The following is a 71777-nucleotide window of genomic DNA, read 5'->3' on the forward strand; positions in this document are numbered from 1 at the left end:
CTACATCTGATATAACTTTTCACATTGATTTAATGTCACTAATATTTTTATTTGAAGTTACTATCTGAGAACCACTGCGGAGCTATGCGTTCTGAGTCAGAACTGTGCATAAAGCTGGTCTGTGCTTGGCTTTGTTTCGTAACTTACCCCTTTCTTCATATGCTGTTTGGCTGACTCACTTCATACTCACCACGTAACGCTCTTGAAATGGGTTTTCTTCATCTTTACTTTAGTGCACATGTATCCCTTTAGATTATTAAGGGCCATCTCCTCAACATTGTGCTGCTGGTGACCAGTTGGCAGAACAGATTTTCACAGTTAAATGTGCAAAAAAAAAAAAAAAGAATTTTAAAAAAGATAGTTCTGAAAATATATGAGATGGGATACAAACACAGATGAATAATGTGCCCCAAGAAATAGGGAGAAGCAGTGCAGGAGACATGTCAGTCTGATGGTCGTGGTCAGTGAGCACATCAGCACAAACTGCTCAGATTTTCTCAATTGGTTTATTATTTATTATTGCATTCTGATTTATTTTCTTTCACGTATATTGTCCTGAAATATTAATGTGTTTTGCTTAATAGTTCATAACATCCTGTTCTTAATATTTTATAAAAGACTTTGAATCCTGTTATGAAAAAGAAAATTTCATGGACCGTGTCTGTAATACATTTAACACATTTCAGTGAATGGGAGAGTAAAGAGTGACGACCAACAAGAGATTTTAGTAGACCCTTCCGCAGACCCTAATGGCACTAGCAGCCAGTTCTGCCTTCCAGCTCTGGCAGCATGAAAACTCTCTGTGCCAACACACATTGGGCAGGGAGCTTTTGGAGATTAGTCCCTTTCATTTGGTAATTTTAAACTTGCTTCTCACTTAAACATTTACATCACTTCAGTAACATAAAGGGACCTTAGAATAGGAGTAAACTGCAGCCCTCTTAAATTTGCCCCCACTGTGACCTCCCTCACCCATATGCCATAAGAGTGGTGGAAAGGGCTTTTGTGTACTGAGGATCTTTTAAGTAGTCCCCATCGCACCAACTGAGGAGCTGTTACTTAGAAGCTTATAAAATATACATCTATATAATGTAAAACTAGAAACTTTGCTGAGACCAGTCAGACCAAAAGCTGATGTTCCTTTTGGTGGCAATGGCCACATTTTTTAAGCAGTAGATACTTTTCCCCCAGTACTGAACAGCTACTGATTGTCTTGTGTTATTTACTGTAGTTGCATAATGCTTTTAGAAATGTATTCTCACGTAATATTTTGTTCTATATTATATAACTGTGTTTGTACTTCCAAGTAATTATCCCATCATCTTTTAATTCCACCGAGTTCCTAACTTCTGGTATGTTGTGGTTATGAGAACTGTGCATGGCACACGCAAACAAAGTGGATTTTTTTGTTTGAGGTTTAAAGAGAATGAATTTATTTAAACATGGTCCTTTCTAATGGAATAGGGCACCTTCTAACAGCATTGTCAGCGAGTAAGAAGGAGCTACCAGTTATTTTCTTCACACTACTTTTTACACACCTCTGATGCACTTCTCATTCCATATAAATGGCTACAGACCATAAGGATTTGTAAGAAGTCTCTTCGTGTTGCTATTTTCCATACTTAAGTCTCTTCAACTTTTGCTGTATCTTATTTAACAGTAGTCTTAACTGAATGATTTTTAACCTTTGTTGGTATAACCAACATCCATTACAGTGATAGAAAATGTTTTTATTTACTTACATATTCTATTCTGTTTAAAAACAGACACAGCTTTAAATGTAGACAATATTAAAAATTAAAAGTAGAAGAAATGTAGTGTCTACAGATCTAGCAGTCTTATTCAATATTGAACTCAGTAAACTGTAGGAAATCAAGGTGTTTCATATACCTGGTAATGTGGCTGTCTCTGATGGAGCAATATATGCAATACATGCCCAGTTCCCACAGCATTAATGCTCAGTGCTCTCATTTCAGTATCTATTGATCTTTACTTGGTTTCACATGTATGAGAACAGATGATCAACTCTCACATTTTAGAGCTCAAGTCCATAACTGTAAGTAGAAATTCACAAGTTTCTTTTTCAGCAAAAATGAAGAAGTACACAGTTACGCAAAAAGATATTTGACATTATGGACAGGGAGTAAGAAGGTAATTTTGTAGTGGAAGCAAAGGACTGGAAGTCAAGGTATCTGAGTGGTACAAGTTGCTATTTTATATCAGATTTGTATTTATGTAAAATCAGATTTAAGCCCCAAGCTTAAATGTTGCCTTTTTTGTTTGTTTGCTTGTGTTTAAGGTTATATTTGAATACTTAGATCCTTTCTCTTAAAAGAATTGAACATGCACAGGGATGTTGCTTTTGTACTGTAAAAGAGTTAGCAATGAAATAAATAACTGAAGTCAACCATATTCTTACTTCTCATTCCTAATTTTTTTTTCTCAAAACAGAAGGAGAATTTTGGGAGACAACCAAACTCTGGCATTTTTTAATGTCTTCTGGTTAACCAGATACATAATAGTACATACGATTTAAAATAAGGCCATATGGCACAGAAGTGTCATCCTCTGTAGGAAACAACTAAGTAGTTTTAGTTCTGGTATATGCACAAGACATGGCATCTGATAACCTTACCTATCCTCCTTTTTACTCAGATAACGAGATATTAAAAATAATGTCAATTTTATTGCTAGCATCAGAAGTATGTTTTGCTAGTGTGCCTTTTAAGACAGTTCACCCCCGAGAGGAGTTGTAGCAGAATGCTTAGTTAACAGAAAATGTTTCTGCATGACAGCAAAGCAGGATTTCAGACTGACAGAAGCGGCACAGGATGCTGTAAGAAGCCAAGACCTGGGAGCAGCCCTCTAGGTCTGAACTAGGGGTTATAAAGTCAGTGAGAGGCTTTGTGTCTCCTTTGTGCTGGGACTGGAACTGTGGAGGGAAGAGGCCAACAATTCAAAATAATAGCACACTGTGTCTTCAAACTCAGGCTGATGCCATGATTCATCTTAATGAATTTCCCAAGAATTATTGGAAATTATTTTATTACACGCATAAATCCAGTATCAGTCAGAAAAATAAATACATGCAGTGTGTTACTGGGGGAATGTTTACTGTAGCATTTGTGCTGTGATGCTAGAGGACATAGGAACAGATAAGTGAAAAACACATCTTGGAGTTACGTTTCCACAAACTAGATTACATATTATTGATCAGGCTAGCAGTAGATTAAATCCCTTGCTTTTTTTGAGAGCCCTATTTTTTTAACTAAGTTGCAGAGAAAGATTATTTTTCCACAATTTAAATAGCATTTTGTAAGGTTGTTGGGAAATGGAGATGGCAAGTAGGTAGATTAACATTTGTGTTCTGCAGAAGACCGAAGTCCCAGTTTCTGAACAGTCTCCAGTGAACACTGGATTTGAAGCTCTCAGCAAAACCAGTATGGCCACAACACAGACTGGAGGCAGTCAGCTGGGCTGGAGCACAGAACTGGGAGGGAGGGAAACCTGTCTAGGCTGTGTCCCAAAATTATCATCCTATGGATCATGGCAAGTGTCAGGTGAAGATATCTGTCTAAAACAATAGCAGAAGAGGGGTATTCTGATGTGAGATGTGCAGATGGGATGGCTGAGCCTGGGATGGGGTGGCAGGGCTTTGTGGTTCTGGTGGATGTGATTCTCATAGAGCTCTCTATTCTGGGAGGTGATGATACGGAATTGCTGCTGGAGTCCTTAGCAAGGAGAGGGGAATGTAGAAGAGGTGTTTTCACAAATGGTGTGATGTAGTTTATTCACTGCTTTCTGTTCTTACTGCTGCTCCCAGGTACAAGCAAGAAAAAACGCAGTTAATGCAACTGGAGCAGTTAGGTAAAGGCTGATCTGACAGAGCAGCTCCTACTGAGATCACAACATCCTTGAAACAGAAACTTCTGATTTTGTAATTTCTACCACCGCAGGAATGAGCTCAGCTAAGAAGCATAATTACAAATAATCTAATAATTTGAGAAAATTGATAATCTAAGATCCCCAGTTCTCATACAGATTTCTAAGACTGCTGAATGCTGTTGGTGAAGCAAGAGAGGCTGCTTAATCTGTCAGTCCACACAGCTGAAACTTGGGACAAGGCAGTATATTAAGGACACTGCCACTGCTTTGTCTCTGTGTCTCGAGATGAAAGTAAACTAAAAGAGAAATAGTGAATGTAACCAGTGTTCTTTGTATTCTTGATAGGATTGGTATGATGAAAGCTCACTTTCACATTCAAAGATAATTCCTGTATTTAATGCAAGCAGAGACAATTTATTTCATAACATTGATCTGTTAGAAATGAAGTTTTGAAAGAAAAGCAAAATGAGAGGCTACATGAAACTGTATCTTGTGATTACTTGTGTTGGAGTCTTCAGCATTTTGAACTCAATGCAGATTTACAGTTGAATTCCAATTGGAAATTGGTATTGATTGATCGTGTTGCTCATTTAACATTCCAGCATGCTGCAACAATAATGCAACAGACTGTGATAGAATGGGACGTGATCTAACAGGACATGACCGGTGGGATGAGAGCATAGCTCTGGGTCTGCTAGTAGTGCTGTGCAGTAGTTCAGGTTGGCATCTTATGTGCTTTGATTGTTCATTTCATTTCACTGTCATCCTACTGAGTTGAACACTTTAAAAGACACAGTGTTTTTCCATCTGTAAGTCATGGAAAGACAGATGGATACAGAGAAACTCCACCTACAGCACCTTGACTGAATGCCATTGCCCACTTAGCGGTAGAAAAATCCCTTCTGGAGAATTAAAATGCCCCTAAATATCTTTCATTGTGAAAGGCTCTTTAGTACAGGAAGTTACTGATCTCTTAAAATTGAAATATTTGTGATTTGTCTTTTCTTAATGAGCCCAAGTAAAACCAACTGCTTCTTATCAACAGAGCTGCTATATTATAAACACCACTTCTGTTACACCGAAGTTAATCCCCAGTCATGTTAGGAGAAACTCATCCTTATTAAAGTAACATTAAGAGTTTCTTTTATCGATCTGCTCCTTTCACTTAATGATAGGAACTTACTGATGTTTTAATAATAACCTTGCAAGCTTTATCTCATTTTACTTCAATGTGAGTTACAGAAAGATGCTATGGAAACTAACTTAGCATAAACATTTTGCAGATGTCTTTAAAGGTTAGGGGAAAAAAAAGATTTAGTTGCACTGCATGTTAACAAAGATGGCTGAAAAACTACAAGATAAAAGAGAGCTTGGAGTAGGAACATCAAAGAATTGTTAATGACAAGAAATACCATTAGGGTTAGCATCCCCTTTGTTTCAGCCCCCTCACACCTGCAGTGTGTTGCAGATTCTGCCTTTGTTGGCACATCTGAATTACTTCCATTAGCATTTATAGAAAAGTGGCTGCAAAACAACAGAAATGTACCCTGGGTTTTCACTGTTTCTCCAAGAAGTCTGATATTAGGTTCTCTGTGGGTTTCCTTCAAGGTACAGTATCTTATTGTAAAGGAGACCATAGACCCAGGATTCCGTTGATTGCAAATGAGCGAGGTTGAAAGGAGAGGATCGCTTTTGTTGCTGCTCGAGAACTAATATAAGCAACTACAAGAAGCGCACATAAGAAGCTCAGACATTAGCAATAGCAAAATCAGAGCGTGAAATTCAGATTAGCCCTCCACAGGCTGTGAGAGGGAGGGGGTATTGGAAGACTTGGCATGGCTAAAGGTGTAACCTGTTTCATTTGGCCCCTGAAAATTTTTAACAGATGGTGGGACCAGCTGTCTTTTTCAGCCATTTAATAAACTCTTCGGTGGTAACAGTTTGGGAAGTGGGGGGTTTTGAGTCTTAGGCCAGAGGAAAAAATAAAGAAATCTGTCCCAATTGTCTTTGCCAAATAGCGAAGTCTGGAAACATTATGAAAAGTTAAAGTGAAAAATCTAATTGATGATACTGTCCTGATTATACGTTTCAGCAGCAGAGGAAAAAAGGACTATCAGTGCCCAAGTGGAACAGTGCTCAAAAAAACGCCTATTATGTTGTTATCTTTATCTGTCACTTTAATTTCAGCTCTTGCAAAGGAGGCACATAATGAGAAATTTAAAATGAGCTGTATGATGAGAAACTGTCTTACTTTTTGAGACATGATACTACGTCAATGTCTTGTATAAAAACCAAACCCAAATATATGCTGTGGATAAGATCAAGTTCACACAGTGAACTTATTCTAACTTGCGTAGCACAGTGATATATAATGAAAATAAACTGCCAGTATAGAAGCATATGATGTTTGGGCTCTAGTAACCTTAGTGGTATGTGAGGGTTTGCTTATTCTGAGTTTACCCAAAAAAAAAAAAAAAAAAAAAAAAAAGCATTAGAATCCGCTTTCTTCAGTTAAATTATTTTCTAAAAAATTAACATTTCCGACACAACACTTAAATGGCAACTCTCAATTATAGGAGATGTTTTATTTAAAAAGCATGTCTAGTGTCTTTGAACAGAACAGTTCTTTTTGCACATTTACATGCTACCCAGCTGAGCAGCCAACCCTTCCATTTGACAAGGGCTTTGTTCTGCCTACAGGCCTATTATAAGCCCTAGATTGTTTGCCCTTAATAAATTGCAACAATAAGACAGAAACCTCTTTCAAGTTAACAGAAATAAAACATGTTGCCTACATTGCAAAGCATATGAAGTTCAGTAATGACAACAGAAACATATCTACTAAATCTCATTTACTTTGCACCCACATCACCGCGGTTAAGATAGCCCAGAAAGGTTAGCATCTTTCCATACACTGAACAAAATGTTAAAGAAAACAACAGTTGGACAAAACAGCTCTAGCTACTGTTTCGGGCATTTTGCTTTCTCCTTCATGATATAAGATCATACTGGATGCTATGCAGAGAGGCTACTGGGAGCTAAACCTGAAAATAAATGTGAAAGTGATTCAGTGTAGCACAGAAGAAAATGTTTTTAACTAAAATGAAATGTGCTTTTATATTAGGGAGAGAGAGAAAAAAAAAAAGAGTGGCAATTACTCAAATTAAAGAATTTATACTACTCTCCAGTGTGTTGGTGTTTGTCAGCTCCTGTGTGCCTGTTGGGCTGTCCCCTCAATCACAAAGCCCTACCAATTTTGCTTTTATAGCAACTAATGGACATTCTTCTGTGGCACAAGTGTTGGTTGGGAGCTTGTGATCTTAAACAAAATCGCTGAGCCCTGTTTATGGGGCCCCGTTTGTAGCATTCAGCTGCCAGCTGTGTTGTTTGTGTTTGCTATAAGCTGTTAGAAATGGCCACCTTTGTTGAGCTTAGATCTTTGGCGTATTTTCTTCACTTTAGCTAGAAATTCCCAATGATTTTTACAGTGTATCTGCAAATTATGAAGAAAATAGGAGGCAGTGTGCAACAAGAACAGACACCTTGAAATCCGTTTGCAACAGAAAAATTAAAGAAGGTGAGCTTACTTGTCAATAGATCACTAGTAATGGAAATAATTTAAAAGAGCTGACTCTGTTAGAAACTTGTTAGTAACTCGACGCAGTGTTTTCAGAAATAAATTCCAGTCACTGGTTCATTTATAGTTTACATTTTTTAAATGCTTTCTTTTAATTTGCAGATGGAAGTCCTGAGGATATAAATATTTCTTTGCTTTGATAATAAGAAAAGGACACTTGGTACTGGGAAGTGATGCTGGCAGTTGAAAGTACAGCAATACAAACTTTCAAAGGAAATGTAGTGTTTATAACACGTATTGATTCCTTTGCTTTAAAGGCTACTTTTTATTCTTTTAAGGAGTTTTTGACCCATAGATGACACTGTTGAGGACTGTTTCTTGGGAACGTTTGGTATTTGAAATACCTCTGCTTTTCCTCTCTTAAGCCACAGCATGCAGGAAACGCCACAATCACCCTGCTCTGGCAGGAAGAAGGAACTTAAGATGAAGGTGGCCGTGGATTTTTCCTCTCCTGTCTTCTTTTGTGTCACAAAGAATTAGAGGCAATTCTTCATTGTCTCTGCCATGGTGCAGTGAAAAGGTGCCAGCTTCGCCGCTTCTCCCAACTGCTGCACAGACCCAAAGAGAGCACGTCATTTGTTATTTCTGAGAGGGCAGAGCCGTTGTGTCTTACCCTGCTGCTTCCAACAGGGTTCATCTCCATTGTATCCAAATCCGGATGGCACTTGGGTGAAGAATTTTAAGGGATGGACATGAGAGATTTTTGATGAAGGGGGAAAAAAATGGACTTAGGAACAACAAAGTAGAAAAATACAATGTGAGAGGTTTAGAAGAAAAGTGAGGAAACCACCTGAGAGAAGGAGGGGGGAAAAAAAAAAAGGAGAGAATCATTAGTTTTAAGGAAGAGGCAACCCTGAGTGAATTTTAAGTTTTTAAGATGATCCCTATTATGGGCTATGATGAAGCCTCAAATCTTTTTGGAGAGCCTCTGGAGATGCATGTAATATTGTAGTAGAAAGCCGCTTGGAGATGCTTTGGAAGCTTCTTGAGGAGACAAGTGGTATAGTTACTGTGAATCCAAATAACTGCTTTTAGAATGCAAAGGTACAAATGGAATGGTAATTGGAGTTCCATAACTAAAGACAAATAAAATATATCAGATCTAAAACTCCTAGATGTTCTAAACACTCGCTTTTCAACAATAGAAAATCACCATGGTATTAAAATTCAGTATCCTGGGATCTGATTCCGTTTCTGAAATCACAGAATATCTTCACTTTTTGATGATGCAAAGTAAAACTTTTTTTTTTTTCCTCTGGGCCTGCGACATTGCAAGGAATCAGATTTTAAAGACAGTAAAACTAGTATATTTTATATTTTATAAACCTACAGTAAGGTTTAGAAATAATCTTTCCTGTCATAAATCACTTTGAGTTTACAGAAAATGCCAACATGAGAAGAACAGAAAGAAACATCCCTGGGATTTGATTTTCAAAAAGAGCAATTGTTCGGTACGCTACAAACTTTGTAGTTGGGACTCCAGAGAGATGGCCCACTGGTAGGTGATAAAAATCTTAGACAGGTGAGAAATATGCTGTTTGTGAGCCTTCCTATGCAGAGGTTTGTTTTTTGAGAATGTTGATGTCTAAAAAACTTATTTTCATATTTTCTGGGGCTTCACTGTGTCACAAGAAATTCTTTTCTTCTTCAGACAAATTGCATAGAAGATGATGTATCTTTATATCTATACCATACATTTATGTTGTCACCTCCAAATTAAACTGATCAAGGAATATCAGATAAATACCAAGAGAACAAAATACATCACTGATTTTTCAAGCTCCAGCCTGTAAAAACATGATTCACCCAACTATCTGAATATTGCTTATTCTTTTTTTCTCCAGACATAAAGATCTCAGATGGTTATAGCCCAATTACAATTAAACACATAACCTGTCTGCTTAGCTAGGCTGAATCTGGGTGCTTTCATTAAAATCACAGTGTTTGTGGTTTTGGTAAAATACTTAATCAGCAGCTGGAAAATCACGTTTAACAATAGCTCACATACAATCTAATGGGCAGCATGACAAATTTGTTCTTAGTGCCCTAGGAGTCTTCATTGAGCATTCTATATATCATGCATAGCTGAAGATAACAGCAACACAACCTGGACTGAAAGTTAAGACATGCAGGAAGGCCACTGAACAAGGTACAGGCAGAAAACATTTTCTGTGTCCTAAATTGTTCTGAATGGCCAAGAATAGAAAGCACCACAAACAGTCCAGACTTCCATGATGCAAGCATGCATGTTATGTTATACCTGCCTGTAGGACTGGGAGCCAGCCAAATGCCAATCAGCAAGGAGCTGGAATTAATGTTTTCCCCAGTAGGGGAAAACACCCAGTATCCCCCAGTCAGACTGACACGGAAATACGGTTGTCTGGTGGTCTCTTAGGAATTAGCAAGTACCTGAATTTTTCTGCTCAGTACACTCAGTGTTAGAATTACAGAGGCACACTATGCCCACCTAAAGGACATTTTGCCTTTATAAAGCAAAGGTGTGAGGCTCAATTCTTCAGTTTCCATCTGCTCTACTGTCCACTAGGCTGGGTAGAAATATTTGTGGTGGGCATGTTGGCTTATCATTGCGCTTGCACAGGCCGCATGCTTGTTATCTTCTCTCCTCAGCAGCTTCCTACAGAAAGATTGTTATCTGCTCATAATTCAAAGCTGCTGAGAGGATACAAGAGTCAAGAGAGACTGACTTGAAATTGGGGGTGAGGGCTGAGGAAAAAAGGGCAATGAGATGGAATGTTCTAACAATGTGGTCCCAAGTTAGATGCCTCTTCAGTAGTGTTAGGATGTGATGTGGGGGTTAAGATGTGTTGTCTCCTGTGGTTTCCTTTGGTAAGAGTGAAATAATAACACACTACTTCTTTATAGAAGAGGTGTGAAGATAAATGCTTTAAGACCATGTGCTCAGCACTGCAGTGACAAGTACAACAGATTGACTGCAGCTCCTCCCAAAACACACACCTCACAGTTTGACAGCAGTTCTACTCAGGCCTGTCTCAAGGCTTTGCTCACTGATCCAGTTCCCATGTTTCCCCAGCTCCACAGCTGCTCCTGTCATTCAGACAAATCTCCTAAATTGGGCCTGTTGCTTTGATACCCCCCTCTGTGCCCACGGCACTGAACCCTACTCCTGAGTGACATTCCCTGTCCCTTGTAGGTTGGCTGGTGTATGTAGAGATGGCAAAAGGTGGTCTGTGAAAACTATCTGGACTGCTTGCTGGGAACAAGAAGAACAAGAAAGTGGAAATAAAGTTTCCACCCTTTGAATAGATAGGTAGATGTAAGAATATGCCTGTGTAGAGACTTCTGAGTGAAATGTTATTTTAGCCAAAAAAGAACACCCTACAGAGATGAAAACGGCTTCAATCAATCATTTAGAGCAAACTGAGCTGCTCCATTCAGTTTGGTATTCTCATTACCCGTGACCCCAGCACCAGCATGTATGCAGCCATGCCCACTCCTAGTTCTCCTGGCAGATCTCAGCACTAGTACAGTGTGAGCTCTCAGGTTGCTTTTCTGCCTCACCACAAGTGACAGCCTTTTGCCTCTGTCTCCCTTGTGAAATGCTGTCTTGCACAGGAAAAGGAGATCAAACACATCCACCCTGTAACATACAAACAGAGCCAGGATCTGGCAAGTGAGGGGCTGCCGGAATATCAGCAGAGAGAAGATTCTGCTGCAGCCTAACAAGAAGGTCCTGGCCCCAGGCTGCTCCCTCCTGGCTTGTTGCATCTGAGCAGCGGTGCTGCTCCACTCTGTGCAGCTGCTTCCCATATCCTACATCCCTCTGCTACTGCTTTCTGGTTTTTGATGCTTAACTTCAAGCGGTACAAGTAGCCTGTAAAGAACAGTGGAGCATACACCAAAGGAAAGAGCAAAGGTGACTGAATTGCACTGTTTGTAGGTAAGAATGAGCAAATACTGATCAACTGAGGTGCCTCTGACTGGCAGAGCAATAGCAAACAGAGGAAGTGGTTTGTTTTAATAGACAATGTGATCAAAATCTCTGTGAGGGCCGTAAAATAGAGAGCAGCCACTGAAGTGATGACCATTGAGGCATATGGTATCTAAATTAACAGGGAGCGTAGCATCTCCCAGGAGGAGGTCATCAGGGTATCGCGAGGCTGGGGCAGAAGGCTCCTTTTGTCTCTTCCTACATTAAATTCCTGAGATAAGGTAACACCATACTCATATGGAAAACCAGATAAAACTGGAAACGCAATGGGTTTTTTTGAGTCTTTGACGCCAAGTTTAATGGATAAGGCTGTGCACATTGCTGGAACTCTTGTTATCCTTTCTGGGGAGGGTGGGAAGAACTACCTCTAATCCCTCTGTGTGATTTCTAAATCTTGATTTAAGAGGGATTTTGATTACCCTGTTCTCTTATAAACACTGTTTAACTTCTAGAATGCAAATGATCTTTTCCTTAATTTAGAGCCAAGTAAATGAGAACAGGCAGGAGAAATTCATAAATCAACTGATAACTATATCTCATTAAAGAGAATCATTGGCACTATGGAACAGCTTCTTTCTGAATCACTGCATGTGCCAAGTATTCTTAGCGTGAAAAATGTAGCAAAGCATGAGGCTGCCTCAGTTCTTATGGGCAGCAACTCCACTCACTGCTGTATGAATTCTGCTGTGGCACAACTCTGTAGTTGAGTGTATCACTACAGATACTTGGTTGTTTTGTTTGTTTGTTTGTTTGTTTGTTTCTCCAGCCTTTCTTATTTTAAGATGAAAAATGTGGGAAAATGGTCCCTTTTGGTTGCCTGTGGCCTCCTGAGAAGCGATTAGTGATGCTCAATAACAGATTTCTTCTGAATCCCATTATTTGGGTTTGGATCTCATATGACAGAGCTGTGCCATTTGGACACTGGAGTCCCAGCACTGCAGCATCATAATCTCTTTCTCTCTCACATTTCCCAGCATTAAGAACTGGCTATTTTAGACTAAGGGATAGGTAATTTAGATTAAGAATGCATTTCCATTTTATTGCATTATCTGTCCTTAACCACAGTGCTTTCTCTCTTTCGTATATTATACGTGATACTCTCTGCTCGGTAAAGCTAGAGTATGGGGCTTCCTGCACGTAGGATGATAAACAGGGATGTGAGATTTACTGAGGGAGAGAAGCCTGATAGAGTACCCTATTCTGCTTGCCCTCCATCTCACATGTTCTAGAAGAGTGAGGAATATGCTGCTAGTTGTTGGGCTGGAGCTGGAGCCATGGCCATGCTGGTGGCCCTGCCTCTGAGACGAATGCCCTTTTTCCTCTCCTTGTCCTGTGTTCTCAAAACAGCTGGCCAAGCAGTGCAGCCCTGGGTGAAAAGGGCTTACTGAAGAGTGATGTGAAATGTGACTCATGGCCAGTTTAGGATGATGGTTTGGCTTGGCATGACCAGCTAGTGGGACATGTCTCAGCTGGCACTCTCTGGTCACTGCTGCTTCACTCTGGGGTCCTGAGCTCAGGGCAGAGCTGGGATGGTTTGGTGAAGAGTTTCATGAGCAACAGCCTGGTAACGTCTGAGAGGAAGGCAAGGGGTTCCTCTTTCTAAACCCGGTGCTGCTGTGTGTGTGGCCACAGATGTTGTCTTGGAAAGATGGGATGGAAATTGGCCCTGCTGCATAGAATATAGCAAGAACATATTTGTGTTTGTATAGCAGGGTAGAAAGCGTAAGACAACTGCCATATACATTTGGAATCATTTTGCTGATACTAATTTATTTCTATGTAAATTTTTGTTTGAATAGTTTGCATCATTTATGCAGTTACCTGCACCAGTGAGGCATCAAGGTTTGAAGTAAGATAGAAGCAAACCATGCACCACATTTCTGAGAAGACCTTTTTGTCCATCCTCCAGGGCTGCTTTTGTATATTTTTCTGCCCAACTAAGGTGAGAGTTCTTTCATCTTCATAGCCAAAGCTTTTCCCAGATCTCCTTGGTACCCCAGGCCCACGTCAGCAACTGTGTGATGGGCCAGTGCCACCCAGAGCCAGAGCTCACCCAGTGCCTGCAGTGCTGGGGCCCCAGCAGATGCCAGCAGCCAGGCCAAGACCTGCTGGCTGCTGGCTGTGTGCCAGCTGTGCTGGGGCTTGCTGCCTGCTGGGAGCACACCACTGCCGTGAGGACCACTTCTGGCAGTGCTGGGAGTACTTTGAGGTTTGGTTTTTCCGCTGGATTCATCTCAAAAGCTCTCCCCATGTTGGTGAGCACTCACCCACGTGGTGTCAGTAGGCACAAGCACTGCCTGCTTTTCACTAACATGTATGCATTGCTGGAATAAGCTACCTTACAAGTTTAGAGTGTCTAGGGAGGGTCTCGAGGCTGTTTCCCTTGGCAGCACCTCCTTCCCAACACACCGTCATTCCCACTCGGCTTTTTTTTCCCACCTTTTATTTCTCCTCAGAGAGTCTGTTCAGAGCACTCGCACTTGGTGAGAAAAAGTATGGGTTTGTGGGGCACTCCTCTTCAGCAGCAGTCTTTGAAGAATTCGTTGTTTCAGAAGTGACTCCTGAAATGCTGAAAAACACTGCTCTTAGAAAATGTATTTTTGGCACCTAACTGTTGTGCAATGACATTACGAGCTCATGGAGTAACAGGTGAACTTTTGCAGTGCTGGATCAATCCACTGAGCCAGGGCAGTGTGGCAGCCGTGCCATCACCCCAAGCGTGGGCTGAGCAGGGCTCTTCTGCGCAGAGACAGGCAGTACAATGAATTACGAGACCCGGTTTTGAAACAGTTCGCTGCTGGGCCTCCCGCCCGCCACGGCCGTCTTGTCGCAGCGCTCCCGCCGTGCCAGTGGCCCCCGGGCGTTACGCGGCTGCTGCGGGCAGGATGTGACACAGGGTCGGGTTCTGCTTCTCCCCGGTACTCCGCGCGGAGCCGTGGGAGAGGACTCGGCGCTTTAATCCCTTCAAAAGACAGCGGCCTAATTCAGCTCTACGACTCTTGGAAGTCTTTGAACGGACGGCGATTGTTTCCACGGGAAAGGCAGATAAGGATCTCTGTGCCAGCGTTTAAAGGGCCTGCGGCGGCGGTGTGAATGCAATCGCACCCGACGGCCGCGGGGAGGATCGAGTTACCCGGACTGACGGCTTCGCAGGGCCGCTGCCCGGCGCTGCCCCGGCCCCGGGGGGGGTGCGGAGGGGCTCGGAGCTCCGCCCGCCCGCAGCCCGGGGCCGCCCGCAGCCAAAGGCGCTGCCGGGAGGGACTCTGCCTCCGTTTAAGGGAGCGCGGCGGTGGCGGTCGGCGCCCGCTGGGTGAGAGGAAACTTTTCCGCGCCTCTCCTCTGCCGTCTGCCGCTGCCTGCTTGCCCGTGCTCTTGCGGCTCCGGGCCCTCCTTCCCGGGCCCCGCCCGGCCCTCACCCGAAGTTCCCCAAAGGCTGCGAGCGGGGAACGCTCGGAGCTCGGTTGGGGCATCCCCCGAGGGCGGGAGGCTGCGGGGGGAAGTTCCGCAGCCCGGACCTGGTAGACCCGCTCAGGTGGAGAGGCCGCACTGCGGTGTGATCTCGGGGGCGGCCGGAGGTAGATCTCGGGCGATAACAAAGCCACATTGTCACCTCGGGGCTGCGCCGCAACCCCTTAATTGCGGGGAAAAAAAAAAAAAAAAAAAAAAAAAAAAAAAAAAAAAAAAACAAAAAAAAAAAAAAAAAAAACAGGAAAAAAAAAAAAAAAGAAAACCAGAAAAAAGCCCAACACGAGGAGGGAGGGGGGATCCGGTGTCTCGCGCATCCCGCGAGAGGGTCTCCAGGCGGTACGGGGTCCTTTGATCAAGAAAATCCAATTATTTGTGTATATACATTTCCCACATAGTGATTACTTCATTAATTGTCCCGCCTTTATCTCCTCCCTTCCCATCCCCCCTAATAATCAGTTCTTTTATCCCGACCAACAAACACACCATAGGAGCTTTGTGGATTCAAAGGATTTGCTTTCGCTTCTGAAAGAGCCGCTATTCTTTGATGATTGGGTAGCGGCAAACTTCAAAGCCATAAATCTTCCTTCTGACTGGCTGGCGGCCCAGCAAAGTCCTTATCAAATTCTTGGAGGTGATCCCGGCGCAGGCAGACGGGCCGCGGAGATCGGCGGCGCGGGGCGGGCCGGGCGCGGAGGCGAGGCCGGAGGGCAGCGCGGCGCGGCGCAGCGCAGCGCAGCGCAGCGCAGGCGACCCGGCAGTCCCGCGGAGTATCCATGCCCCGACGGGGCGCCTCTCTCCGGGCGCAGTAGCCATGGCCGCGGTCGCCGTTCTCCGCAACGACTCGCTTCAGGCTTTCCTCCAGGTCAGTGCCAGCGCCCGAGGCACCTCCGCGCGGGCTGACGGGCGGGCGCCGGACGGGGCTCCTCGCCGAGACTTGGGCCGGGGCCGCCCGCCGGGAAGGGCTGCTCCAGGCGGGGCGCGGGCCGTACCGGGCGGGGCGAGGATGCCGCTCTAAGGAAGTTTCTCGGCGGCGCGGCGCGGGGCGCGGCGGGGGCTCTCCGGGACGGACGGGCGGGCGCGGAAAGTTTCGGTAGGGCGGGCGGCGGCGAGTAACGCGCTGTGCTTCCCTCCCCGCGCCCCGACCGCCGCCGCAGGACCGCACCCCCAGCGCCTCCCCGGACGTGGCCAAGCACTCGCCGCTGGCCCTGCTGGCCGCCACCTGCAGCCGCATCGGACAGCCGGGCGCCGCGCCCGCCGATTTCCTGCCGGTGCCCTACGAGCCGACGCTCGGATCTCCCTCCAGGATCTTCCACCCTTGGGGCGGCGAGATGCCCGCGCACTCCCCGGGGGGGCTGCCGCCGCCGCACCCCAGCCTGGGGCTGACCCCGCAGAAGAGCCACCTGCAGCCGTCCTTTGGGGGGGGGGCACGAGCTGCCCCTCACGCCTCCCGCCGACCCCTCCTACCCCTACGAGTTCTCCCCCGTCAAGATGCTGCCCTCCTCCATGGCCGCGCTGCCGTCTGCCTGCCCCCCCGCCTACGTCCCGTACGCCGCCCAGGCCGCGCTGCCGCCCGGCTACTCCAACCTGCTGCCGCCCGCGCAGCCCTGCCGCCAGCTCTCTCCCAACCCGCCGCCCGAGGACCTGCCCTGGTGGAGCATCCCGCAAGCCGCCGCCCCTCCCGGCTGCGCCCACCGCTTCCCCGCCGCCGCCGCCGCGCTGCCGCGGGGCCTGGTGCTGGGCCACTCGGACTTCGCGCAGTACCAGACACAGATCGCCGCCCTGCTGCAGACCAAGTCTCCCCTGGCGGCCACGGCCAGGAGGTGCCGCCGCTGCCGCTGCCCCAACTGCCAGGCGGCCGCGGGCAGCGCGCCGGAGGCGGAGCCGGGCAAGAAGAAGCAGCACGTCTGCCACATCCCGGGCTGCGGCAAGGTGTACGGCAAGACCTCGCACCTGAAGGCGCACCTGCGCTGGCACACGGGCGAGCGGCCCTTCGTCTGCAACTGGCTCTTCTGCGGGAAGAGCTTCACCCGCTCCGACGAGCTGCAGCGGCACCTGCGGACTCACACGGGCGAGAAGCGCTTCGTCTGCCCCGAGTGCGGGAAGCGCTTCATGCGCAGCGACCACCTGGCCAAGCACGTCAAGACGCACCAGAACAAGAAGCTGAAGGCGGCGGCCGACGCCGTCAAGCGGGAGGATTGCCGCGACCTGTGACCGCCGCGGGCGCCCGGCGGGGCGGCTCCGGGACTCGCACCGCGCACGGCGAGCGGGAGCCCGGCCGGGGGAGCCCGGGGCTGCGGGGAAGGACGTTCGCAGGGCCCCGCGGCCGCTGCCCCGGGATGGGCGCCGCTCCTAAGGCCGTCGGGGCGGAAGCGGGGCAGCCCGCGGCCGCGCTCGGCGCTTTCAGGGGAAAAGACTGACGTTCCGTGTACAGGTTATTTAACGGCTCTGTTTAATACAAATGTTTCCTCCCTCGTCCCGGCTCCGCGCGGGGCCTCAGCATGTTTCTGTACAGCGACCCGCGATTGCAGCGTGAAAATAAATACGTTAACACTGGGGTCAGTAGGGAGGTCCCGCCGAGTCGGCGTCCTTTGATCGCCCCAGGCCCCTGCCCCGCCCCGGGGCCGCCGCCTCCCACCCACCGGGGAGCGCCGGGCGGGCGGGGCGGTGGGGGCTGCTCGCGGTGGGCGCCTTCCGCAGTCCCGGCCTCTCCCAGTCCGCGGCGGCCCCTCGGGCTCTGTTCAGTTAACGACGGTTGGACCGCGAGCGCGGAAGGGGACCGCGCCGTCCGGTCCGGACCTCAGCACCGGGCGGGAACGGCCGTCGGAGGAGCGCGGGCCGCGTCGCTCAGCCCCTGCCTGGCTGTGGCTGAGGCGCGACACGGCGCACCTGTCTGCAGAGCGCAGGATGTGAGGGCACAAGGCTCGCTTTCCTCCCGGCGTTCGCCCCAAACTGTGTTTCAAGTTAATTTTTGTGGGCAGCCACAGCCTTTGGGGCCTCCTGTGTGCCGTCAGGCATCGTGTGAGTTCAGGCATAAAACTGTGAGAAAATATGAGGCTTTTTACTGTAGCAAGTTCTCTACTTTTGTAACTGAAAATGGTGTGAAACAAACCAAGAGGATCCTACTTCATGTTGCTTTTTAAGATAGCAACTGTGTTATTTCATCCCCAGGCCAGCTGTGCTCCCTGCATGCCCACAGACCGGAGCTCACAGTGCCCGGCTGCAGAGCTGCGTCTGCACAGTAGCAGGCTGGGCAGCGCTGGTGGTGACGGGGCGCGCAGGACAAGTGTGTCTGTGGGGGTGCTGGGACTGGGAGGGAGATGTGCTCTCAGGGAACAATGAGATGAGACGATACCACTAGAACACTCACCTCTGAAATAATGAGAAGTTAATTGATAGTTTCTATGGTACAGCTATTTGACAATATCACAGTGGTAATCATTCTGAATTCATTTCTGTCACCATGTTGTTAGGGTCAAATTATTTAATTAAGACCTGATTTGTTATGTTCTTTACTACTGCAGAACCTTCTATGACCTGTCCTGCCACAGCAAACCCTGTGAGAAACACTTCTGGGTTGCTGGTTGGCATTCAGTGCCCAGCATTTGGTCCCCAGAAGCATGCTGGGGGATAGTGAGGTGCCTTTGGTATTATGGAGTGAGTGACGGCAGGGGAGGCAGTGACAGATGGGCCCGGTTCAGGAGTCCTTACTCCTGAAAGTCATTGAGACAACAGCACATCCCGTTTACAACTGTCTCTTAAATATGTCATCAGGAAAAAAACATAATGCTCCTGCTTTTCAGAATGTTTCCTGGCACGCAGAGACAGCCTCCTTCATTGCTTTGAGATTTAGTTACAGAAGGAATGTAATGTTGCAGAATTCAAGGCTGCTGTAGAAAAGGGCCTCTTTCAGTAAGTAGTCTTTCAGTTCTGTACACAGATCAGATGTGCCTCAAACGGACAGTAATGGGAGAGCTTCTGTTTGTAGCTGGGGAGGAGTAGTGGTATCCCAGAGTGCAAAAGATCTTCTTACAGGATGGGATAATGGCTCAAAGGCGGCCATGGTATAGCAGCCTTTCTCTGCTACACTAAGCACCCAGACCAAGGCAAAGTATTAATGTAAGGTGGAGCAGCGTGTTGGCTGCCTTCTGGCACAAGTTTAGCCTGAATAGGGAATGGGGAGCAGCACTGGGACAGCAGATAAAATAGCCTGAAAATCACATCTAAGCTGGGCCATTATGGAAACCTGTTCTCCAGTGAGATGAGGAGCTGAGGTACGCCTACCCAGCGATCTGTGCTGACAGGTCTGGCCAGAATCTCTGGGGCTCTAACTCACTCCTCACAACAGGACTGGTACCAACGCACCGACACTTCCACTGCTCGCTCGGTTGCTGCAGGCTCACACTTCAGGCATTAAGCAGGAAATTACCACCTGGGCAGTGCCAGCATCATGCTTGGAGGTGGGAGAGGTGCTTGATTTTCTGTATAGACATGTTGTATTAATATTGTACCCTCGTACCTTGTATAGTGTCCACATGATAGATATATTTACAGCATGAGATTGCATAGGTTGAAAATGTGTACAACCAAAACAAGTTCAGTGCCTGTTAGAAGAGATGCATTTCATTGAAAATCTATGATGTCAAATGCTAATTCAAATCTTAATCTCCAAGTTAAAAAAAAAAAAAAAAAGATAAAAAAAACAGCAACAACAAACATATACTAAAATCCCACAAAATTATGGAAAAGTAGAAAAGTAGGCATCCATGGCACAAGGTAAGTGAAAGTAGCAGTTTGAATTTAATGAAATGTTATGTCAGTACAGCTTTTAAACTGTTCATTGGAGACAGAGGGCAAATCTGCCAGAGCTGTTTCATATTCGTCTCTAAATAGCTAAATCATATGATCACTTTTCAATTGAAATCGTTCAACTTTTATAGTAATATGGCATTTAAATCTACATGACCTTTCTGATGTGTGGATAGAGCATTACAAAAATATATTGCTTACATCTCAGGAATGTATTTCTAGTTGGCAAATTGCACTCTATAATAAAATTAACTTTTAATTTTGCATTCACAAAATACGTTTTACACTTTTAGCTGTTTCCAATCAACTAGAACAGCTGTTCATTTTATCAAATTAAATGATTAATATTCTTCTTTATCACACAGTTTGAGTACATATGCTGCTCAAGGTCAATTCAGTCCTGAATTTTAAATCTTAATGTCATTGGTAGAATAGACACATCAAATAAACTAATTCATCTCAGAGTTAATTGAAATTAATTAAACTTTACTCAAAAAAAGAAGCTGTAATACAACTTAAGAACTTAAGATTGGGCACGTTTGCTGTGTTAAGAAGTGGCCTTTGTACTCTGCTTTTAAGCTGACAATATTAACAGAACTTTGCTCTCCAACCATTATTTTTTAATATATTGTTGTCCGGTTGTTTTTAATTAAGGGCAAAATCACATGAGCCTAATCTGGGGCTTCATCTCAACCAAGTTGCCATGTTGGTTTGAATCAAACTGTCACCTGAGTGGGGGCTGCAGAATTCACCTTCCGGTCCGCACTGACTGGATCCTCACTGCAATAGTGCAACAAGAGTATAAAACTGTATTTCATGGAACAAGATAAAAATAGAGGAGTTCCTCAACTACTACTGTGGGATAATAAACATAGCTGTCAAGGGTCTTCTTTCTAGGTACATCAGAAGATGAAAGAAAATGTGTTGTTCATAAGGTAAGTGAAAAGGACAGAACGTGGGGTCAGAGTGATGCTTTTGTTTCAGGAAAGGTAAAGGGTTTTCTTTTAAATATTTTGGTGCTAAAATGTGCTTTTATAATATCAGAAAACCATCAGCTCTGGCTGAAATGGTAATCCTTGCTCCACTGATTACATACTGAGAAATCCGCTTTAGTAAGAAATGGGAAATTTTGCTTGAAATCAGTATGAGAACGTAGGCCAGTGGGGCTAAGATACCTTAGGCAATTTTTAACATTGTTCTGGGTAGATCCTGTCTCATAAGTGCCCCTATTTCTGTGTCTGGACACCACACCACACAGCTCCATTTATTTCTTATTGTAAGTTTCTGTCTCCACTCACTGTTGCTATGATGCGTTTGTATATTTCTGCTGGATCCCAAAGTCACGTGCTAGCGTTTCTTTCAACCTACAGTGTGAGACATGCTCTCCCTAGAAACTCACAGCGGGATCCTTCTTTTCATACTAAATCATAGGTGTATTTTTATCTTTTTTTTTTTTTTTAAACGTTAAATTATTTGCAGATTTTGAGAGATTGTATGAAGTTTTACAGTAACTACAATGTAACTTTCAGTTTGTAAATTTGCACTTATCTCTAAAATTAATAGTAAATACTGAAGAAGCAGGGGATATAAAATGAAGATGTTGAGACTTTCATATCAGACAAAATGTACGTGTTGCTACTGCTCAGTGATATTGCAAGTGCGTTGGTAGACATCTCAAGTTGCTTGGTGGGGTAAATCCCTCTCTCTGTTCAGGTGGTTACAGGACATTTTTAGGCACTTCTTAATCAGCCTTGTTACATTTTGTAGATCTTGTCAGCCTATCCCAGCACTGAGTGGGGATAACCATAAGAATAATGCCGAGTTTGTTATCAGATCTTACCACTTTCAGTTTCTCTGATTATTTCCTACGTCTTATGAGATTCTTTTGAATTCCCTGATAGAGATGTGTGCCCCACCAGTCTGGTATGTGATGGAGTCACTTCGTAGATTTTCCTCGCAAGCTTATTAAAAATACTTACACAAAAGAATCACCTTACAGGTACCTTCAGTAGCCTTGCATGTAAGCTGCACGGAGGACCAGGAGGTGTCAGACAATCAGCCAGGCTCCCAGTCCTCAGGTAAGTGTCACAGGTGTCAGAAGGATCCAAAGCCCTGCACTGGTGGGCTGAATGGTTTTGATCACAGCAAATCACTAGCAGAGTTGTGTATAATTCAGAAGGTTCTTTTTAAAAAGATTATTGCTTTTCTTTCTTGTTAATATTCTCTCCCATCTGATTTCAAGTCATACAGGGTGTGTTCATTTATGGGTAACAAAAACTGAGTTCTGTCCTTGTTACTGTGACAATTCAGAGGGAGATTATGGATAGTGAAATCTGGCCTTTGACCTGGAGGTCACTGTTTTTGATTCTCACCTCTTAATTTTGTTGTGGAAGACATTCACTGAAGCACACATTGAATCCCAGCACATCCCTGACCCAGCTGGCTGTCACACCTCTGCTCAGTCCTGCCGGTCACAGCAGCCCAGCCAACTGTTTGGGCCCCATGTGCTCACTGTGCACACAGGTATGTGGTAAGGATCCAACTTCCCTGCAGATCGCTGTGCAGGGAATCCCATGCTGCCGAGCACTGGAGTTGGTGGCCAGGTGCTCCAAATATTCAGTGAGTTTGTACTGATGCATGACCTGAGTCAGCACTCACAAACAGTCCAAGCACACCCTTTGGTGGTGCAGAGGCCTTGTACAGTGTTGCAGAGATTAAGATTTCTCCATCAGAGGCAGTAAAGCTCAAACTTCCTTTGACATAATTGAACTGCCAAAGAAATCATAATAATCTGTTTTATGATAGCTGTTCCCATTCAGCTCTGTCTAAAGTAGGAGCAGTTTACCTGTGTGACAATATATGCTAAAAGCCATAGTGTGCATCACTAGAGCAACCCTTCTCCTTTACCTTTTCTTCCCCTCGTCTAGACTAAAAGAGAAGCTGTGCCAGCAGCAGTGCTGCCTTGCCTGTACAGCTGCATCTACAGTCTTCTGCAGATGTCACAGCCACAGAATCATGAAAAAACACATTATATGTATTTTGTTGTGTTTTTTCCCCATCCATGATTGGCATAATAGTGCATGCAGCATCATGTGGCCAAACCCTGGCCTGCTCCATCCTCAAGTGTGCACAGATTCATTACCATCTGGATTTAGTTGTTCTCTCTAGCCTAATAAAATACACAGTCTGTCTGAAGGTAGGAACTTCCCTACCCTCCACCTAGCTCACCTCAATCCCCCTTCTCTAGGGCAGCACTTGCTGCTTTTGCCCATACTGAGCCCATACTGAGCAAGTAACTCACTTTAGGCAATATCATAATTTGTCCTTCCTGCTAACCTGTCCCATAACAAACAGCAAACTTTCTTAACATTAGAAATATATTGTTGCCAGGGAATCACAGTATATAGCCATGATAGTGACAGAGATGTCCTAAGTGAGCATGATGTGACCACAGCATTTAGTATGGAAGGAAGGACGGACCACGAGGAGAAAGATAATATTCAAATATGCTAAACTGAGATAATATTCATAAGTTAAATATTTCCACTTACAAATATCTACATCACCAACTTCATCAGAAGCAACAGTGTGTGCCTATGATTTTGTGCTTTCAGAGGGTAGATTCCTATTATCTGAATGTCCCTGTCCTTGTAGCAGTACTGGGCTGTTTAAAAAAATACCAGTATTAACCTCTCCCCTACTCAAAGACATTTTTCATTTTCCTTTTTAACATGAGCCAGCCATCAGAGAGCACACTTGCAAAACAGGCTCTAATTACAAAGCTGGCTAAAAGAAATTTTATTAGACCAGAGCCCATATCTTCACTTGGGGTCATATCCCACATGCTTCATTCAGGATCAGATGGTGTGCCTGTGATCTCCACATGCAGATCTCTCGTCTGTATAGAAAGGAGATATCAGTCACGCTGCCACATTCTCCCTTGTTTTAGACAGCTCTCCATAAGTCTAAGATGCACATGAAAAATGCACATGGTTCCCTCATCAAAGATTATCCAGGAAAGATAACAAAGTGAGAATGTCAGGTATTCTCAGCTACTGCACGTTAATCCCAAAGGAGTGTGCAAATGGCTTCCTTTTTCCCACTTGCATCAAAATTATTTGCCTTCCAGAATGACCAGGAGCAGCAGTAGTGCTTTGCTTTTGCTGATCCCTGCAAAGAGCAGTCAAATGCATGACAGCTGCTTACTGAGCATGTTACAAAACATTGCATGTTCACTTCTGCAGCCAAATGTAGGAGGTACATTCTTTCCAGCGTTACACGATCCTGCAGTAGTGTGGCTCCGCTGGCTTCATCTTGTTCATTTTCTCTGAAAGAACTGAAAGAAATAATTTTAAGCAGGCAAAGATTATACTTTTTTATTTTCCAAAATATTAACCAAATCTTCTTATATGCCTACATGAGACCCCAGGCTATGTCTGAGCTTCTTAATAAAATGCTTGAATAAATTGTGTGACAGAATTGGCAAGCTGCTTACAAAGTGCAAGCATCTAGTGTGCGTTCAGTGCTAAAACAGTTAAATTAGAGAAAAGGAACAGAACTGTGAGCAATCTTGTTAAGGGAAGTAGGTTCTCTGCAATACTGTTTAAAACTGGCCAGAGCCACCAGCTAATCCATGTAAACACTGGATCTGAAACTGCTACATCTGTGCCATCTTGAATATACAAAAGGTGACAGAACAAGGAGGTGGATTTTTTAAATTTTTTTTTTAAACAGGGCCTTACAAAAATCTTAGCTGAAAGAAGAAAGAAGAGCTTCATGGATCTGAAGGTCATTTAATCTATTCATCAGGAGGGTGAACGGAAGACAAAGCAGCTGGGGAGCCTTTCTATTGCTTGAGCTGCATCTTGTACTGCATGCTGAGTCAGGTGAGGGAAATAGGAAAAACCCTTTTTCTTATGCTCACGAATATCAACATTAAGAAAGAGTCCCATTTCCTTCCTTAGCTCCCTGAATACAGAGAAGAGACACAAGATCCAAGACTTTTTGGAAATGTTTAGTTGACTCACTCCCCGCAGCTTCTTCACACATCTCACAAGAGTTTGTAGCACAGCCCCCAGCCCCTCTATATGGTGTTGCTGCCTTCAGCTGCTGCACTGCCTTTGCAGGATTGTGCTCTCCTCTGCCCTGCTAAAAAATCTTTGTGTGCAAGTACATTATTTCAAAACACTTTGCATAAAAGAAGAAGAAAATTTCATAAGCTAAGCACAATAATTGCAGTGTGTTGAAATGTGGAAGTCACTTCGTAGTTTTGCTATTCAATTATTTTTCTCATTGGAACTATAGTATTAATCATCTATAGAAATGCTAAATATTAAACAGCCAGTAAAACAGAATAGCATGTTACATTAAAATCATTCTTTATAAAGTGCTTAAGTACATTAGAACTCATTTCCCTTTTTATTACATGCATTAATTCCTGCTAGACTTAAAACAGGTGTAAGATATCAGCTGTAACACTCAGATTTGGATTCTGATCTACTCATTAGAACCTCTGCCACTCTGTGTGTTCAAGAAAGAGGAAGGAGGAGGACAAGTTTGGGCCTGTTCTAATAAGCTGCAGCAATTAGATGGTTTGAATACTCAAAATGATGTATTAGAATTATGTAATTATTTGGTTTGTTCGGTTGCTTTTTAATACACTTGAGAACCAGCTCCTAATTAAGATACACACACTATCAAAGATGCAAAACTTAGATGTTGATAAAAACAATTAGAATGATGATGCAGGCTTAGATTCCCTGTGGTTTTTATACAGATCACTGAGACAGAGCTGGGTATGGGCACACAGAGTTTCCCTTCTCTGCACAAGTTCCTACAGTGACATGAGCCACCCTGGAGCAGGTGAGATGCTCTGGGCATGGTTGTTTTCTCAAAAAAATCCCTTAGCTGGCTGGGCGCTCTGGCAAAAGGGGCTTTAATTTTCAAGGGATTTGCTGCAGTTACCCACTGTCACTGGGTGAGGGACTGCATTTCCGAAAGCACGGCTCCTTCTGGAGAGCAATAGTCTGGGGATGCAGCGCACCTCCTCTGGCCTCCATGGCCAAGCTAGTAAATCGCATCACAGTCCGTGCTATTTTCTACCTATGGAGCATATGCCAATTATGTGTTAATTATTTGTTCTTTCAATGTAAAAAAAAATTTCCATCCTGTTTAAAATGTAAAGAGGAAAGCACAGCATACAGCGAAGCACATTTTATGAAACAGAATAAGATAAATGATCCAACAAAGATTTCCTCCAATTATAGGCATGCCTCACCCCTTTAAAACTAATAGACTATGTAATGCACCATCCTTAATATGTCCTGAATGTATTGCTCTTGATCTCAAAAGCAGTAAGAGCAGTCTCTCTCTCATGAAATCTCACTACAGAAATGACTGAATTCCTACCATCTCAATGCCACATGAAAAACCCTAATCAAAGCAACCAAACCTCTTGACTTGCTGCTGATTCCACAGCACTTTTTTATGGAGTGGTATCACTTTTATCTATCATCATTTATTCAGAAAGGTAAATCAAAAGGATAAAATAGTCTCATCTGATTTTTTGCCTGCAGGAGCTGTCCTTCTCTTTGGTTAAGCCGTGAAGTTTTACACAGTCAGGAGCAAACTAAGTGGCCATCCTACTCTCTGTTCTGCTTTTCTGTGTATAAAAGTTTCCTATACACCAGTTACAATCCAGTATCAGAATTTTGAAAAAGAAAAGATTTGTCTGTATCAGATAGGCTGACAAAAAGAAGCACTTATTTTTCAAAAGATACAACACTTCTTTTAAATTGCCAATCAACACCAATCGTCTATTAATCCTAACCTAGTACTGTGAATGTAACACTAAGGCTTGTTAGTGTGAGATGCATCTAGGGCTACAGTAATGATCTCTAATACCAAGGATTTTAAGATTCTGAGTTCCAAAAATCCTAATGTGTAAAATCACACTCTTCTCACATTTTTGCACAATCCAATATACTTTCATTTAAAATAAGTCATTAGGAAATCACTTTAAACTAAACTGCCATAAGCAACAGCTCAGCTGAAGAGGTTCACAGAAAGGAACTAAGCCCTAAGACCCACCCAAAGACAGGTGGCACATTGACTTCACAGCTAATCCCCATTAGCTTTTGTGGCCTGTGGCAACGGAGCAGTACAATTAAGCTCCTAGTGGTTAGGTTCTTATTAACCACTCCACCACTAGGATACAACTTTTGAGTCTCCTAAGCAGGACTCTGACCCATACCCCTAGGGGCAGGGTATTTTACCCACTCCACAGAATCCTCTCAGGTATTATTACTAATGCTATCCTAGTAGTACTTGTTTAAGATAGTTTAAGTCATGCCGGTTTTGTTTTTTTTTGGGGGGGGGGAGAGGGAAGGAAAGGGAAGGAAAGGGAAGGAAAGGACTATAGAAGTGCAGGTTCCTTTGGCAGCCAGGAACTGTGGTGCTTCAAATGGTTTTCTCAGGGAAAATGGTGAACGTAATGGAGGTACGTTGGTATCATGAGCTAGACCAAAGCCTGTTGGATCTAGGAGTCCACTTAGCAGCAACAGATGCTTAAAAAAAGAGGATTAAAAGCAAGGCATATAAAAAGCATTCATTCCTCTTGGCATAGCTACTCTGCTCTGGGGAACTGTGTGTGCTTCAGGAGCTTCCTGAGCTGGAATTGGATGGAGCTTGTTGTGTTTAATAGTCGTGGGCATGCTGATCCTTCATGGATTTGTCTCATCCTGTTATGAATGCCCTTATGCTTTTTGGGTTCACAGCAAATTTTTGGTAGTTATTTATATAATAACTTTAGTAGTATATGCCCTCTTGGACAGGTTTGTATCTATTTCAGTTCTTACTGGGTGCCCCTTAACACTGGGGAAGAGTGCACAATGATGCTTTCCCCCTTCTCCAGGCCCTTTGCAGCTGCATGAGCTTACCACATGTCTCCAGAAACAGCAGCTCCCCTTCAACCCCACAGCCTGCCCTATGGCTCCTTGTCTGGTGCTGCCACGGAGCATCAGGCTCAACCAGCCTCTCAGCCCAGCAGCAGACCCTCACACACCCCAGCACCTCTGTGGTGTCACCACAGCCCATCGCGTGGCACGCACGGTAAGAAGCTTTGTTGCTGTTACTAGGAAACTTTGGAGTTAAAGTAGTTAATTATATGGGTTTACAGCTTTCAGAACCTTTTTATATGCTTGTATAACATGAAGGGTGATTTAATTTAAAAGGATAAAATGTGATTTGACAGGCAGATAGTCCTGACTTTTATCTTGTCCCTTTATTACAACACACAAAAAGATGAGAATGGCTGAGATGTTAATGTTGGACAGAGACAGCCCTTCTGATACTTCATTTCTCTCAGTATAGCGTTCCTAGCACATTTTTATGATTCCATTTATATATACACACATCCAGTGCAATGTGTAAGAAATGGTGAGCTTCCTGTGCACTTCAGTTGAAGGGTTTCTGTCACAAGAAACGTATCTCAGCATTCAGAATCTGGAATCAGCTACTGGAAACAGCTAAACCAATTGCTGCTCTCTTATCTCAGTCCCCCCTTCTGCCTGAGCAGCTCATTCCTGCTTGTGAGCTGCTACAGACTCGCAGGCCTTGGAGAGCTGAGGAAGCCTGGGTGGTGTGAGGTGCAGAGCAGGGAAGCAGGTAGAAAGCAGGGCTAGCATGCAGTGGGTGCTGCTGCCAGCCTGCCAACTCTGGGCTTGGACACTGAAGAAGTGTTCAACTTCACAACACCAGGCTGGGCGCTTGCTCATGCTGCTGGAGGTGCCTGTTGCAGGGGAGGTTTTGTAGCGCGTGGAGCAACCCACAGGCAGAGGGACAGACATCACACTGTGCTCCGCACAGCACAGTGACGTTTCTCATCTGTTGTCAGAAGATTAAGTAGGAACGCATCTGGGATGTTAGTGAGATAGTCTGAGTTTCAGCCGCTTCCTCAAATGGTAGTTCTGGTATTCATTCCTACCTGTCTGTTTTCCTGCCTGACACTTTATTCCACTGAATGATGCATACTGTTGAAGAAATTTGCTTCTCTGGACCTCCTCCTGCTCCTAATTAAGCCAATGGAAAAACTTTCCTCTGACTTTTAAAGGAGCAGGGTCTGGTCCTTCCCTGAAATTCCAACATGAAACACTGCACTTCCCTGACAGCTGTATGCCTTCTGTGAGGGAAGGCCAGAGCCCAGCAGCTAAAATATGGCTTGCTTGGGCCGCTTCAAAATGAGAGAGCGATCAGGCAAAGCACTTACAAATGCCAGTGTTGGGAAGGAGAACAGAAAGACATGAGGCTGCTGCTTTCAGGGATGCACAGCTACCGCATGTTGAGGGATTCTGCTTTCCTTACTGTGTTTCTGTTCTGTTTGCTACAGGGAAATTTATATATCCTTTATACTGGCTAAATAATGCCTTTATTTTTGATCCAGCTAAGCTACAGATAGTTTTGATGAATATTAATATGATTTTTTGGCCTGTGGGTACTGTCACAGGATCTTTCAGCCTAATGTTAAAGGAAACCAGTTGGTTTTATTCATAGGTGCCTTCATATGACTCAAATAGATGGTGTAGTGGATATGCTCACCCAAGCTTCTTTAAAGATATTTTGGTTTGTTGGTGTTTTCCAGTTCTTCACATACCAGAACTGTATTTTCTTATGAGATATCTGTGACTACAGGTAATATTCTAGGCTTTTTTTTTTTAAGTAAATCTTTCTAATTTCCAAGTCTTTTCTTAAAAGAGGGGCATGTGTATTTGCTGTTAAAATAATTGTAAGAACGTAAGTGGCATATTTTACTGTCTATGATTTTTGTTTGAATTTTCAGGTTTTGTTTTCAGTTAAATATTAATCTATCTTGTCTTTAATGTGGCCAGACAGACCCTGATAAAAACGAATTATGGCATTGTATCACAGATCTGTCTCTGGACTTCACTGTGTAGGTAGCATAGTGACATGTCCACTTTCTGAAAAATGGCTCTGACAGGAGTTCCCTACTTGAGATATCTATCAGCAGAATGTGTGTGTTCCCTCCTGTCTCCTAAATGAAAAATGAAATCTTTTCAACACCTATTTCCAACAACTCTTTTCCCTATTAAATGTATAAACATAAAAAATATATTTCAGACAGATTATTTTTCACTAAATTTTTGTGTAAAACTATGCAGCTGTGTATTACATGCATATTTTAAACTTTTATTTAATATAAAATAAGCATCTGAGTTTGTTTCCATTCATTGATCCTAACAATACAAAACAGTTTCTTTGAGAGACAGGGGCAACATGACTCTTGCCTTGAATATCTTTTGGACTAACTTTTTTCCTAAATGTAATGTTAATGAATGAGCTGAACAAAACAGTGTTAATTTTCTGAAAGAAGGGAGAGCAGGAATGAAATAGCATTATAATTTTTAAGAAGTTGCTGTGTAGAATCAGCATGAATTTATACACTCAGAACTGTGCAATGCCATCATAGTCAGTTGTGTTTCCCATCCTTGGTATGTAGAAACTTGTGTATATGTTCACACAAACATATATACTTGTAGCTTATTCTGAAAGCTTTTAAGGGATGGTGTTTTAGTCTGCGACTGCTGGTGTGCTAGTTCTGTTTTTGACTGCCTTTATAATAGTTTTTCAGAGTTCTCATATAGTTGTTAATCATCTCAAAGACAAGTCTGGTTTTAAATAGGTGGGATCTTTAGCAATCTAATACTAACTTCGTTGTGATAACTAATTCAAAATGAAAAAGTACAATCTGCAAAACCAAATCTGCTGCATGTAAAGATAATGCTAAAAGTGCAGTACTTGGTATTTACAACAGCTTATTCTAGAGACATCTGCAATGGACAAGGAAAGAAAACAAAAGCACATCTCAATGCCTAAAGTCATTGCAAAGCCTTTTTTGTACGAAGACCATAAGAAGAAATCAGATACACCAATCTGGGAATGTCCAGTGGTGGATGAAGGGGATATTTTAATGTCCACTAAAACCACCATTTATTTGTATTTTTCCTCTGTTATTGTGTTAATAAATTATTTAAATTAGTTTTTCATATAGAAGTATGCAGCAATACATAATATTTGAAGTAAAAATGTACCTGCTCTTTTTTTTTTTTTTTTTTAAATTTATGCCTAAAACCCAGAGCATAAAATGAACTCTTTTATTTGTTTACTGCGATTGGCAGGGACATTACTCCATGACAAGGTTACGTTGACCTGTCATTTCATGCATCAGCAGTTCTTGTATTGCACTGATTTGATCAAGTCTAGTGGATAAAAGAGGAGCAATCCACCCAGTGGACCAAATTAGAATTATAATAAAAAGTGCACATTCTGAAGGGCAGAGCAGGTTAAGTAGGGTTGCGCTTGGCATCAGTGTTGTGATATGTCAAAATTTAAGCTTTTTTTTTTTTTTTTTTTTGCGTGTGTGTGAATTTCTAAGCTTTACATTCAAATGTTACATTTTAATTTTATGGAGTTACGTAATTGATGCTGTTGTTGGAGTTGAGGAAAAATTTGGGTTTATTTGTAGCTACTGGAGGTGTTACTTAGGTTAAGTATTTGTGAAAGTGCAATCAATCTTTTTCATTTCAAACTCATGATAATTTCTGGGAGTTTCTCTGCTGTACATCTCCAGACTGCACAATGGCCCCACTGTCCACTCATCGACCATCATCCAGCCTGATACATTGCACATTTTTAAAATCACTTTACATTTGTTCTGTATTGCCATATTGTGATGATCCACTGATGCTACGTAATCAGCCTGTGCTGGTGGTTTGCTAATGCTGGAAAATCAAGGCCACCAGAAACAATAATTACAAATTCTAGCACCTCATAAATGTTAGAGAGCATAGCAGCGGCATTCATGTGGTTTGCTTCCTAAGAAATCCACAGAGAAACCCGTTTAAGCACACGTTTAAGTCTCAGCAATCTCATGAGGACACAGCATGTGCTGCGGTTGTGTGCTTAATGGGGTGGGGTGAGAGCACATGCATCACTGTGCAGAGGAGTTCTGCTGAAGGGGCAGGGGGCAAGCCCACCTCCAGAGCTTGGAGGGGGCACCAGGAGACCCTGGATGGCTTCCTTTGTGTCGTTTTGTTTGCTTAGTTGTTGTTTTGTTTTGTTTTTCTGAGTTAGGCACTGATATCAATAAATCAGTAGCTGTCACTGGGTAAAACGCGTGGAGCCAATATATAAAATTTAAAAAAAAAAAAAAAGAACAGCAATAATTTGTTTTGATGTTGTATATCTATTTGGACAAATTCTGGCAGTTTTGTGTTAAATATATTTACGCTGGATTTTTTTTGTTTGTTTGCCTGCTTGCTTTAATTTCCTATTTGGCACAATTGTTTAAAAACAACAGAGATCAATAGCATGAACAGCTGCTTACTCCAGGACTGAAATACACACCACCCTTCCGGCAATAGATTTGTTTCTTTTCTCATTTAGATATTCTTTTGAATGATGAGCTAAACTATACTGCTCTCAATATCCACAAAGATAATGAAATAATGCCAAAGGTTTCGTTTGTGTCTTTCTCTGCATTTGTATTGAAATTACAGATTTTTTTCTGTTGCCTAAGGAATTGAGTAATACTAAATGATAAGTGGAAAATTAGCACTTTTTAGAATCACTGTTTGAGTCTGTAAACAGGCAAAATTTTTAAATCACCTTTCTGCAGGCCAGAAGATACATTATTGGTTATATTTATCTTTTAACATAGCATTTCTTTTAATATGGTCATTACTTAACCAGGAAAATCTAAGTGAGCGTGGGGCTGAGTGTTTTGGTAGTGCACATGTGAAATGCAACTTGAAAACAGATCACCATCCATCTTCACGTTAAGGAAGTCCTAGAATTGAGAAAAAAATTTGCATCAGGTGAACCCAACGTGAAGCTGCTGCTCTGTGCTGGCTTTTCAGAAGTGGCTGCTGAATCAGTTCAAGCAGTGCTGGAATAAGAAGTCTTGGGTTTTGCAGCTGATCTATTACATGCATTTTTAAGCAATTAGAACTCTCTAATGTAATCGTTTGTCACCCAATTAATTTTGAGAGACTGGGAATACGTAGATGAACTTTTTAAATCTGTCCTTCACTTGGCACTGCTGTTATTAAGATCAAATAAATAAAAAATATGACTATTGTGTAAGCTGTATATAGAAACCTCAGCATTTTCATGTTCTGTGAATTGTTGTTTTTTATGTTTTTTAGTATTAATCCTTTTGATAAGCATGGATAGATAAGTGTAGAGACCTTTAACTGGAGATAATTCTCATCTGAGTGTTCATGTGTGCTATTCAGGAGCAGCAAACACTTCTGGCTTTATGGAGTGGGCACCAGGGCACAGAAATTCAGAGGTAGTTATTAAACCCCTTTTAAATAAATGTATTTCTGCCATCTCCCTATTCCATTGTACTTGTAATTTAAAGTTACTGGTTTGAACTTGTATTTACCTGGTATTCATCTTTCTCTTCAAATTTTGTAGCTGTAGCACCAATATTGACATTTGAATTTGCTATCTTGCTTTACTTCTTGGAGAACTCTTTTTAACACTATGTAAGTACAGTGTGATTGGATCACACTGAAGGTGATTTGTTGGTAATGCTAATTTATTTTTAAGACCTCCAGTGAGAAATTGCCCCAAATGGTTCAAAAAGTAGAAATAAGCATTCCATATGTTTTAACATAGTTTCTGCATGTACACACTGAGCACTTTCAGTTACTTGAGTGTTTTCAGTGTCAATCTCAAAGAACCACTGAAAAGGAAGGGCAAATATCTGTGTGCTGGAAGTTCAAGGGTGGCAGTGGAACTGCTGAGAGGTGCAGGGCCAACAAATGATTTCCACTGCTGCCACCATTTACTGTGTGCTGAGAACAGAAGCTGTTGGACCCAGAGAGGTGCTTGCTATGTAGAGAGAGCATAGCTTTCTTTGTATAAATGTGTGTGCACGGATATCAAGTGAAAAATAAGCGCACAAAAGAATTTTTTTTCTTGGGTCTGGAGTTCAGTTCATAACCTTTTTGGCCATGATGCAGCCCCAGGCCAAAAATCCTCTTAAATCCTCTGAACTGTTGAAGCAGTCCAGCACTTCGGATGGTTGATCAGCAGCAGGTCAGTCAGCAGGAGGTGACTGATAGTGTTGCTGAGCAAGAAATCTTGGCACAGTGGCTGCTGCAGCTCTCTTCCCCAGTTCCTGCCCAGAGCTTTGAGTTGCAGGTTTAGCAGGAAGAGAAGGGGATTAGTCATTTTCTGTCCTGGCATGACTTCCTGTTACAGAGTATATTTGCCGAAGAGCCTGGTGGTGCAGATGAGGTGGCTGCAATCTGCCATTGCACAAGGTGAGCACAGGCGGAAGGGAGAACAGCAGCATTGCGGGCAGTCAGTGAAAATGGGCTGAGTTTTGTCTGTTGGACATGTCTACAGAAATAAATGCCCTAAAATTTGGAGTTATTATTTGTCAGCAAACCTACCTTTGATCTGAGCTGCCTTGGAATTGATTGCAAATCGAAAATTCATTGTTCATCATATTCCTTGTAAAGCTTGGATGGTAGGAAAAGGCCTGTTAAAATGAGGTAAAAATTATTTTGCTGTGTAGGAAGCAGGAAGGTAGCAAGCAACATTCTTTCAGGTAAAAATTTTTAATTAGATTGGTTTCGCTTACTTCACGGTTTCTGTGTGCATATGGTATGTAAAACAATGCTCAAGTTTTTTTGCCTCTTACCGGTATGGGGTTTCTCTCAGATTTAACTTTATGACTGAATTTTCCATTTGTTCTTATAATTACATTAATTTATGATCTTATTGGTCTTGTATGCCATTTGTCTGCTTCCATTTTAATGCTAGAATTAAAGTTTCATCTGAAATTACCAATGCCATTGACTGAGAAATCATTTTTTTTTTCATTGTAATCCCTTAACCAAAATGTCAGTGCTACTCAGCAGCACTGGCTGCAACAGTAGGCTTGACATTCTTCAAGTTATGAATATCCAGTTTTGATTTGTGCATATGTACAATTTTTCATTGCTACAATTGCTCTTTTATGAACCACAAATGACAGCCTTATTGCCACTTTTCTGTTTGCCTGTGTCGTCATAGGCATGTTGGTAATGTATTTATGCTGTCAAATTTCAGTTCTGATCTGTGAACAAGAAAACACCAGAGCCAAGCAGCTTCTTCCTCTTCTTGAAATACAGTTGTTGATGAGTAAGTTTGAGAATCATAGCTGCAGTATTTTATTATAGAGACATTTTTGCCTTTAATGATTAAACATGGTGAATTATTGTACTAATAGGAACCTGATTTTATGTTTTAAAAGTCAGTAGTTAAGAATATATTTATATTAAATCTGCGTAGTTTGTATAATAAATAGGCTGCCTTGGGCTAAAAAATAATTTAAAAAAAAACTGTAGTAAACATTTTCTAGTTGTTGATGTTTAATCACAAGTATTAATTTCACAGTACATTAAAGGAGTGGGGGGTAGAGGGCGGAAAAGGCAAATCTTGTGAATTTAGAAACTCAGAACAGGTGAAATGGGCCAGATGAGCTCCTATTATCTCTGTCAGTATGATGCCAGCTAACTTGGTCCAAAGCATTAAGACCATAAAGTAATCTGAATCACCTTACACTGAAGTGGAAGAGGAACACTTGAAAATACACTTCGCATTTCAGCAGGAAACTTCCAGCAGAGAATGTAACAATTAGTAGAGGAACTCAGTAGATTCACAAAGAGACATCTGATTATGCCTTATTACCTGTGATCAAGGCAATTGAATTATGTCAAAGTGTTTGCCATATTTGTCATGGAATGAATATTAGGCTGAAAGATTTTAAGCTCAAAGAGGTCCCTCAGAATTCTTTAACATACTACAGTGAAGGGGAAATAATTACTTTAAGACATCTTTGGATAATCCCAAACCTGGTTTATGTGTGTATTTCATTCCTTCTGTGCTAAGTTTAGCTTAAAGAATTTATTAATTATCAGGACTTCTTAGTCCTGTTAGGATATACAGACATACGTTAGGATATACGGACACCTGGAGCAGTGTAAAGAGGGAGGAATCTTTTCCCATTCCCTTGCTATTATGTAGCTACAGGAAACAGAAACAATAAAGAAGCTGAAACAGTGGCCTAATTCATCTGAGCATCTGCCCATAAACGAGTGATATTCTGGTGACCAGCTGTGCTGGCTTTAGAGCTTTGTTAGGCCGATTCCAAGTGCAAAGTGGTCACATCACATCCACATCTCAGGATACAAGCAACCTTCATAGTTTTAACTCTGCTGCCTACCATACAATCATTGCAGAGCTCTCTTCACTCACTAGAAAGGATTAATTGGTATTTAATGATTTGATTGAAAATAGGTTAAATTAACTGCCTTACTTGTTTTCTTTAAACTTCTTTGATGTAAAATGTAGTGCAGCAAAGAATGATTTTATATATTTTTATGGCAGAAGGATCACAGAAATTTGCCATTGGCAACAATGAAGATGAAGAAAAAGGTCATGGAAGCAGCAACATCAAGACTACTAACAGTCCAAATAGCAGTGATGAAGTAGGTGAAGAAAGTTAAGATTCTGAGGAAAATTTGTCAGGAAATTCTATGGTTTTCCAGTCAATGATTTTGATCCTCCAACAGATACATTACAATATATTGTTTAGTGTTTTTCTTCTAAATTTCAATGATTTTTACTATCATTAATATCAAGCCCTAGGATTTCTATAGTCATATTACTTTCAAACTTATGCCTGTAAAAGCTGCTTTGTTCTCTACCTTGTGGATGCATTCATACTTGGTACATAGAAGTAGTTGGAGGTCCGCTGCATTAGACTTGAATGGGGGGAAAGTAAGTCTTTCAGTATGATGATGGGGATCCTGCTACTGTTTTCAGTGACAGAAATGCCACCTAAAAATGAAAACACAACTTGCTGAAAAATGTTGTGGTTTTATGGATTTGACCTGAACAAAACAGCTGTTAAGAGTACTTCAACTGAAAAATTTTATCCAACTCTTTGTCTTGTTCAGATTTGGAGATAAACATATAACAATGTATAAATGTCAGTTGTAAAACTGATCAGAAATTGTACATGACTGATAAGATTGTGGCTTTTGCCAGTTTTGTATTAATTATTGTTAACAGTTGTAAAAGTTACGGACTGAGATAGCATGCACTACAGCAGAGATGATAGATGTGACTGCTATGTACAATTCATGCTCAACTGAGGAAGTTGAATTCACATTCCTAGCAGCTTTGGTCTGTGTAAAGAAATTACAAGATTGAATTTCTTGAGTAAATTTACCACCAATAATTCAACTATTTCTCTGGCTACAGATAGGCTGTAGAAGGAACAGAAGTTTGGTTTGCAGAAGTAGATAAGGGATAAGTATGTCAGCTGCTTTGCAGAGAAAAGTGGGATAGGGTACTTTTCTCACTTAAATTGAAAGGAAATAATCAAGCTTTTTGAGGCAGTGATTTCTGAATTACTAGTTTTTGTGTCTGCATCACTCATCTCCTCTTGCTTTTTTTTTTTTTTTTAATTTAGAGATTTTTTGTAAAATAGAACCATTTGCTTAAGTTCTATATGAATTCATATCCATGCTTTTAAAATCTGGAGACTGTTCCTCCTACTTTATAGATATGCTCATTTTTCTTGGGCTGGCATTAAGACTTTTAAATGATTCAGATATGCTCTTGAGCAGCAAATGCCCTTTTTAGTTGAGTATCTCAATAATAGATCGGATGTATAAACTCAAGATGGTTTACATTTTGTGCTAATATCTTCTGCCATTTTTAATGCAGGCATCTATGTGGGATGTCTGCCATATGTATTACCTCAAATCAGTTGGTGTCCATATGGTGAAGTCTAAGTGAACCATGTTACAGTGCTGAAAGAAACAGACAATAAGCCAAGTGTTTTTTGAAAGTCTGAATTGACTGGCATGCCTATTAAAAGGTATTCATTTAGCTGCACAGATAGAGCAATTCTTCTGCTTTTATGTGATTAAAAAATACTCTGATTTCAGCCATGCTGCTGCAGTTTGAGGCTCCTCACCAACTGTTACTGTATTTACAGCTTATTTTTAAAAATAGTAAGAATTGTGTTGTATGAAATCCTAAGTTATGTTGGGAGGGAGAATTGGACTGAGTGTAATCACGTTCAGTAAAGTCAACTAATGAAAACCAAATATGGCTAACATGCAGTTCTGGGATAGGCTGAAGAGAATATACAGTAACCATATTTTATTAAACACATGAACACATTAAGGTTTACTATTGCTTTTCTTTAAGAAATTCTAAGACCTAATATGGATGTCTGAAACTGTATAGCAGCCATTTGATGCTATAATTTTGAGGGGGTTATTTCCTTTCACCTCAGAGTAAGAAAAGCCTCTATTTGCCGACAGTGAGTCGAAGTGTTGCCAAATGATGCTTTGTGTGCTCTTTTCTTATGAGAATCAAATTATCAAATAATAAAGAAATGGTCTAAGTTTATAGCTCTTGCAGAAATAATTGGTTAATATTCATTCAATTAGATGTGCTTGTATGCAGACTTCTTTTTTTTTAATTGTCTTTAGTTTCTGGGGTGTCTCTGTGTTGTGTTACTTATCATTCAGTAATTCCTCATACAAATCTGTTTGGGTAAATAAGACCAATAAGATGTTTTTCAAAAGTGTCTGAATCTTACTCTTTGTATGGACACTGCTGAATCACGGCCTGAACCTCTGATTGACCACCTGAGGTGAGCAATGAGTCAGCCCTGGGAGCACAGGTGAAGGCAATTCTCCTGTGCTATCGGAAGGGATGGAGCCTGGCTGCACCTCTCCTAGACCCCATTTCAGAGCTGACTACCAGTGGGGGAGGATCTCTTTTGGAGATAGCTCCTCTTGGAGTCTTCTCAGCAAGTCTTACTTGAGAAAAATTTACAAGAGTAAATTTTCCATCCATTCCTCTTTAGTGTGATGACCTGTTTAGGCTAACTTTCCTGTATATTTCTTAATTATAACATCTGTATATTCATTGATTACACACTCTTACAAGGCTTCACATTTCATCTTTCTTGTAAAGAAACTACTGCAAAGAAAAACTTTTCGTTCCCAATTACTTTAAAAATGTCTATTGTCTGTTTTCAGGGGCCAGGCTGCAAACTGCCACAGGACTTTCCATAGTCCGCCTTTGGCAAACAATGGATACATTAATGTCTGAAATAACTCAGAACTAATTGACCCCAATACACAAGCTGAGTTGTGGATCTATTTTAGATACTGAAGAGGAGAATTCTGTATTCTTCTACACCCTAAAAAGATATGTTGGTCATTTTGCAGTCTGCAGATCCCTAATGCCTTTGTATACAATTTTCTGTGAAGTGATCACTAGAAATACATCTCTAACTTCAGGCTTTTCTCTATGATATGAACAGCATAAGCTTGGATATGTCGAATTATTCATAATTTTTGCTGCCTTACCTTCAGTTTATTTAGCCTGGACTTCTACTAAAAGAGATTATTAATCTCTGAAGAAATAAGTCGTTTTGTAGATAAAAGCTGAGGAGTGAAGTCTCAGGTTGATGTTCTCTCATTGTGGCCAGAGAGTAACGCAGTCAGCCCTCTTACCTGTTCTGTAGAGAATGTGGCCATCAGAAATCCCAGAGCACTACCCCTTCCCAGACATTTCCTTGAAACTCTTACAACATTAAATCTACATTAAAGTTGTAGGGAGATATTATACTCAATTAATTGTTCAGAGCAGTGCTGCTCTTAATCTGCTGTGCATAAGCTTTAAAAAAAAACAGCAACAACAACAAAAAAAAACTTAAAAATAGCATGGCTAGGTTTTTGTTTCTTGTTCTAACTCTAAATGGCTAACACCCACTGACATGGCTGCAGTTCTGCTTGTTCCTGTGGTTGTCTCCTAGAGCAGATATCAAAATGCCAGCAAAAAGCCAAGAGCATTTGGTAAATGAACACTTGGAGAGAAGTTCTGAAGGGCCAAAGTAGAGGACAGGAATTTATTACTTGAATAGATCTGAATAATGTGTAACATTAATCTGAACTTCAGTTTGGGAACAAATGTGCGCAGTTTGAATCACGTCATTTGATCAAGGGGAAGTGCATTTTCCCTAAAACTGATCCTTAGTTTTCTCGTATAATCTCCAATACTGAATACTGGAAAGAAAGGCATGTGTAACAGCTGATTGCTTTGCCTTAAGCTCATGCACTCCTCCATTCCTCAAAATAGGATGCATCTGCTTATTGTGAGAATTCAAACAATGAAACTCCTCAGATTTGGAAATATAAACTGCTCATTCAAATGGGGGGGGGGGAATTCTTTCTTACCTGTCCTTTCTGTCTGATGGGTAAAATATATATTCATATTGTCCTGCCTCTATATTGTGGTTCTACAATGTGCTCGGTTTGCACCTTGCTGTGTGCTAGCTACAAATTGTTTCTTCTTAAACTACTTTTATTTCAGCCACGTGCATTGAAGCTTCCTTTTTGGATAGGAAAAAAATATATATATTTGTAAATTTCTGTTATGTATCTAAAAAATAGCAGAGGAATCAGGCTTTTCAAATACGTTGTTGCAAAAGGCCTGATGTTTTACTGGTGCTAATGTTTCTTTATGTGAAGCTGTCAAGCTTTTAAAACCAAACCCTGACTTGACTATCACAGAGAAAAGAAAAGAGGGGAAAAAAGAAAGGAGGAAGAAAAATAAAAGGGCAAATGCACAGCTATAGAAATTCTGGTAACTGTTGAGACCTAAGAAAGCCCATACCTGAGAGTGATTTATGGTTTAAGAACAAGAAAAGCCCGTGTTTCCTGTCTCCAAAAGATTCTTTATGAAGTATGCTTAATTTAAATAGATCATATATTAAAAGATCTCAGAGTTCATCTCTATACATTCATTCTGGGACTGCAGATCCAAATTGTGTTATCTCCTGCAGCAGCATTACTGAAATTACTGAATGTTCTAATTGTCAACTGATGCCCTCCAATGGGATAAAAAGATACAGCTCAGTGAGGCGTGTAATGATTACAGCAACAAATCACAAGGGGAGACTCGGGGCATTGGCTGTCTCAGCTCCGCAGGGTTAATGATGGAAGTTGGAATTAAAATTCATTTTAAACACAGAGTAAACAGTTGCAAGTCCTTAAAACCAATAGGGAGCAGATTTACTGGATATAATGCTGTTACTATTTGTTCATACTATAATTACAGCTCTACGACTTAAGTATTTTTTTGTCTATCTAGATAAATAAGTCTTTCTGTTGTCTTTTATTTTGATCTGGTTTGGAAGTTAAGGAGTTTCTTTTCTTCCTTATTTGCTGGCAGGTACTGGCAATGGGGGTTTGCTCCTGTTGTTGCTTTGGGATGTGAATTATACTTGGGGATATTTTTCTGATGGAGCAGGTCAAAATGGACAGCAACTCATGCCAGCGTGGATCAGAAAGGGGGCATTCTGCAGCAAGAAGCCACAAAGTATGTAAAACGGTGTGCTTTGGATTAGACTTCTCCAAATGCCCTTCATCACAGCAGAGCTGAGTGCTCTAGCTGGCAGCTCTCCTTGAGCTGCCTTTGAAATGCAAGTACTGGACAGAGTCCTTGCGACTGGGACAGTTGTGTACATCAGTGACTGGTCAATGGCAAAACCTAAAGCTACCTCTGAACTTCAGTGAACATTAATGAGGTGTCATAAAACAGAGAGCACAAGTTATCTTTAGAATAGAGGTGTCTACCTAATTTCCATTTGTAGATCTAGACAGGGCAAGTAATTAGAACAATCATTTGTTAGTTTTTCTCAGCATTGTTCTCAGCATTCTCAGTTGTTTTTGGTGGGTTTTTTTGGTTGGTTTTTTTTTTTTTTCAATCTGTTTGTATTTTTTATCAGTGCAAGTGAGAGCGAGAACAATTCTGAATAGCTTTGTTTTGAACTGTTTTCCAGTTCTTCTTTTGAAATTTGTCATTTAAATTATTCCATTCCAACAAACACACAGGTAAACGAGACATAACTGTACCAGAAATTGTGATGAAGGAAAAAAATACCTGATGCAGTCAGCGTGGGTTATAGTAATGAGGTATTTGGTTATACATTGTTATAACTGCATGTTTAAAAATAAAAAAATCAGAGGCAGCAATGACAAAAACACCTTGATACAATGTCAGGACCACCACAGCAGCTGGGCATGCACCTGGCTGTATACGTGGTTATGAAAAGAGCGTGCGCTGCAGGGGTGTTCAGTGCTGAGCGCGCAGTGTACCTCCGGACATGGGGTGCTGTGCGCATAGGATGGCTTTGGGGCTCGGTCTCTGGCGGGGGCACGGAGCGCCGACAGCTGCCTGCCGCCTCCCGGCCTGCTGGGCCTGGCCTTGAGGTACAGCGCCACCTGGAGGGCCTCGGGGGCGGCGCCAAGCCCCGTCTGCGTCGCTCCCCACAGCGCTCTGCCCGGCCGGCGGTGCGGGGCTAGCAGCGCACGGAGCCGCGCGGAGCTCTGCCTTCCCCGCCTCCCTCGGGGCCGTTCGGAATCGCTCGCGTTCGTTCGGAATCGCTCGGGAGACGCGGGGCGCGGCGGGCGCTGTCCGTGGTGCCGAACCTTGTAGCTCAGAGGTGCTGCGGCGGCGGAGCTTCGTGACCCGGCTGCTTCCCCTTGGGACTGGAACACGGTGTTTGCTCCAGGGCACGGTGCGGGGGGGTGGCACCTTTCAGTGATGGATGGCTTCTGAGGTCTTTGTGTGATCTTTCGTTGATTCCTTACTCTGCCATCCTGCCACGATTTCCTGTGAATGTCTATTTCCATTTGTAGGGACAGTAAGCTACAATTGTATTTCCCACGCTCCACGTCATGCAAACGCTTTTCCCGCTTGTCTGAAACCACCTTTAAACACCATCCCCTGAAATAGATGGCAGAAGGTCACGTCATCCCAGACAGTCAGCACCTCGGTGTGTCTGAAAGCTGACTCGGGTGCTCTCGTTGTTTGTCCTCTGTGTCCACTTCCTAGACAGTAGGTCTGCTCGGCACAACAGTCGCCTTGGCTGCATAATGCCTCAGTCTGTCGCTCTCCTTTCCATGGAAGAGTTGAAGTTTCTGCCCTTCACCTCAAGCCCCTCAGGAAGAACACCTCCCCGTTGCCCTGCACTCCGCAAGTGGCTGAATCCTCCAACCCCACCTGGCTGCTTCCCTCCTCCCGTCTCATTGTGGATTCTTTCCAGCCCCTTACATGTCGTCTCTGTGAGCAGAGATTGCTTTGGGCGTCTGCGTAGTTACCACAACACGTCGGTGCCTAGCACCACATTCACCGCCGTGATGTGTCAGCAAAGCATTGCTTGGGGTGTGGGGTGGGAAAACGTGGATTTAGGACTGTCGGAGGTGCAAAAACAAATGTTCTGCGTTTTAGCAAAAGGATGGCAGGTGTAAAGCGGTAATCCAGCGGTAGCACTGGGAGAGTCACTGAGATCCAGATGTTCCCGTGCGGCCAGGAAGGCACCAAGGAACCGTGGTGCCCGTGCCTCTGCCACCCTCTGGCGGAGGGAAAGAGGCGGTGAAGCGGGGCGCGGGGCGGGCCGGAGCCTGGGGCCGGAGGTGAGCCCGGCCGCCTCGCCTCCACGCCGCTGCGTTCGGCGGCACGCCCGGAGACGTTGGGGCGAGCGGGCGCTGTCTAGGGAAAGCGGGAAGCGCCGCCGGCACCGGGACTTGCCAGGCGGCGAGCGCTGCGTGGGGGGCCGGCTCAGACCGGGGGCCTGCGCGGCGGGGCGAAGCGGGGCCGCCCCTCCAGTCTCCGCCTCAGCCCCGTGCGGAGCGGCGCGGAGGGGGCGGCGGCAGCTCTGTGACTCATGCCTGCGTCGAAGTAGCTCAGCCGGCGATTCACGCTTTTAAAAAAGCAAATCCGAGTACTTCTGGAAAGAGAAAAAAAAAAAAAAAAAAAAAAAAAAAAGTCAGCTCGCATTAAATTCCGCCGCGCGATTGGTATTCCGACGTCGTTTCTGGTGGAGTTTATAAGCGGCGAGTCGCTCCCGGTTGGAGTCGCGCTGCTGCCTGGGCTCCGGTAGCACGGCGGTCCGCTCGCCCCTCGGTAAGTCTCCGCTCATCGGCGTCCTATTTACAAACCTTTGAGAACAGCTTTCAGGATCCAGAGCTTTTGTTTCTCCTAAATTTGGTTTTGATCGCTGTCGTAGCTGCACAGAGATAACGGGTATTTCGAGACAGCCAGCGCCTTAGACATCGCGTTAACCTGTTACTTCGCTTCCAGGCATTGTCTGGAGAATCGCTTCTTCTTATGATCGTTTTCTTTTTCATCTTAAAAAAGCAAAATACCTGTTTATCATTGAAATTATCGATGCGTTGCGTTTACATGGGGACGTAAATCCGCCCAACAATGGCAACGAACCGTTAGCTACCGACGTGAAACCAGCAGCTAACAAAGAAAGCTCTCGTTCGTTACCGCGACCTTCATTTTCTTTGCAAGGGCAATAAAATAAATCGCAGGTAACTACGGCGATGAAAGGACGAGCGGGGCCCTGACCCGGCCGTTCTCTGCCGACACCCGGGTGCCGGAGGGTGGAGGAAGGAGCACATCTGGTGGGATCGGGGCCGGTCTGCTTCCTCCGGCCGCCTTGTAACATCAGCGCCGGCAGCTTGCATGGCAAACGGGCCGTGCTGGAGCGTGCTTTGCCCCTGATTTGCTGAAACGTGTGCAAACGCATACATGCATGACGCGTGTCGTTGGGCTTGGGCAAAAATGCACCTTTGTTGTGGCGGGGGTTTAGCGGTAGGACGCTCAGCCTGGCGTGTGTTTCGGGGATCGGCTGATAAGGCACGGCGATGGGCTCCGATTGGGATTGTAAATCGTCATCGGGGCCGGTCATTTCGAAGCCCGCTCCCCACATTGGCTTCCATTTGACGCGAGTCACCTCATCGCCTTGCTCAGCGGCCACCGATATAATTGCGATAGACTTCACGGTCCGCTAAACCCGTCGTACCGGCGCAAGGGTAGCGCCTCGGCATCCAGAGAGGGGACGCGGCTGCTCTTCAGCCTCTCGAGGCATCTTCCCTGTTTGACCCCTCCGGAGCGGCCGCCTCCGCGCCCGGCAGCCCCACTCGGCCCGGGAGCCCGACCTGTCCTGGGACCCGCGCTGCTCTCCGGGGGCCGCCGCCTCCCACCCGCCGGCATCCACGCCCCCCCGCGCGGTCCGCCAGAAGAGCGGGCTTCTAAACGCGCCTTCTATCCTTTCCTTCCTTCCTTCCTTCCTTCCTTCCAGTAAATTCCTCGCTGCCCACTCGCCTTCGGAGGAATATCGAAGGAAAGCCGAACTCCGGGCACTGGGGCTGTTCTGAAGGGATGGCTTCCTCCGCTCCCTCGTCCTCCAACGATGCTCCGGACCCCGCCCCAGCCAATTTACGACCCACAAGTAGGTTTTATTATTTTCCTCGTTTAAAGCGTTTCGGAGGCTCTCTCCGCTCAGGGTCGGGAAGCTCCGTTTCCAAACGAAACGATCGAACAGTGCCGCCTGTTCCGCGCCGCCAAACAAGGTGCGCGAAGTGCTCACACAAAGGAACCGCCTCCCAGAGGCAGCGGGGTCTGTGAGGCGGTGAGAGCCCCCCGCAGCCCTTCTCTGACTGCCTTGCGGCCACGTCTGACGGATATGGGCGCTGAGCTGAACCGCGGGCGGCCGAAAAATGGGGATGTTGTCGGGGCGGGGGGAAAACGAATCTGTGGAGGGGCGAAGTTACAGCGGTGGCTCAAAGCGGGTTCTTCCCCCGCACATTTTATAAATGCTAATGCTAGCGCTTCCTCTCAACCCTCGCTGAAGCCTATAATCAAGCGAAATTGGGATGCTAATTGCAGCTTTTCAAAGCCTTGTATCCCTAATTGCACTGAATTCTCTTTGGGTTATTGAGGTGCGAGTGGGAAGCGGAGGCTGCTGCAGGTGGATGTGGGATCAGCTGACTGCTGGCTGCCAAAATACTGAAACAAACGAACGGCTCGGTGCTATAAAGAGCCAGAGACAAAGAGCGGGCGGCAGGAAGAAACGAAAGGTTGAGCGGCACAGCGGAGAGGGATCTGTTATTACCCTGGAAGGGTTGTCGGAGCGATGAGCCATGGCTGTCATTGTCCCGCGGTCGGGGGGAGGGGGAGAGCGCTAAGGCTGCCTCCACCGGGGTAAAGGGCTACACAGAGGGGCAGTGCAAGAACCGCACCGCCCGACCCCGCCGGGAGGATCCCTCTGCCGGGCCCGGCAGCGCTCCCCGCTGCTCACCGAGCCCTGAGCCCGGCTCCGGACCGCTCTCTTCCCTCCCTCTCTGGTTCGCCATGTCTGCGGCCGTCCAACAGCCCCTGGAGGCGGTGCGGGATCGGGCGTGGAGCGACGGGTCCGTACTCCTCTGCCTCGTCCCAGCGACAGTCCCACGGCTCCGCCGCCGGCGTGGAAGCTGGTCTCCGCGGCTCGGCTGTGCATGGGCCGAAGCGGGCTCTCCTTCCACCTCAGCCCGGGTCCGTGATGGGAGCCCCGCCACCCTCCTCTCCCTGTCTCGGCGGTGCACGGCCGGGGCGCGTTTCGCATTACCGGGGAAGAATTCGTTCCCGTCGGGCCGGCCGCGATGCACCACGCAGGAGCCGTGGGACTCCACGTCGCCTGGCGTTTCATGGGGCGCTTAGGGCCGTGCAGCCCGTCTGAACCGTCGCGGGCAATGGGTGTCGGGTAGGGCCGGGACGGAGCGTCCCCGGTGCAACTGCCGGCGGCCCACAGCGCGGCCCCGGCTCAGCAGCCACGTCCTTTCATCGAGACGAATAATATTATTCACCCAATTAATTCCTGAACTCGTCTGTAACCCCATTTCACGCCACTTTATTTTAAGCTGCCGCTTCCCTGGAGCCCCGCCAGTACATGATGGGATGCTCCGGCCCCAGGTGCCGTTCTCTCTCTTTCCGGCGCTGTCGCCGCGGGGAGGAGGAGTCCCAGCTGCCCGCCGAAACGGCGGGTCGGGGAAAGAACGAGATGGGGAAGCGCAGGGCACGGCCGCGGTCCCACCGAGGTCCCGCCACGCCAAGCAATGCCTCTGCCCTCTCTTGCAGCCTACGACTCGTGGTGCGGCGTGGCGCACGGATGCACCAGGAAGATCGGCCTGAAGATATGCGGTAAGTCCTCCCGCGGAACGCCCCACCCCGAGCTCCGGCACGCCTCTCCGACCGCGCTCCGTCGGGGCACGAACCCCTCCGCCCCAGCACCGGACGCACCGGCCTCGGGCTCCCCCTGGCGGGCTTTCGCAGCTCCACACTGTGCCCCGGGTGCGCTCCCAGATGTCCGGGCGCGGGTGGGACGGCCGCTGCCCCTCCGCCCCTCCTGCGGCCGCCGGGGTGCGGGGAGCGGGGCCCAGCGGGAGGCCAGCGGGGGCTTGGCCGCCTCTCTGTCTGAAATTGTTCAGCCTTATCGGAGTAGAAAATAGGGATCTCCTGGGAAAAAAAAAGATTAACGAAAGCCTTATTAAAGAGCAATCCGTCAGCGGGCTGCGCTGGTAAGATAGCGCTGGCAGCCAGTCAGCACGCAGGCACATGGAACGCAGAAGGGGAAACAAATGCACAATCAGATCGCGATGTTAGAGCAGGAGATTCATTTGCAGATAACGTGCTGTCGTCCTGCTCCGGATTTCTCAGCGGCGCTTTCGCTTTCGGAGACAAACAGGCTGATTTTCGTTTAGGATGGCAAGAATCGTTCTGCTGTGCCCTGCGAATATGGACCGGATTTCCCATTCTCCTACTGCCTCTGCGTTGGTTGTCGGGGGGGAGAAATGGACGTTTTGTCCAAGCAATGACATACTTGAGCCCCTTGGCCCCCCCCCCCCCCCCCGAGCCGAAGCTCACTCACTACACGTTTCGTTACGTGGAAGTTTGGACTGAAAAAGGACGAGGGTGCAAGTGTGTGACCTGAGACGTATTAGTGATCCCATCGGCACCCGGAGGCATATTACCGACAGCCGCTTGGCTCTATAAATAGCCCTGGGCCGGGTGTAATGGAGCGTTCCCCTTCGCTGCTGCGGCGATGGGCTTCTCATCATCGTTTTAATTTAGCCTGGCGAGCAGCACTGATGCAGTAACGCCCCGCTGGGCCCGCTGCGCGCCGCCGGAGCGGGGTTATGGGGGGACAGCACAGCTCCCTCTGTGTGGGTGCAGGTTCAGATACACTGGAAATGACACGCCCCAGCACCGCTTGGGGTCGGAGAACGGCAGGAGCGTGTAGTGCTGGCTTTCTGAAGGGAAATCAAAGCCAGCTCGGATGCTGTCGGGTTTGTTCTGTTTTTGGTTTTGGTTCTGATTTTTTTTGTTGTTGCTGTTTTTCTTTGTTTGTTTCCCTTTTCTGGCTTTTTTCTTTGTGTTTGGCGAGACAAATATTCCATGCCCATGGGGCTCGGAATAGGGGGGGTCGATCGCAACTAGTCTTTGTGCTCTGCTGAGCCTTCAGCCCGGGATGTGCCAGCTCCGCGGAACGGACGGGAATGCTGCCTTCGGGAAATACATGGAGCACAGCGCTAAGGCTGCCAACCCCCAATCACACGTGCTAAACAAGGCAACGTCAAACTGTTACAACCACTATCTCCTCGTCCATGCCTTTCGCAAGACGCTGTTCCGACACTAAATGCTGAGCCGTCACAGAGCTGTGGCAAAGCAGCGCCTCGGGTTCGTTCCTTTTTGTGTCACGCAGAAATCGATTCGCTTTGAGAATGCGAACTTGAAATAAGGCTCAGCTCACAGGGAGCGCGGGTTCTGAACAAAGGGTGGCTCGTGTATTGATGCCTGACATTCCCGGTAATTACATACCAGAGATTTACGTGCCGTTTCCCCTCTAACAACGGACCGGCGTCAGGATGAGCCCCTTACCTGCCTGAAAGCCACTGTCTGAAGAGAGCCACTATAAAACAAAAATAATAATAATAGCATTTTAAAGAGGTTTCAGAGACTGTCACCGCGTGTGAAGTGCGGACAGTTTTCTCCCTGCGTCCGGAGCCGCGTGCACGGCTCCTGCAATTAGCAGCGCTGCCGGGGCCGATTCTGCAACCATTTGCTTAGGATCGGTGGAAACACAGCGTAAGAAAACCCGCTCAGGTGCGTCGGCAGCTGCTCGGTACCGGCTGATGGCCGCGAGCAGCGCACGCCGGGAGCTCGGCTCGTGCCCGGAGCACTCGGGATTCACGCTGCCTGTGGAGAGCCGGGGCGCAGCGTGAGTGGGGAGCCGCGGGGCCGTCCCTGCCAGAGGGCTCCCACGCCGCCTCTTGACGAGTCCCGATGTGGGGTCACGCAGATCCGCGATCGCTCCGGGCCCGAGGAGCTCCTTCGCAGCCCGCCCTCTACTTGCACACGTTCGGCCTCTTCATGCACGTCGACGGGAACGTCTGCCAGAGGGGCACGATGCACCCCTGCTGGGAAGCGCTGCGCTCCTCGTCCCTACCGGAAAGGCGTCCCTGCCAGCAGGCCGTGCTCTGCTTCACTCTGGATCTCTGTGTGGTTTTCTTTCCAAGCGGGACACAGGCGCGACCCGGTCGGGCATGGAAGGAACCCACGAGCCAAGGCTGTCGCACTTCCCTGCGGCCCGGGCAGCACCAGCAATGTGAACATCCTCAGCTAGAGCCTTCAGCAACGCCCCGAGCCCGGCCCAGCGGCACCCTACTCGCGCGGAGCCGAGAAGAAGAACGGGCAGGAAAGTACAGCGAAGTGAGGCCACGGCTCTGGGGAAAGATAGGAGCTCCGGAATTCAGGCTGAACTGCACCAGCTTCAGTGTTAGCCGTCCGCCCAACGAGTGGGAGCCCCTGACTCACTGCGAGGACCGTTAGTGGCGGTACCAACGCAGTTACGTACAAATAGAGCCCGTCGGTCCCGAACTGTGAGGAGCCTGGGGCACGCGGCCAGCAGTGAAGAGCGCCATGGAGAAGCGGCGCAGGGGGCCGCGGAGGAACGAAGTTCCAGCGATGGTTTTCCTCGCCCCGAAGTGTTCATTTTTGCCGATCAGCCCCCAGCACGGGGGGGAGTTGGGCTCAGCTGTTCTTCAATCAAAACAAAACCGCAGAGAACGCAATGGCCGCCTCGAGCACTGCGGTTTAGCCTGGCTCTGCTGCCGCCTGCCCCAGGCACCCCGTACCGCCGGGAAGTCGGAATCCACTGCCTTCGTTGGCAAAGGAAAGGGCAGCGCCACGGATGTTTTGTCAGGCATCATCTAATTCAGTGGAACAAACCCTGAAAAGCGGCTGTTGGCCGTACTCTGGTATCGCAGGGAGCACAGGTCCTAAGCGCCGGTGGGAGCAGAGCCCCTGGGAAGGACGAGGGCAATGGCAAAAGCTTTGGGGCTCGTTCTGCCGCGGGCACCTTTCCCTCTGTGAGAGGGGAGAGGGCTCGGTGGGTGCTGCCGCTGCCCGGAGGGCACCAAGGAGGAGGACACAGAACGGCCGCCCCTCTCCCATGCCTTTTGTGCGTGTGAGCACCACGAGAAGCAAAGTGGCCCTGATTTTCATCATACATTATTACCCCTGTCTGTTAGGTCCATAAACTTCGCCTGCAGGCTGAAATAGCATTGACTCATCCTGAACTCTCTTCCAGTGGCTGATTACTGAAGTGGAATCTGTCTGATCGACTTAATAAGAATGTACCACTGCACTAAGTGACAAAAATTTGTTTTTTGCATGGCTGGGTTTTTGCAGTTGATGGCATTTTGAGCTCTCCTCCTGGAGGCAAATAAGCCCCATAAATGCTCTTATTCCTGACCTCATTAGTCAGATCCAGAGCAAACGCTGCTTTGAACTGTTATCTAGAGAGCTGCTGTAGGTATTTCGAAACATGTTGGGAAGTGAGAAAACCCTGACCTGTGCACCTTGCAATAACGATGTAGGGTTCCTGCAGAGGACCAACAGCCTGGAAGACAAAGGACGGATCGTGGGCTCCCTGAAGGAGCGGCAGTCCTCCAAGAACCTGCTGGCGTGCGAGAACAGCGAGAGGGAAGCCTGGTTCCGCCGCACCGAGACGGACTTCTCCAACCTGTATGCCCGAGGTAAGTGCTTCTGCAGCTCCATGCTCCCTTGCCAGCCTCAGCCCGGGCTGCTGCTCACTGGGGAGCTTTGGAGGAAGCCGTGCGTGTGTTCGCTGAAAGCCGCGCTGGCGGTGCTTAAAAGTTTTTTGAAATGCAATTTGCTGTACTTTCGATCGTCTTCAGCTCAGCTCCAGCTGTTCCTCCAGGGTCACTCCAGAGGCAGCTCGCAGGAGGAGCGCAATTTCGTATTTAATTAATTTCCCCTTCAGTAGATCAGCAGTAAACGGCCTGTGGCTGCTAGTATAGGACCGGAGATGGGGAGGGTGGGGAAGGGGTTGTTGTTGTAGTTGGGATTTGGGTGCTTCTGGGAGGCGAGCAGCCAGTAGTGTTGCACTGCCGCTCGTTCCCGTGGACCCAGTAGCCCCAGGTAGCCAAGGCTCCGCCGTGCCTCCGTCCCCTCCGGCAGCGCTGAGCCGGGGCCGCGGCTCCCAAGAGCCGAGATGGCTGTGGGCGGCCGGGAGCTCTTCACTTCCGCCTCTCGCTCCCTAAGCGGGAGCTGACGGCTGCTTTGCCCGCAGATTTGCTACCCGCTAAGAATGGCGAGGAGCAGACCATGCAGTTCCTGCTGGAGGTCGTGGACATACTCCTCAACTACGTGAGGAAGACGTTTGACAGATCCACCAAAGTGCTGGACTTCCACCACCCGCACCAGCTGCTGGAAGGCATGGAGGGCTTCAACCTGGAGCTATCAGACAACCCCGAGTCCCTGGAGCAGATTCTGGTGGACTGCCGGGACACGCTCAAGTACGGGGTGCGGACAGGTGGGTTCCCGCACAGTACCGGGTAGGGTCACACACACGGCCGGCGCTCCGAGGCTGCTCTCTATCCCGCGGGACGCTTCAGTCGGGCCGCCCCGGACAATGCAAGTGGTCCTGCCGGGCCCGTGCTGTCCCGCTGTCGCCAGTGCAGGCCCCGGCGCTTTTAGCAGAACCCAGAAACACGTTTTTAAGACGTAATCTCCTTCACTTGATGAAATGCGAGCTGTCTGTACCTCTGGGGAGCAATATCATTAGGTAAATGAGAGCATAAATGACACTGAATTTGCAGTTTTTCTTCTTTATGTTCACCAGACGTTTAATGCAAAAGAGAATGAAATCCCAGAAATCATCAGTACGGGAACCCCGCGGAGTTCAGCCCGTTCCCGGGAGCCGCCTATCCATCCGGGTCCTGACGCGGTGTCCGTGCGCTGGCACTGCGCTGAGCACGGAGCCCCGCTGCCGTCCCGTCAGCTCCCCGCTGGCACGTCGGTGCCGTGCCCCTCCCGGAGCCGCGGCCCGGGCACGGCTCCCTCGGATGGTGGTGGGAGATGACGGGGTGGCTCTTGGCATAGCGCCCCGAATCTCGCGTCGCGGCGACGGCGAGCAGTGCCGGTGAGCGCTGAGGGGCTCTCGTGATAGAAACGTCCATTAACGTGATGCTAACGCTCTTACATTTATGCAGTTGTTTAGGAAGCGCCGTCGGCTGTGTCGCGAGTGCTGCGATTTGTGGCAGACGGCATAAGCTCGGGGCTGCGGAGCTGACAGAGCCGCTCTAAGCTGCTCTCGTTCCCTTGCAGGTCACCCGCGCTTCTTCAATCAGCTGTCCACGGGCCTGGACATGATCGGCCTGGCGGGGGAGTGGCTGACATCTACCGCTAACACCAACATGTAAGCTGCCGCGCTAGGGTCGTGCTTAGCTGGCTATCGCCTGTCGCGACAGACATGCACTCCAATGCTGATTGCTTTGTGTCCGTTAGAAGTGTCTCCCCTGACTGTAATGCAGAGCAAATAGTCATATAGACTGTAACCCCCGATAAACCCAAATATCCCAGTGCACACGGTTAGTTAAATATGCCAATTCTAATATAAAAATAATGATCTGATCCTTATTGAACAACGTTAAATAATCCTCATCTCTCAGATCACTCTTACTGATCTTTTCCAGATATATTTTTTAATTGTTTGTCTCTAGACTGGGTAATTCCATATTAGTATCAGTGGAACACAAACTATGTAAAACAATTGCTTGTCCTCTTCTTGGCTTCAGATGTATCAGAATTGGGCCACCACCTGTCTCTGTGCTGCTTATGGGTGTCCTCAAAAGGATTAAAACATATCACTGAAAGTTAATGTGGTGATAGGGAAGGAATTGCTCAGACTAAGGTTTGTGAAAGCAGTACATGAATAAATAAAGCACTAAAAACTAAGTTATATCTAAAATCTGTGGGAAAACCACCTAGATTTTCTTTACCTTGATATTATTGAAAGCTTAATTAATGAAATTAATGCAAATTAATCAATTTAATGAGTTAATGAAAGTAAGTGCATGGTATTGTGCTGAATTTTTGCAGTAAAGAGCATAATGCACAAAGAAAACTTCCTGGCAGTTTTTGTGCTTTGATTTCTATGTATTCCAAAATGTGCCTTCCCCTTTAGCTCTTCTTTGGATGTGTTTTAACAGTAAAGCTGCCTCTAGTCCAGGTACCTTGCTGCTTATTGGCAGAATGCAAGAAATGTAGCTGCAGATCTGAACGTGAGCTTTTTTCCTCAGGTCCATCCACAAGCAGGTGCTCCGTTAAGTGCAGCTGGTTATTAGCAGTTCTATGTAGATTGCAAGCTGTGCCTGTTCTGTGGCATTAGTACTAAGGAAAACAGTATCAGGTGCTTCAGCCAAAGCCAACCTGCCCTTTACAATTATCATCTTTTCAACTAGTGTTGTTGCAATATATATAATGTATTACAAAGGACTCAGGTGTAAAAGCTGTTTGGGAAAGCAAAACAAACAGCACCAGTGTACATTTTAATAGTAAAGCAAGGGTTGCAGGGTGCTCTTTTCTCAGTGCCATGAGTAAAAGCTAAAATGTTTCTGATTGCATTTCTGAAATTGCTTAAATATTGTTCCTCTGTGACAAAAACAAGCTTTAGAGCATCATTTTGCAGGCCTTGCTCCTTTCGACTGACCGAGTTATCCCAGCTTAAGTCTCCTTTTGTAATAAATGAAATTGCACAAATATGATAAGGGATATCACAATTCAGCTCTGTGGCAGGCTGTGATAACCTTAGGAAATGTTGCCATCATTATTAAGAACGTCACGTTTATTCAGTTCTGAAAAGCAACTGTTTAATGAAGTTGCTTTTGTCTTTCTTATTTTGGTTTTAACAGTAAGTTGTTGAATAGCTAGCTCTGTAAAGCTAACTTCTGATCCATTTACATGAACATATCCTGCAAATAATTTTCTGCGAGCATCTGCATCTATTTATTTACATGAAGTTTGCCAAATGGAAAATGGCATATTGCTCTTTTTTTTTTTTTTTTTCAGCCAGTCAAGGTCAACATGATGTGCCTTAGAGTAACACAGTAATTGCAAGTATGGTTGAAGCAAAGTGTTTGTAAAATACGAGTTCAGAGCGCTGACAAGGTTATTAACAGTGGCTGGAGCAGCTCTTTGAGCTCTGGGGAGCATACCACTTGTTTTGAGCAGCGTTCCAGCACAGAAGAGCAGCTTCTGACCTTTATCTAGGAGCGGCTTTCACCTTGCAGTTACACAACCATGTAATGCAACAGTAACGTTGGGTTGCAGTAGTGAATGTCCTCCATTTGCCATTTTTCTTTTCCACCTGCAAAGAGACCCAAAATACTACTGTGCACTTAGAGGAATAGATTATTATTCTTTTTTTTTCTCAAGAGAATATTGAGTAACAGAAACATCTGCATTCTCTTAGGAAATATTATATTGTCATTAGCAAACATTCCTTAAATGTCACTGTGAAGACAATAGATTAAATTAAATGTAATAAGCTCCCCACATCAACTTGGAAATAACATACCAATGTGTTATTTGTAGCTCAACCACTGAGCATAGGACTTTGCTGGAATCCTCAGGTGCTGCCATTATTCAGTCAGCTCTGGGGGTCTGTCACTTGGGGGCTGGAGAGCAATAGTATGATCTGGAAGTTCCCTTTATGCCCCTGGTAGCTAAGATGAGAGAATTATATTTATAGTATTATGCATCATTGCTTATGAAGATGTAGCATATAAGAATGATATACAATGCTTTATATTTGTCCTGATAAAAATGCACCTGCCCCTAGGTGAGTGAAGAATTAGCACTGGCCACTCCTAACATAAACCCATTTGTTTCTTTTGTTAGTGAAGACCTAGGGCTCATGACTAGTGTTAATTTATAGAAATATCTGTAACTGTATACCAAAAATGAAATCAGTATGTTTAATCAGGAGATTGGGTGTGAAATACAAGTTCTGGGTCTTACAGAAATTTTCAAAATCGTTCAAGTTTAAAACAGGCAATGATTTGTACTGACCTTGAGCAAGACATGACTTTTGAAATTGTAGCCATCTTCTAACACAACTACACTGCCCTATTACTTACAACCATCCACTGTGGTTTTTTAATTTCTTTGTCAGACTTCAGGGACTCAGAAAATAATTGCAGAATAAAATCAATAGACACTATTTTACTTGGATTTTGGTACATTTTCAATTTCCCATGTGATGTCTTAGTATTTTATAAACAAAGATCTTGCTTAATATTGTGTGCTTCTTGTATAAACGCTGAAGTCTTTCAGGAAGCACATGCGGGTGAACGTGCCAGGTTTCCAGATAAAATTCAAAATGCATTTAAACTGATGGAGAAAATCACTTTGACTTCAGTTTGTCTCATATATAGGATACACAGTACACTGCTGAGCTCCTGTTGGCTTCAGGAGGGCATCCTGTCTAAGTAGAGGTTGGAATGTGCCTCAGAAAAGGGTTTTCTTTGAAAAAACACAGAACAAAATGAACTGTGGTGTTTTTTATACTGAGAAGGTTGCATGCATCAACTGGTTTGTTAACATTATGTCTCTGTAATCATTGGTAGCACCCAAATTCCAGATTGGTATTCAGCTGTCTGTCTCTGACAGTTCTGATCATGATGAAACCAAAAGAAATTGCATTTTTTGCTTCTCAAAATAGCAGCGACAGCTGAACTTCAATATTTTAAACTAAACAGTGTAGACATAAGTGAAATATATGCTTTCAGGAATAACTTGTGCCCCTAGGGTCTGCCATAATAATTCTCAGTGTTATTTTAGTATTAAAGAAACAACATGTAAATTGTGGTGAAATTATTTACATTGAAAACAAAAATGATCATGCAGTTTCAAAGTGTCAGGGTGTCACCCTCCTAAAGATTCTGTTTAAAATCACAGCTGGAATGCTTAGTTTCTTTCTGCTCCTATGTTCTTTCCCCCCCGCCGTCCCGCTCTATCCCCCCCCCCACCTCTCTATCTATCTATCTATCTATCTATCTATTTATCTATCTATCTTTACTTATTTATTTATTTTCCTTGGCATACCCAACACTCAGCTTATTTACAGCAGTAGCAATTTATCCATGTAGTTTCCTCCCAAGAAATGGTTGTATGGCTGTCACTTTCCATTGGCAGATCTGTCAGTGACATCATGGCACACCAGGCTATGCACTCCTTTTTGCCTTCAGTAAATGGGTACAACCGTTGACTGCTGTCTTGTATTTGTAATTGGTAATTAGAAAATCATCATTTATAATTACTCTTGACAGTTATTGATCACATGGTATTGTAGAAATAAGTTGTCCTTGGAGATCATCAACAGAATAAATCCACATCATTAATTGTATTTAGACTTTGGAGCCCTAGCTCAATAGTTCTAATTATGGCTGTGGTTAGCTCATTGAAGTTCACTGTTTTAATAAAGAATTGTCACTTTGAGAGACGAATGTGCGGCAACATAGCAGTCAGAAGCTCTGTGATGGAGAATATTAGGTCTCACGTTGGTTGTAATAGAGAAGTTATTGGTATTGCAGGTCTTTATAGACCAATATTTCACATATTTTTTTTCTGAGCATATTTGCTTGCATAAGGTTTGCGATATCAGATCCTTGAGTTACAGAAAAATTTTTAGAATCTGAAGCAATTGATTGTGTTTTTTGAATCTGTATTTAATTTTGTTTGTTTTGTTTGCTTTACCCATACAGGTTTACATATGAAATTGCCCCTGTTTTTGTCCTCATGGAACAAATAACACTTCGAAAGATGAGAGAGATTGTTGGATGGTCGAATAAAGATGGTGATGGAATATTCTCACCTGGTGGGTTTTTCTCTTGTGTTTGGAGGTTTGATTAAAATTTCAGAAGTTAAAATAACCATAAGCTTTGTCTGAATGTCCACTTTCTGTGTGAAATATCTGCAAGACCAAACAAAATGTCAGAGTTTTAGAAATAGGAATTTCCTACATGAAGTATATGCATTGTTCAAGCATCCCACAAAGAAGAAAAAAGAGACTTTTATTTTCGAGTATGTCTATCTTGGCTACATAGAACACTGGTAACATTTTTAAAGCTTGGTTACAAATTCTGGAACATGGTTAGGCATTTAAACACCCTTTGTTGTGCCTTATTTCTTGGGCTGCTGCCCTCCAGAACCATGTCCTGCTATTGAGAAAAAGAGACTACGTGTAACTTTCAGAAAACCAGCTGGATTCCCAAAGTATGGTTCTGAAGAACAGGCCACAGTTGTCTTCCTGTTACGGTGGTATAAAAGCAATCAGCAGTTGTAGATAAGAATGGGAAAACACGTGAAAGCCCCAGGTCTGTGTCTGGATAATGGGCACCCAACAGTACTCCAGGTATCTGGGTTTGTTGATGAAGGGAAGACCATCCTGATTCAGAGAACAAAGGACAAATATTACCTCCTTTTGGAACTGCCTGCATAAAATCCAGGAAAGCACTCTTGCTTGATTTCTAGTCCCATGTGTGAGAAAATTTTTGCCAATGTTCTGGTTGATAATGAAATAGTAGTGAAATAAATTCTCCTAAACTTTATGGATGATATTCTTCTTACTAAATTTTGACATCTGCATTGTACAGCTAAGGTATCTGGACTGGGCTTTTTGTAGAATAAGAGAAAGAGAAAAAAGTGTTTTTCACAACGTGTTCACATTCCTCAGATGTATCAAAATATACCAGTTGAATCAGCCTGAAAGTACCTCTTTCTTTAAACTCATTATGAAGGTAGCTTAGGATTACTATCTTAGTTGGAGAAACCTATCTTTTAGGCATCTGGTTCTGTATTTACAGATGAGATGGGATAAATCTATACTGTACATGACTTTAGCCTCAGGAGAATTTGATAACTTCCCATTTTTCTTACTAACAAGAAGCTGTCCTGCAAAAGCAGTACAATGAAAACTGATAATTTTAGGAAAGTGTTACAAAATAGTAGCAATTGAAAGAGCTGATAGATTAGGCTACTGGTATAACTTTCTAGAGCATCTGTTCTTATGCTGCTTAGACAGATGCCTCGCTTTTCAGAGATTTACTTTTCCTAGTTCGCTGTCCCTTTCCCTGATAATGCCAATGTGTCTTTGGTATAATATTCATTTTTTCTTATCGCTATTTTAGTATTCATTTGTTTATTCATTCACAGGAGGAGCCATCTCCAACATGTACAGCATAATGGCCGCACGCTACAAATATTTCCCTGAAGTCAAAACCAAAGGCATGGCTGCAGTCCCTAAACTGGTTCTCTTTACCTCAGAACATGTGAGCTTACACTTCTAATTGTTAATTTATTGATGTACATTTTGTTATTAAATGAGCCCTCCATATGCACGTGCTTTCCTGCAGAGTCACTACTCAATAAAGAAAGCTGGAGCTGCACTTGGATTTGGAACAGAAAATGTAATTTTGATAAAGTGCAATGAAAGGTAAGATGGATGCTAATGTTTTGATATATTAAATGTGTTCATCTGTTAAATTTGTTTTGGTATACTTAAGGTCTGGTTCAATATAGTGTGTCGAGTTGCTAATCACCTGTTGAGAAAATGCTATTAAGTTATTTCAACTGTAGCTAGTATTTCTATATACAATCTTCAATTTTCTTGGTCTTTGTTTTTACAATCATTACAGAGGCAAAATAATACCAGCTGATTTGGAAGCAAAAATTTTGGAAGCAAAACAAAAGGTTTGTAATTTTTTTTGTCTTTTTTTTTTTAAATAGTGCTTAAATGTTTGGCTTAATAAAATGTGCTGCTTTTTCCTTGGAAGGCTGAGGGGTAGCATTAAATAAATACATTATAACAACATAATCTTGTAATAGTATTTTTCAGATTATCTATTTCTGTATTGTTTAGGGAATTATCTTGCAGTGGTTTCTATTTACATAAATACATTCATAATCTACATAAAATACTAAATAATGTTTTTTCTTTTTTTTTTGTTTTGTTTATATATTGTCTCACATCTGTATTTTATGACTTTTTAAAATAACTTTCTCTTTGGAAATACATGGAAAAATGCTAAAATGAGAAATTAAAACTATTTTTGCCAAACTTTGATGTTTGTTTCAAACCATCAAAAATTCTGATGAATGATAATCCTAAAAATTCCCTTAGCTTCCAAGTGTGAGAGTGCAGGGTCAGTAACTATAGCCAGTAAGCTTGATTTTTAAGCATTCGTTGTTATTCCTTGCAAGGAGAAATCTAACCATTTTATATAAAACCACCAAAGTTAATGCTACCAAGATCGTTCTTGATTTCTTAACTTTACCCTTGCATACTCCATAGAGTTGCAGTTCACATTTGTTTCATCTAATTCAAAATCGTGATTTTCACTTTTTATTTTTCTTGAAAGAGGCTGAGTTGTGTAAATAATCCTGTTATTTGCACTGTAGGGATACATTCCTCTCTTCGTAAATGCAACTGCGGGCACAACAGTTTATGGAGCCTTTGATCCAATACAGGAGATTGCAGATATATGTGAAAAATACAACCTCTGGCTCCATGTAGATGTAAGTAATTGACTGACATGCTATTAGTCAGGCAATGGAGGATTTAGGTTTACATATTTTGTCTTGAAACAAAATATTTATTATCCTGAGTAAGTTAAAATATGTTAGACTTTTCAGAATGACAAATCTTCTCTTTTGTTCTCATCTCTTCCAGGCTGCTTGGGGAGGTGGACTCTTAATGTCCCGAAAGCATCGTCATAAACTGAATGGAATAGAAAGGTACTGCACGGTTTGTTAGTAATCCTGTTATTTAACTTAGTGAAGTACATGACATTTCCAGCAAATTCATCTTTTCATGAATTTGTGAATAAAGAATTTAAATATTAAATTAACTAGAAGTATAACAAACAATTCTGTACAAGACAACAGTGAGGTGTATATATACATCAGAGAAAGTCAAGTTTCCAAGAGATTCAAAGGAATGCAAGGATATCACTTGGCAAAAAAATGGAGAGGAGAGTGTTCTTGGCATAGTTTTTAAGGGATTATAAAAATTGTCTCCAGATTTCTCCTGAAACTGTTCTGTCATAAAATGCTGCTCATCTGAAGAAAAGTCAGAACAGCAATGAAGAACCAGAATCATAAGATCTTCCTTATAAGATCTTCCCCCATCACTGCAAATATCAGCTTCCAGGAAAGTAAAAAGAAGATCTGAAACAAGCTCTACACATCCTCTTTAATAATTACCAAATTCCTTCCTTGAGATAACTGTGCCAAATGTGGACAATTTCTAAAGGCATAAATGAGAGCAGTGGATGAAGTTCTTCATTAAATAGACTTTCCCATTGGTGGGCATCTCGTACTGTAAGAAAGAATGGTGTGTGGCAGGAATGGTAGGAGAAACATACGGGCAATTCTGGCACAGTATAGGATGTTATAGCAGCTCTGAATCAGCAGAGCAGTATGCCAAATCCAATTTGCTAGTCACAGGCAACATATCTTAATATGAAATTGGTATTGTAAAAACAATTTATTTTACCTACGCTAGTTTAATTGGCACACCTACTTAACCTGCTGGTCCACACTGCCTAAGGAAGCTCTAGAAGGAGGGTACACCCTGCAGATGCCACACTATGCCACATTACTCTTTCGCCTGAGATATGCTTCTATCCAGCCTAGTGCAGATGGAGGTTGGATTTCTATCTGGAATCTTTATGGAATATGTGGTCTTCAGATTAGAGTGAATGAATTGTCCTGTTGCCTGAAACAGGAACTGTGGTTGTGCTTGTTTTCTGGGAGCAGTGGGTAGGAGTGGGGGAGATCACTTTGAAATTTCATTCAACGATGTTTAAATAAGTTGTTACAGGCGGCTCAGGCTGGGTATTAGGAAAAGGTTCTTCACCAAGTGGAGCTTCAATCACTGGAACAGCCTCCCCAGGGAAATGTGGCACCGTGCTTTCAGGTGTTCAAGAAGCATCTAGACAAAGCTTTTAGATATATAGCCTGTTTTTTTTGTGTAGTCCTGTGTGGAATCAGGAATTGGACATGATGATCCTTATGGGTCCCTTCCAACTTGGGATATTCCATAGTTCTATGATTGCATGAACATATGTGTAGTCTGTTAAATATCTTTACGTGGTTTCCTTCTCTGGAACATGCAGTGAATCAAGGGATATTTGGTAATTAATAGCTTGGGGTGAGGAGGTCAGTGGACATATTATGTTGGTACATTTATTTTAGCATCAACATTAAACTGTCTAGATTGATATATTAAAAATATAGAATGTCTTATCTTGGCAATTAAATTAGATGATCTTGTGCATCCACTTGCATGTACGCTTAAGGAGTCTTAACCTTTACACACAGAATGGTAGGATTATAAAGTTTTATAGCCTTTTAATGGTCCATGGGCTTAGCAAGATAGCACAGAAAAGGCCACTTTTGGCTCTAGCTGGAAAACCAGATAAGCATTCAAAATGAATTTTCCTTTACTTTTACATTTCCACCAACTGTTCAGCAAATAACTATACTTTTCAACAAAGTTGCTGTTACAGTTAATCAATGCAGTCTGACACTAATTAGCTGTTATTAATAATAATATGAACTGATCAGCAGTCTGATATTTGAAGTCAACACGAAAATCCCCTTTACTGGACAATACAGCTGGGAAAGGAGAGACAGACCGGAGGCAGTAATAATCTCCATAGTGAAGTCAGCTGGTTAAAAATTCTGTATGTTTCCAGCTCAAAGCAGATAACTAAGGCAAACTCCAGATTGAATTTCTCTTTTTCAGACCTGTCTGAATGTGTATGTTATTACTTATTTTTAGAGCTAATTCAGTCACTTGGAATCCACACAAGATGATGGGAGTATTGCTGCAGTGTTCTGCCATTCTGGTCCGGGAGAAGGTCGGCTTTATATTTAGTAATTAAAAAGTTAAAAAAGTTGTAACTATCAAATTTTGCTTTTCAAAATAATAGTGCACAATCATTTGGGTTTATACTGTACTTAGGAAATCGCTATTCTTTTATGTTTTATTTATTTATTTATTTATTTATTTTGTCAAAGTTGGAAGCAATACGGGTCAGATCCTCGGCTGTTGGATCTTTGCATATTCTAACTGCGCTACAGCTATGCTTGTATACTTGCACCTGCCTCTTCATTCTCCTGGTACACGGGATGTACAGCAGTGATCTGAGTGATTGGTCACAGTCTAAACCGCTTAATTGAAAAAGCTTTGTTTTTGTTTTTTTTTTTTTTAATCTTGCACGGTATTTTAAAAATTTCTGCTTAACATATAGGAGTTTTCTCCTTTCTGTTTTCTGTGTAGACTCTTACCCATAATTTATAAGTTTCTATTGGCTTATAGGCCATCATTTTAAAAGCAGCAATTGTGATGCACCCCTTCTCCTTGCTTGCTAAGCAAAAACCATCCAGGTTTGATAATTAGTGTTTATAATCATTACTAGAGTTAGGTGTCAGTAAATTGGACAAAATATGAAGTTGGAGACTTCAATTTTTTTTTCTACATTTCTTGTAGCTTTATGCAGCCCTGAGAGGATGCAACTGTCACCTACTATGTAATTTAATACATCAAATATTTGGGTCTTAAAACCACAGCCTTATGGTATGAAATGAACTAAGTTAGTGATGGAAATTAAGAATCCAAATGCATTTGAGGAAGTTCTAAGGAAAACACCTGAGTTTATGAAATCTTGTCTGTATCTCAGGTTTACAAAACGTTTTTCATAATTTGTCCATTTACAGAGCAATTCTTCTGTATATATTTGATATACAACTTTATGTATCATTAACATGCACATATGCAGTATGTTTCATGTATGTACGTATTTTTCATTACAGGGTATTCTTCAAGGCTGCAATCAAATGTGTGCAGGATATCTTTTCCAGCAAGACAAACAATATGATGTATCCTATGACACCGGAGATAAGGCAATACAGTGTGGTCGACATGTGGACATTTTCAAATTCTGGTTGATGTGGAAGGCAAAGGTAAATCATAAAAGCCCACTTAAAACATCAGAAGTTATTTATTTAATTTATACATTTAATGCAATGGAGGGCTTTCTTAATACCTGTGTAAACACAACCTCTAAATACACAGATACGTGGTCAGAAAAGAACCGCTCAGCTAATAGAACAATGTTAACCACCAGTTCATTTGGCTGAAAACGGCAAGTTCTAAGTCACTAGATCAGTGTTGTTCAGGAATGGTCCTGCAGTACAGTAATGAATAACAGTGTGCTTCCGATATTTTTAGTTTTTCATTCATATGCAGAAGTGTACTTTTTAAAAGTTTTGTTTTTCCTATTTCATGTATTATCAGCACTCATCTTTTTAAAGAGATTATGATGATCTTTCAGAAGATCAGCTGCTACAAAAGACCAGTAGGTAGGCAAATGACTTTAAGCAGATAAGCTTTTTAAAATACAGAGTTCTCGCAAACTGTTTAAATGAAATAGATTACTTCCCAAATCTTACTCTTTCCGTTGGAATTCTCTTCCATGTCTGCAGTCTTTCAGCAAGAACTGGGAAAACAAGGCTTAATGTTTCAGTTTTTAGAAACTGAAGAAAACTAAAGGTACTATATTAAACATATCAAAAGTCTTTCCTGTAATCATTATAAATGCTCTTAGGAACAGAACAGAACCCAATGGTGATTACAGTTTGTGACCCATTTAGCTGCTTCTGATGCAACTGATTGACTTGACTTCTAAATTGCTAGAAATAATTCCACTAAACGTTGTATGTCTGAAGCCATTTTAGAGTGAAATGTCTCCGAAAAGATGATTACATCTGAGGAGGAAAAAGTACTTTGTGATTAATACTAACTTTCTTTTTAAAATAGGGTACAGTGGGATTTGAAAATCAGATCAACAAATGCCTGGAACTGGCAGAATACCTCTATACTAAAATAAAAAACAGAGAAGAATTTGAGATGGTCTTTGAAGGAGAGGTAAGTTTACTTTCGCTTAACCAGTGTGTATGGGCCAAATTTATGTATTTTGCAATTTATGAATGTAAAGCATGAAGCTACATTAATGCCATCTATTTATGCTGAGATTCCAGGTGCCACCATGTATTTCACTGCAAATCTGCTGTTTTTGCAATATCTTGCGTTACTAGTGCCACTGTATAAAGTCTTTGATAGAATAACTTAAATATATTGTCTCTTCATTGACTATGAAAAGGAAAATAGAGTTACCCGTGTAGGGAGCCTTGAAAGCAGTTCCCTGTAACACTGCATGAAGGTAGAAGGCATTTGCCAGGTGGCATTAACATGCTAAGATGGGACAATGTATAAGAAATCTCATATGGCAGATGCAAAGGCTTAGTTCTGCAATTCTTTTTTTTTTTTTGGCTTTCAGATCTGTGCTAAAGTGTATCGGCCCTTAAAGTACGTGATTGACCTGTATTTCTTTACTCTGTATGTGTTTGGTTCTTTTTGCAGCCGGAGCACACGAATGTATGTTTTTGGTATATTCCACCAAGTCTCAGAGGTATGCCAGACTGCGATGAGAGACGAGAAAAGCTGCACAAGGTACAAGGCTTATGCTAAATGCAAAAGTATAGTCTGCTATTTCAGCCCAAAGTATTCTTTTTATTAAAAATAATACGTGTCTGCATTCTCAAGTTCTAGGTGCTAGGACCAACATTCTCCCATATCTTGTTATGGCTTTGATATTTATCTCGAGCTGAGGTCGAAGTCACGTTTTTCCTATGAAGCAAAATACAGAACACAGTCAGGCTTTGTTTGTCTGTTCCCTATTGCTCCTGTGGTTCCAAAAGTGTATTGGCATGGCTGGGCTCACCTAATACTGCATATTAAGACTGTTGGAACAGTATTTCTTATAAATGAAAGTGAGGAAGTGTAACAGAGGCAAATGCACAGTACTGCAAAACTGCTGGAAGGTTTCCACAGCTTATGCTAGCAGAAAATATTCCTTACATCAGAGATCTTCTTGAGAAACTTCTGCTGTTCCTACCTTGTCCCTTTAGCAAGTTGACTGTGAGAATAAACATGTTTTCATGAAAAGCATCCATGGCCCTCATAAAGTTGATTCTGGAATGAGTTTTCCAAAAACAAAACAACAACAAAAGAAATACTCTCTCATCCCCAACATTTCTTGACCTCAGAATCACACGTATCTCTTTTATCCAAAGGCTGTAGTAGAACTGTGCACATTCAGTACTTCTCTCTCAAATGCTCAGGATATAAGAATAATGATAATTAATCAGGACATACAAATTATGTACATTAGATATATTAGAATATTATGTTCTGAATATATGAGGATGCTGCTAGTCTCTTAATCAAAAAGATTTCTTAAAAGATCAATATTATAATTGTCAATTCTACTTCAAATACCCAATCTCTGAAGCTTTCCAGCTTTCTCTTACAGATCTTACATTGCTTTTCTAAACTGTCCATTTCATTCCTCTTTGTTTTCCCTACATTTAGACAGCTTGCGATATTCAAAGAAAAAATAACAATTCTCAGAATCTCTTTTTCTCTCTCTGTCTCTCTCTTCGTGTCCCTCCTCCCCTCCCTCTATTTTCAATTCTAAAGGTGGCACCGAAAATCAAAGCCCTGATGATGGAGTCAGGTACTACCATGGTTGGATATCAGCCTCAGGGCGATAAGGTCAACTTCTTCCGAATGGTCATCTCAAACCCAGCAGCAACTAAGTCTGACATAGACTTCCTCATTGAGGAAATAGAGAGATTGGGGCAGGAGCTGTAGTACAGTGGATGAGTTATTCATTTCTCTAATTCACTGTTTTCCAGTACTGGTTATTTTTTTAACCCAGTTCTGCAGAACATGTTTTAAGGAAATTCTCTTTCTGTAAGTTTCAATCTCCTAAGACGTCCTTAAGCAGCGGCAAAACCTTATAGGCTACTGAAATATATGTGTATTGCTAGATCACTGTACTGAGGGAAAATGTATTATCTTGGAGTTGAAGTACTGTTGACTCTTAGATTGGTCTTGTTTTTTGTCAGCAGGAAATTAGTAAGTGTGAAAATAGAAAATTAAGTGAACTCTGCACAGTATATATGTACAGTATAAATATATATCTATAATTATATATATATACATATATATATATATATATATAAATATATAAAGAGGTTATGAACTTAGATCCAAGCCACAGCATGTTTCCCACTTTAAGAAAATTAACTTTTCCTTCAACAACTAATGATGTGGATAATGTGCTACAGGTTTTCCTGCCAGGTAAATAGACACATAGAAACATTGCAAAAAAGTAGAATCTTAGGAGCTAAAGAAAATGTGTAACAGTACTGAATCTTGTTGTTGGTGCTTCTGTCACATACGAAACAGCAATCTCCAACAGCACCTTGGAGTAAAATAGTTGTATTTTCCCTTTAGTGTCACATCGGGGATAATAGTAGCAGAGTCATTGTAACAGGTATATTATTGCTGTATTTTTAGAGGTTAATTTGTGTAGATTGTGTATATTATTGTTAAATGACTTTGTGTAAAAGGATTTAAATGTAATAGTTTTACAGCAAGGTAATCGTTGAATTGTAGGTATACAAAATATTTGCTTATTTATATGCAGAGATTTACCATGCTGAAGAGTTGTCTTGTATTTTCTTCCATTTGTAATGTATCCTATTTATATATTATTGAAGTTCTAAATAATGTTTATGGTATTTTAGTGTATTTGTGAGCCAAAGAAAAGATACAAAAGTATTAGCTAACACTTTCATTTAAATCCTAGTGCCCTTAAAATGATAATTTACAGATAATTTTACTGACTATAAGGAGTTCTAACATTGTACGTAGGCTGTCAAATAATGAAATCCCCTTAATCTATTAGAAATTTCAGTTTATTAAATGTAACGTCTGACTGTCCGTTAAATGTTCTGAATGCTTTTCTAGTGAATATTGGTTGCTAACCAAGGCCCCTGTTTTTGAGTTGTATGTGAGGACTAATCTCTAGAACCATTTTAAGTAAATTCTGTAGGGAAATTCCTGCAGGTCTGTAGCATTCACGTGGGAGTCTAAATGAGCATCATTCTTTCAATGAAATTAAATTCACTGTATGTTTGGAACAAAAAAAGAAAGGAACAAAAATTCATCTCAGAATCTTTTAATACAGCTGATATGTCACAGCGCTTTAAACCAGCCAGACTTTTCAAAGTGTAGGCACCAGAGTCATCTGCAGCTTGTTCACTTTTAATCATTGTATAATCAATACTAAAAAGTGGAAAACTCCATAGCGAAAGCAGAATAGTGGAACAAAATGAAAATTCAATAGTTCTCTGTCTACAGAATTACTGTCATTGTGATAAATGGAATACGCTTATTTTAAACCTCTTCATATATGACTCTAGGTCTGTTATCCCTGCAAGTCAATAATTAGCTGGGTTTCCTTTTTTTTTTTTTCTTTTTCCTCCAAATCAGTAATAAAAGTATTTTACAGATGTTCAGTGAACGCACGTTACGCCATCCTCACATCCTCTTTACCCCCCCTTCATTCCTGTGGAAAGCGAGACAGTTACAAGATACCAGGCACTTCCATCCTGCAGATCCCATGGGTTGTCTTCTGAGGGCGCTCTCTCACATCTTCAGCAGGGTCAGAACGGATAGAAGGAAGAATCTTAAAATGGTAAATAGTGTATCATGCAGCACAGCCTTTCCAGCTTTTCATAGGAGTATTGTTCATTCCCCTTCCACAGCACAATATTTCTGTTATGAGGTTACTTTCGTCAATACAATGGAGTTAGGATCTTACTTTTTTCATCTTAAGCATTAACCTTCTTGAATTATATTGCTGATATCTTGCTATGTTTTTACTAGTTAACATTTTTCATGTAAACATCTGCACTGAGGCCTGAGGCCTGCCATGCAGAAATACTGACTTCAGTAACAACTTTCATAACATTGCCATTCGTTATAAGCTGCTCAGCAAAATCATATGGTGTGTCACTGGGAACTGTTTTTAAGAGCAGAAAGAAGTTGCTTTGAAAGGAAAGAGCTTGCCACATTTCAATTGAAAGTCTTCCGTCGGAGATCTGGTCTCTCACAATTCCTCACTTATTAGTCCAGCCACAGAATGTTAAAGGATCTCCCTCAGTCCTTGTGGTTTATGAGAAACAACGTGAGTAGGATAGTCAGATCAAAGACAGTTAACTACTGACCTTCCTTTGCTCCCTTGTCAAGTTAACTCACCAAATGTATTACCAAAACTGTAAGATCCAGCTTACACTTCATTTTCTAATGTTAACATTTTAACCTCATGGATCTGGTATCCAGTTCATCCTCTCAATATTATAGTAATTGTATTTGAAAATTTTATATTCCTTAGAAGCACGTGAACTACAGAGAATTATCTGATGTAACTGACTGTGAAACCACAGGACAAACTGTAATACGGTTTACTGGCATTCATACAGCAAGCTTTGGGCAGTCCTGTGATGTAGTCAGAAATAGAACTAGATCTCCTCAGCACACAGTCTGTGTTCTGCTTGCTAAAATTTCTGCTGCTTCATTTAGCGAAGCATCTTGCTTTTTGGAGGTAAGAAGCATCAGAGGTTGTAGCTGACGATTTGTATCCAGGAGTAAGCCGAGCTCTTCCAGCTTGCCTCAGAAATGAGTCAGTTAACACAGAGGTGTTTTCTCCAGAGACAGGTACTTTAAATCCATTTGTCAACACTGTGAATTTTATCTTGCCTTTCTGCAGTGCTGTGTCTTGTCACAGGTGATACCACAATTATATCTTTTCTTCATTTTAGTATCAGTCACAGAGCTCATAATTTTTTCCACTGTGGTTAGCTGCTTTTCACTAGGAGTTGGAACTTCAAGGTTGCTTCCCGCCCAAGACATTCTATGATTCCATGATTCACCAGGAAGAAAACTCATCTGTGTTTTCTTCTCAGTAGGTAATCTCCATTTGTGAATAATATCTTGCAGCTTCTCAAACAAAAGGTTACCTGGGATGTTCCTGTATTTTTTTTTTTTTAATCCTTACTCTACTGGCTGTGAGAGTTCAGGAGGTATGGACATACAGAAATATTGGCTAATTCAAAGCATTACTATTTCAGGTGAGTAACTTTGTTTTTCTGAGGTTTAGAATACATTCTAAGGTAGCAATTTTGTCCTTTAAGTTACACTGACAATCACTGTAATTTGGGATGGGTGAATTCAGATCAAGCAAATAATAGCCAAGTGTTAGGCTGAATTTGTAGTTACAGAGCTTGTGAATTGAAGTAATTTTATGGAAATTGCTGATCGTTAGATGAAAACCAGCAGCAGCTGTTGATTTTGAATAAGAAAAATTCTGATTGTATTACTAACGGTACTTCTCTGGAGAAGACTGTTAGATTATACCATTCATTGCACAGAACCAGGGGACTTGGTAGTAGCCCAGGATTTTAAAATTGTTGTTACTCAGTTGATAATCTGTTTTTAGAATGGTGATAAAAACAAAGAGATTTTTTAAACAATCTCTGTTTTGTGGTTAAAGAAATGTTGAAGTTATAAAGAAGATATGCAATGCAGTTTAAATTTTTCAATAAAAGTCAAACTTAAAGCTGTCTTATTTGTCTCCTACGATTGTTTGTGAGCTCTTTTGTTTTCTCCCTGGCTGTGTAAGGGGCAGCACTGGCATCGGGCAAAGGAAGGGGTTGTCCTGCTCCGCTCTGCCTGGCGCGGCAGAAGTTTCAGCCACTTTCGTATTAAGCATTATGACATGCAGTCTTTTATATTAGAAATGTTTTCTTGAAATGCAGATAAGATTGGCCCATTATTATTGTGAGTAAAATAAATACATTGTGTAAGGATAACTTGGGAAAGGTCTGCAAGAGAAGCTTAATTGTATGGTCACAGAAGAATTGTAGCTGACTCTATGAACATCTTTCCCATTCTGGGATTGAAGGGCCATTTCTTAATACCACAGAATGAGACCCTAAGCCTGAGGCAGAAAGTATTAGTAAAATTCTTATATTCTCTCTAAAAAAGGAAAGGAATGGGGCTGTGCATAACACAGTTGACATCAGACAAATACAGTGTATTTTTATAAAGAGTCACAGATATTTTAAAGTAAATATATTTAATAGATATTTTAAAGTATTACTGCCTGGTGCATTATCTATAGAAAAGTAATTGATATTTAATTACATGTACCACAGGTTTGATTTCGATTATTTTAGGCTTGCATCCTTCAGGTAGATGAGGTTTATGAAGAACAACTGTGGTTTTTTTTTTTCCCAACTTAAATAATTTCCTGCAGGAAAAAAAAAAAAGCATGAGAAAAATATGTGCTGCAAAGAAATGTATTAAGAAGTCTAGCCCCTTAGCATAGCATGTAAATAACATAGTGCACTAAAATAAAGGAACAGAAGAGGATTGCATAGCATGTGAGTATTAAGGAATACTCAGCACATGCAAAGACTGTTTGATCAATAGTGTGCTACGGCAACGGTGAGACTGTGTAGCTAGGTATAGCTCACTGAGGTCAACAGAATTACATCTGCCTGAATTTCTTCTTCTGTGGCTTATTGTTTGCAAATTGGTAGTGGAACGTGAATCTGGAGTACTTCCTCAAGAACTGGAACTAAGCTAGTCAAGAGGAAATGAAAAGGTGAGGCATCAGAAGAAGGCAAAAGTTAAAAAGATGGCTGCAGAAATTTTTTGTGGGCTTGGTAAAGAATGATTAACTTACTGGTTCTTTGTTTAAACAGATTTATCTACCGAGGAAAAGTGGAACATTGTCTAGTAATGATGAGAGAGAAGTTAGAAGATAACACATACCTTGATTCATTTCTGCTATTTACTTGGTTATCTGTTCAACACTTGAATGTAACTTTTTTCAGGCTGAATAAGCATACCTTTATGTATGATTAATCTCTGTTGTGAGTTTCTTAAATTATATGCTTTTTAACAGGATATCATTCTAGTTCATCTGTGAACTATTGGTTTGAGGCAGGAGTTACTGTGTGAAAATTTTTGGCCTTTTTCTATATGGAAAGTAGTAGTTCCACAACAGTGTGAGAGAAAATGTATAACATCATTACAAGTGATAGGTAGTGGAGAAAAATTAATGTTTCAAGAAAGCCTAAAAATGGACACTAGAAGCAAAATCAACAAATGTAGAAGTGCAGTTACTTAGATCTACGGAACTGTATCTGTGACCATAAAGTAAGCTGGTTTCAAGTCCTAACTGCTTGAAGTGCGATTACAAAAGTGTATGGATAATGCTGGCATATAAAATAAGGGTATTGGCCTTTAAAATATAAAACAAGTGTATAATCAATGGATATCAAGATGTTATAACCACAAAAGAACAAGAGAGTTAGACAAAATAGACTAGGATAATAAGAAGAATAAATGGAAGGCTTACCTGTATGCTAGGCTCACCTACAGAAAGCACCAGAAGGAGGGATCTCCAGAAGAGATCCTTCCCCACTGGTAGCCAGCTCTTAAATAGGTCTAGGAGGGTTGGAGCAATTCTCCACCCCTTCTGGCAGCACAGGTGAATTGCCTTCACCTGTGCTCCTCTGGCTGACTCATGGCTCGCCTCAGGTGATGAATCAGAGGTTCAGGCTGTGACTCAGCAGTTCCCATACAATGAAAAATTACTGTAATGACTTGTAGAAACAAGTAATGTGAGTTAACAGATTATTAGCCTATCTCTACTAGCT

General features: G+C 43.1%; 3 protein-coding genes across 4 annotated transcripts in view; all 3 read left to right on the plus strand.

Annotated features, from left to right (window-relative positions):
* MYO3B (myosin IIIB) overlaps positions 1-2354 on the plus strand; it is a 192889-nt gene extending 190535 nt beyond the window's left edge. For both annotated transcript variants that reach the window (XM_042874623.1, XM_042874630.1), the window contains one exon: positions 1-2354. This exon is cut by the window's left edge and continues 1293 nt beyond it. The gene's annotated coding sequence lies outside the window, so the exon portion shown is untranslated.
* A 13399-nt stretch (positions 2355-15753) lies between these two features.
* On the plus strand, positions 15754-17171 carry SP5 (Sp5 transcription factor). The gene is given in 3 exon segments (XM_042874958.1): positions 15754-15822; positions 16115-16375; positions 16377-17171. Coding segments are annotated over 3 exon segments (1107 nt in total). The 5' UTR covers positions 15754-15771.
* Positions 17172-45107: 27936 nt separating this feature from the next.
* GAD1 (glutamate decarboxylase 1) lies at positions 45108-65850 on the plus strand. Its single transcript, XM_042874764.1, has 16 exons — positions 45108-45177; positions 46842-46904; positions 50642-50800; positions 51358-51600; positions 52395-52485; positions 56834-56946; positions 58284-58399; positions 58484-58563; positions 58766-58820; positions 59529-59645; positions 59800-59864; positions 61915-61993; positions 62949-63098; positions 63955-64062; positions 64558-64647; positions 65677-65850. Exons 1-16 carry the CDS (start codon positions 45108-45110, stop codon positions 65848-65850), a joined length of 1773 nt encoding a protein of 590 aa, XP_042730698.1.
* Positions 65851-71777: the final 5927 nt, after the last annotated feature.

This window comes from Lagopus leucura, unplaced genomic scaffold, assembly GCF_019238085.1.
Source record: "Lagopus leucura isolate 7727_CA_CO unplaced genomic scaffold, USGS_WTPT01 Super-Scaffold_100012, whole genome shotgun sequence".
Classification (NCBI taxonomy): domain Eukaryota; kingdom Metazoa; phylum Chordata; class Aves; order Galliformes; family Phasianidae; genus Lagopus; species Lagopus leucura.

What these genes read in the sequence shown, in the direction of transcription:
- GAD1 (XM_042874764.1), top strand. Translation starts at nt 45,108, where the DNA reads ATGGCTTCCTCCGCTCCCTCGTCCTCCAACGATGCTCCGGACCCCGCC. An exon ending in CTCCAACCTGTATGCCCGAG is followed by an intron (nt 50,801 to 51,357) that starts GTAAGTGCTTCT and finishes CTTTGCCCGCAG; the next exon opens with ATTTGCTACCCGCTAAGAAT. An exon ending in CAAGTACGGGGTGCGGACAG is followed by an intron (nt 51,601 to 52,394) that starts GTGGGTTCCCGC and finishes GTTCCCTTGCAG; the next exon opens with GTCACCCGCGCTTCTTCAAT.